The sequence below is a fragment of the Aotus nancymaae genome, unplaced genomic scaffold (assembly GCF_030222135.1).
Source record: "Aotus nancymaae isolate 86718 unplaced genomic scaffold, 86718_ANA_hifiasm-v0.15.2.pri h1tg000017l, whole genome shotgun sequence".
In the NCBI taxonomy this organism is placed as follows: Eukaryota; Metazoa; Chordata; class Mammalia; order Primates; family Aotidae; genus Aotus; species Aotus nancymaae.
The window spans coordinates 9,992,703-10,064,791 of NW_026988429.1; the positions used below are offsets into that span (position 1 = coordinate 9,992,703).

General features: G+C 35.6%; 2 long non-coding RNA genes across 2 annotated transcripts; both read right to left on the reverse strand.

The window, feature by feature from the left end:
- Positions 1-11,549: 11,549 nt before the first annotated feature.
- LOC135275613 (uncharacterized) lies at positions 11,550-47,611 on the reverse strand. Its single transcript, XR_010343229.1, has 4 exons — positions 43,593-47,611; positions 38,018-43,012; positions 22,594-22,654; positions 11,550-11,620 (listed from the first exon to the last, which is right to left on the reverse strand). It is a non-coding gene; the product is annotated as an uncharacterized LOC135275613 (long non-coding RNA).
- An 18,671-nt stretch (positions 47,612-66,282) lies between these two features.
- LOC135275614 (uncharacterized) lies at positions 66,283-71,136 on the reverse strand. Its single transcript, XR_010343230.1, has 2 exons — positions 71,068-71,136; positions 66,283-66,673 (listed from the first exon to the last, which is right to left on the reverse strand). It is a non-coding gene; the product is annotated as an uncharacterized LOC135275614 (long non-coding RNA).
- Positions 71,137-72,089: the final 953 nt, after the last annotated feature.

Consider the following 72,089-nt stretch of genomic DNA (forward strand, 5'->3'; position numbering starts at 1 on the left):
CTGTCAAGTGAGAACAGTCTTAATTCACTTCTAGAAATTTGCTTAGAAAGTCAGACATTTAAGACCTGAGATAGACACCCAGTGTCCTCTCCTACAAAACTTACAGCACTTAAGGTCCCAGTAGTTTTAAAACCAAGAAAAGTCAAAACGAACCTCCTCTCCTGAACATTTTACACTTTCCAGATATTGTTGATTACAGTCCATAAGAAAATGGGTGCTTCACAGGCACCATAAAGAACCCTGATGATAGCAGAAAACTGATTCTGTTCACATGTCTCATTTGCATTATTTTGCATGATTCCTCTTCTGTTTTCATTGGTCCATCACCTTGTGCCTTAGATCCCAGGTTGTTCTTGCATCCTATTGGAGTTTCATGCTTCTTTGGGGCACCCAGTTGCTTATTTACTCTGTGTCTTGTTGCTATGTCACTTTGAGTCCTAAAAAGCTGTATAAACAGATAATACTTTATATGGGTTAGTAACTATTTTAGCTTAGGTGTCAATAGATAGGATTTTGTCCTGCACTCCAGTCCTAGCTGTAAAACAAAGATATCAGCTACTAGAGACTTCTGAGATTTCTTCTTACTCATTTCTTTGTTTTGTTTTATTCTGTGTTGAAAATTATTTCAGAACTTCATGCCCAACACTATATAGGACACAAAAAAACAATTATCCCAATTATTTTCATTAAGCTCATACCATAGGGACTTAAAATCAATTTGCAAAATTAAAGTAAAAAATGAAACCTCATAAAAAATTTATTTAAAATGCTTATAAATGAGATGTTATATAATAATGTGTAATTGTTCATTAAATAAAAATCAACAGAAAGATCATACTTCCAACAGGATTTTGGAAATGTGGTCTACTGTGGCTGGAAAGGCAAGGAAATTTTTTAGACAGGAGAAAATTTGAGGCAGGCTTTGAAATAGGAGTAAGAATTAGAAAGCTAGAGTAGATGAAGAAGGCTGACAGAAAAATTTTGTAGACTGAAGACCAAGGGTTTTGTCCTTCTCTTTGTCTAAGGTCCGCAACCACCTAATGATCTGCTCTTGTGTCCCATTTTTCCCATTTTGTATGTATGAGAACAGGAGCAACTTACTTGGTTTCAGTGTACTTCAGTTTTCTCATCTGTAATAAGGAATAATTCTATAGTCTTTATAATTTTATTGTAAAGATTAATGAGTTCATTTAAGCCAAATGCTGAAAATGGTGCTTCTTAGCATGGCAACACTCAATAAGGTGTTATTATTAAACTTACATTCTTTAACTAGTTAATATCTGCTTGTCGTCTATATCTGAGCACAAATGATAATTCTTAAAATAAGTCTAATCCATTTAATAAGCTCCATTTAGTATGTTTGGTTTTGCATTTATTTTTACATTTACTTATATGATTACTGGATCAGTGTGTATCTCCTTCACTTCGCTTTAGGACAACCACAAGAATCGGGTCTACTGTTTTCTTAAACAAATCTTCCCAACTGATTCACAGAGAAACACAAAATCCCAACAATGCCAATGAAGCCATATAAATGTGTTTGCCTCCTCCTGCCCACCTGTAACATCTCTTTTATTTCCTTTCAACTGTGTGCTGTCTAGCTTCCTTCGCTCTAGCACAAAAGATCTTCTTGCTGGTCCTTGAACATACCAGACACACTTGACCACAGGACATTTCCACAAGATCTTCCCTTAGCCTACAAATCCTCTTCCCCTTGATCTCCAAATTGCTTACTCCTTCACCTCTCAGGAATTTATTGAAATGTCACCTTCTCAGTGAGGTCTACAACTAGCCACCTTAATTTAAAAATGCAACCTACAAAACTTCCTATCTTCCTGCCATGCTTTCTTTCTTTTTTTATATATATCATTTATCTCTAGTGAATTCAATATACATCTAATTAATTATTATGTATCTGTTTAGTCTTCCTCATTAGATTGCATACTGCATGACAGCAGGAAATTTTGTCTGCTTACTGTATCCCCAGGTCCTAAACCTGTGCCTGACATATAGTAGGTGTTTAATAAATATTTAGACAACTATGTAAGATAACTATGTAAAATACTGTTGCTTGAGTGAGATGGCTAAGAAGTTCTATATTTTTTTGTGTGATCATCATGGATTTGCATTGAATCTTCAAAAAATATGAAGAATTTGGATATGTGAAAATATGGGAAGAGGTTTTCTAGGGTGAAAGGAGGTTGGAATTGGAGACAAAGGGCCATTTCTGATTGTACATATTTTTAGTGTGACACTAGGTTAACATCTCCAAGCTTCATATTCTCATTTTTAGAAATCAAGCAGCAAATATCTAAGGACTCTATGTTTTACTAATAGTTATTATTTACATTACCTGTCTCTTTTCCTCAGGGGTTTTAGGGCAACACAGAACAAATATCAACGTGTAAAATTTTAGGTGATTTATTTTTTCAAGCCTTTCAACCTTGCAATAACTAGCTTTGCAAGCAAGGCATGCCAGCTATCTAACTGAAGTGAAAGTTTTGTTTGCTTTTTTTTTTTAACCAAAAGATAAGACTTCATCGACATTACAAAATACCTTCCTGTTTTATTATTCTCACCGTCACTTATCACCATCATAAAAACCTACAATCTATGAGAAGCAGTTGGAGGAGTAAAGCTATAAATGTACTATCCATGCCAATGAGAAAATGCTGGCCCTTAGAGGTTCATCTGGTCCTTAACTCTTATTCCACTTTTGTTATTTGTGACATGTAGTTCCCACCTACGCAATACTGAGTACAAAAAACAAGCAATAATGTCCAAGATCTGTAGACATCTTAAATAATATTTTTGAGGGTATCCCCAGAGTAAACTTCAACTGAGAAGACAAAAAAACCCTTCCACAAAAAAAAAATAAATAAAAATTAAAAATTCAACATAACATGAAGGTGTAATGGAAAACAAAATACAATAAGAAAAGAAAGAATGCAGATTATTACTAGGTAAACAAGAACAAAGACTCATGCTGAATTGATTCTAAGCAATGATCCCCTTAAATGAAAGAATAAAAAAGAAATATAAGTAAGTGGCAACATAATATATACTATTGTTATGGGTGGGAAGACTCAATACTGTTAAACATTAATTCCCACAAAGTATACATAAATTAAACACATTCCCTGTCAAAATCCCAGAAGGATGTTTTCAAGATTTTGAGAAACAGATTATAACATTTATATATAAAGGCAAAGAAGTTAAAATAGCTATAACATTTTGAAATAAAAAGAATAAAGCTGTAGGACTCACACAATGCCTTTAGTATTCACCATAAAACTTCAATAATCAAGAAAGTGTGGCAATATAGATCAAAAGGAAGACACATCAATCAGTTGAACAGAATAGAGAATTCTGAAATAAACACCCCAAAATATGGCTGGCTAGTTAACTTTTAAAGTTTAATTGCAAGTCAATGGAGAAAAAAAAATTTTACTAAATAAATGATGATGAAATGATTGAACATACACATGTTAAAAAAAATGAACTTTGACCTATACTTTATATCACATAAAATCGAAAAATATTTAGTCAATTATATACCTAGGTATAAAATGAAATAAAATTATAAAATCATTCAGAAAAACTGGAGAAAACATTTATAATGTTGAGCAGTTAATGAGTTCTTAGAACATCAGTGGCACAACCCATTGAAAAAATGGTACATCAAAATTCATCAGAAGTGAAAACATTTACTCTCTGAAAGATCCTATTAGGATAAAGTAGCACTATTAAAACTCAAAAATAAAACCAAAACAAGCAATTTAAAAATGTACAAAAATATAGGACTGGGCCGGGGAGGGAGGGAAGGGAGACAGTATAAATGACTCAAGAGTAAGTGAAGCACAGGAAACTTGGATTCATTGCTAGTGAGAAAGCAAAGTGGCACAGCCACTGTGACTATTTGGTAGTTTTCTATGAATGATAATATGATTGAACAATTAATCCTAACTATTGATCTAAAAGAAATAAACCTCATGTTTACATAAAAACCTTCTGTGAGTGTTTCCAAGATCTCTGTACATAATTGATAAAAATTGGAACAATCCAAATGCCCTTCAAATGGTGATGGGTAAACAAATCATGATACGGCGTTACAAAGAAATACTGCTCAACAGTAAAAGGAAGAAACTATTAACGCACACAATCAACCTGGGTGAATCTTATGCATTATTCTAATTGTAATAAGACAGACTCAGAGGCTATATACTGTGGGGAGAAAGACTGGCCACAAAGGGGCAACACAAGATAATTTTAAGGAAGGGTGATGGAATAGTTCTGTATCTAGATTGTGCTGGTGGATGTACATTTCTGTGAATTGATCAAAACTTATAGGACTATATACCAAGATGAGTGATATTTATATTACATAAATTAAAAACTATAAAGCAAAGAGAAAAAACACTAGGGTTTGCCAGTCATACAGAAGTTTCTATTCATGCTGCTCAAAAACAAGAACAATTTCAAAATAGAATGACCCTGGTGTGAATAAATCAACAAGGCTCTGAGCATCACATTTATTCCGCTATTCTTCTGTGAATATATTATGAACTCATAGCATTGCATATCTAATTAATTTTCCCCTATTTTTGTATACCTGCACTGTGCCTGGACTTTTGAAAATTTATAGAATAGCCACACTTTATTACTATTTCAATTTTTAGGCAAATTCAAACAACTAAGTGAAAGAAATTCCATGAATGTTCTATTTATTTACTGCCTTATAGAAGTATACATATATTCTACTCTGACACCACTGGATCTTTGCCCCACTGAAATATATGTTAAAGTTAATGCTACTTTGCACAAAATTGGTCATTCTTATTTCTTCTATGGATATTTATCCCTAAACGGATGTAGAAATATTTAAAGACTTTCCCTTTCAGAAAAAAATAGTATCTATTGGTTATACCAACCCTACAAAGTTCAGCATTGACATCTTCCCTGAATTTCAATCCCTTTCCATATGCAAAACCTTGAAAATCCAATTAGAACTAGAAATGATGCTACATTGATCTCAATTATGAGAGGTAAATCTTTAATCAGACTTTTAAATTAACCAGAAAATGAGGCCTAGTGAACTCAGAAATCACTCAGTTTATCAAGGAAGATATAGATTTATTACTGATCTATCTATTTCTAATTGTTGTGAGATGATCAGAATGGGTAACAAGGGCCTTAATTTGTTCTTAGATTCTTTACTTTGTCTTGGAGAGCTCTTCCCTTCCACCTGCCTGCCCAGAATCTACAATTTTCAGGGAAACTGTGGTTAAATCTAGGGGATATGCCAGTTTCTCTGGTGGATACTGTCTCTGTACCAGAGCTCTTGAATCCAATTTTTAGATGACTTCCTAGCCACCTGGAATAAAGACTACATTTCCCTGAGTCTTTTGCAGCTAGTTATGGCTGTGAGACTAATTTAGGAAAATGGAAAGTGATTGAGATTCTGCAGGGAAGTGTGCTTTTTTTTTTTTTTTTTCCTCGAGACGGAGTTTCGCTCTTGTTACCCAGGCTGGAGTGCAATGGCGCGATCTCGGCTCACCGCAACCTCCGCCTCCTGGGTTCAGGCAATTCTCCTGGCTCAGCCTCCTGAGTAGCTGGGATTACAGGCACGCACCACCATGCCCACCTAATTTTTTGTATTAGTAGAGACGGGGTTTCACCATGTTGCCCGGGATGGTCTCGATCTCTTGACCTCGTGATCCACCCTCCTCGGCCTCCCAAAGTGCTGGGATTACAGGGGAAGTGTGTTTTTAAAGACAGTGGCATAATCTTCTTTTGCTCTTCTTTCTTTCTGATGGTTGGATTGAGAATATGATGACTAGAGTTTAAATAGCCATCTAGGACTATGAGTAGAAAGCCCAAGCTATGGATGACAGCTCAGAAAAATAAATGTAGAATTTAACAAACATTTTCTCTAAAAGGCAAGACAGTAAATATTTTTGGCTTTGCAGGCCATATTGTCTTCATGCCAACTACTCAATGCTACCATGTTGTGCCTAAGCTGCCATAAAAAGTAAGTAAACGAAGGGGAATAGCTGTGGGTCTATAAAATTTAATGTACACATACAGGCAGCTGTGCACAATAGTTTGTTGACCTTTGAAGTAGAAGAAGGTAGGCTTACTAAAACAGAGAAATATCCTATAATCCCCAATTTACATCTGTACTTTATAATAAGAGGAAAAAAATAATTTCTCTATGACACTTTTAAAAAGTTTTTTATTTGGTCACTATGAATCTTAACTGCAAGTGTAAATGATTCAGCTGCTGTGAAAAACAATTTAGTGTTTCCTGAAAAGTAAAACATAGAATGAGCTGGAAGTTTCACTCCTAGGTATATATCCAAAAGTATGGAAAACTGGTACTAAAACTCACACTCATATACAATGTACACATTAATGTTCATCAGTGGATGAACAAATTGTGGTATAGGTGCACAATGGAATATTATTCAGCCATAAAATATGAAGTATTGATACATGCTAAAATATGGATTAACCTTGAAAACTTTATGCTGAGTAAAAAGAATGAAACACACAAAAAAAACACATATTGTTTTATTCCATTTATATAAAATGTCCAAAAAAGTTAATCCATAGAAATAGAAAGCAGATTGGTAGGTACCAGGGTCTAGGGAGAGAGTGGAATGGGGAATAACTGCTTATTGGGTTCAAGGTTTTCTTTTGGAATGATGGACAGGTTTTAGAACTAGAGACAGGTGGTAGTTGCACAATAATGAGAATGTACTAAATGCCACTGATATGTTCATCTTAAAATGGTTTAGTTGAGATTCTTAAAAAATAAAAATAATAAAATTAAAATCATTAAGTTTATGTTATATGAATCTTATCTCAACAAGAAATAAAGAAATAACAGCAAAAAGAATGAATTCAAACATATTCCTCTCTCTTTACATGTCCTGTAAGTGTTTTGGCATCAGAGTTACTTCATTTATGTTTGATTCATTAACACCAGGCTGTTTCATGTAACCATCCTTTGTTATATATTGTTTCCTTTCTCTGCAATCTCTTACTTACCAGGTATGCCTGGAACATATGTATCCTTTACTCTCCAGCTCAACAATGTCATATCCTCCTAAACATCCTTTTAATAACCATAACTTCATTTCATCAGGTAAAGTTATATTGTTCCTCCTTGTCACATTGTGCTATCATTGCTTTTTTACATGGTATTTCTCAAATAACTGGGGACCCACAATATCAAGGATGATAAATTTATAAGTCTATATATTGCTGACATCTGTGGTTGCTAATATTTAGTTGACTGATGCATGAAGCCATGTACTCACTCATGCAGACTTTTTTTTTTTGTCACTGTTTGGCTTAAGACTAAACTAAATAGAAGGAAATCAGAGTGCTGTCACCAATGTTGATATTATCTTGTTTGATGATCTTGGAACCAGTTAAGTGCAAACTTAATGATATAATTCCTTAAAATGAACTGGGTAGGAAATTAGACATGTCAAATTTCGAAGCACAGAAAAATTTGAAATATGTATATTTTCCAACCACTAATAACACTTTTCTTTCATCTGTATTACCTATGGCTATATTTGAGGCTGAACCATTTAATTTGAAATACTAAGGAAAAATAAAACATATCAGGATTTATGTATATTTTCTGGATGTCTGACTTCAGGAAAATTACTTAGCACATCTGTTTCTCAGAATTTTCACCTACAAAATTTGTAACTATATATTCAAGATATAAAAGAGTGATAAATAAAATAATTACTATAAGACCTGATGGCATTTAATAAATATGTTGTTTCATCATCATTATTACTGCCATCATGGAATCATTATTTGCTTTTTTAATTTTTAATTTATGTACACACATTGTATGGGGTACATTAAATGTTTTGATATAGGCATGCAATGTGAAATAAACACATTGAGAACAGGGTATCCATCCCCTCATGTGTATTTCCTTTGAGTTACAAACAATCCAATTATGTTATTTAAGTGATTTTAAAATATACAATTATTATTGACTATAATCACTCTGTTGTGCTATCAAATAGTAGGTATTATTCACTCTTTTAAACTATTTTTTGTACCTATTAACCATCCTCCTAACCACCACTTTTCCACTACCATTCTCAGCCCCTGGTAACCATCCTTCTACTCTGTGTGTCCATGGGGTCAATTGCTTTGATTTTTAGATCTCACAAATAAGTGAGAATATATGTTGTTTGTCTTTCTGTGCCTGGCTTATTTCACTTAACATAATGATCTCTAGTTCTATACATGATGCTGTAAATGACTAAATCTCATTCATTTTATGCCTTAATAGTACTTCACTGTGTATATGTACCACATTTTTAATGCATTTGTCTGTTGATGGACACATAGATTGCTTTCAATCTTAGCTATTTTAAACAGTGCTGCAACAAGCATAGAAGTGAAGATATCTCTTCAATATACTGATTTCCTCACTTTGGGGTGTATACCCAGAAGTGGCATTGCTGGATTATATGGTAGCTCTATTTGAGTTTTTGAAGGAATCTCCAAACTGTTCTCAGTAGTGATTGTATGAATTTACATTCCCTTGTATGACTGTACAAGGGTTTCCTTTGCTCCACATCCTCGCCAGCATGTTATTGCCTGTCTTTTAGTTATAAGTCATTTTAACTGGGGTGAGATATCTTTCGTAGTTTTGATTTGCAATTCTCTGATGATCAGTGATGTTAAGCACCTTTTCATATGCCGGTTGGACATTTGTATATATTCTTTTGAGAAATGTCTATTCAAAGTGTTTGCCCATTTATTGATTGGATTATTAATTTTTTTCCTATAGGATTGCTTGAGCTTCTTATATATTCTGGTTATTAATCCTTTGTCAGATGGGTAATTTGCAAATATTTTATCCCATTTTGTGGGTTTCTCTTCACTTTGTTGATTGTGTCCTTTGCTGTGCAGAAGCTTTTTAACTTGATGCAATCCCATTTGTCCATTCTTTGCTTTTGTTGCCTGTTTTATAGGGTGTTACTCAAGAAATTTTTCCCAGACCAATATCCTGGAGATATTCCCCTAATGTTTTCTTGTAGTATTTTGAGAGGTTGAGGCCTTAGATTTAGGTTTTTAACCCTTTTTTTTGATTTTGTATATGGCAAGAGATAGGGGTCTAGTTTAATTCTTCTGTATGTAGAAATCCAGTTTTCCTGGCACCATTTATTGAAGAGACTATCTTTTTCCCAGTGTATGTTCCAGGCATCTTTGTCAAAATTGAGTTCACTGTAGGTATGTGGATTTGTTTCTGGCTTCTCTATTCTGTTCCATTGGTCTATGTGTCTGATTTATGTCATTATTATGCTGTTCCAATTATTATAGCTCTGCCGTATAATTTGAAGATAAGTAATGTAATCCTACAGTTTTGTTATTCTTGCTTAGCATAGCTTTGGACATTCTGGGTCTGTTGTGATTACCTATTAATTTTGGAAATTTTTTTTCTATTTCTGTGAAGAATGTTATTGGTATTTTGATAGGGATTATGTTGAATCTGTAGATTGCTTTTGTAGTATTGACACTTGAACAATATTCATTCTTACAATCCATGAACATAGTTTTTTCCATTTTTTAGTGTCCTCTTCAATTTCTTTTATCTGCATTTTATAGTTTTTATTGTAGATATCTCTTACTTCTTTGGTTAAATTAATTCCTAGGTATTTCATTTTATGTGTGGCTACTGTAAATGAGATTACATTTTTATTTTTCTTCATATTGTTCACCATTGGCATATAGAAATGCTATTGATTTTTGTATGTTTACTTTGTATCCTGTAGCTTTACTGGATTTTTAAAAATCAGTTTGAACAGTTTTCTGCTGGAGTCTTTAGTTTTTTCCAAATATAAGATCATATCACCTGAAAACAAGGATAATTTGACTTCTTCCTTTTCAGTTTGGATGTGCTTTATATATTTCTCTTGTCTATTTGCTCTAGCTGGGGCTTCCAGTATTATGTTGAATAACAGTGATGACAGCCTTGTTGTTTTTCAAATCTTAGAAGAAACCCTTCCATTTTTTGCCTCATTTAGTATGTTACTAGCTGTGGGTCTGTTATACACGACTTTTACTATGTTGTAAAATGTTCTTTCTACACCAGTTTACTGAGGATTTTTATCATGGAGGGATGTTGTATCAAATTCTTATTCAGCATCAATTAAAATAATCATATGTTTTTTATCTTTCATTTTGTTGATATGATGTATCACACTGATTGATATACATATGTTGAATCATCCTTGCAGCCATGGGATAAATCCCACTTGGTCATAACAGATGATCTTTCTAATGTAGTGTTGAATTTGGTTTGCTAGTATTTTGTTGAGGATTTTTGCATTAATATTCATCAGATATATTGGCCTATGGGTTTTTCTTTTTTTCATGTGCCTTGTCTGGTTTTGGTATTGGTAATAATGCCCTCATAGAATTAGTTTGGAAGTATTTCTTCCTCCTCTGTTTTTTGGAATAATTTGAGCAGGTTTGGTATTAGTTTCTTCTTTCAATGTTTAGTAGAACTCAGCAGTAAATCCATAAGGTCCCAGGTTTTCTTTACTGAGAGACTTTTTATTATAACTTCAATCTCATTACTTTTTATTGTTCTGTTTAAGTTTTGGATTTCTTTTTGGTTCAATTTTGGTAGGTTTTATGTATCTAGGAATTTATTCATTTTTTCCATGTTTTCCAATTTATTGGCAAATAGTTGCTCATAGTAGTTACTAATGATCCTTCGTATTTCTGCAGGATCAGTTGTGATGTCTCCTTTTTTATTTCTGATTTTATTTGTATTTTCTCTCTTTTTTCTTAATCTGGCTAAAGATTTGTCAATTTTTTTTTTTTTTGCTTAACTTTCAAAACATCATTTATTGTTTCATTGGTCTTTTGTATTTTTTTCATTTCAATTCCATTTCTTTATGCTCAGATCTTTATAATTTCTTTCCTTCTAATTTTAGATTTGGTTTAGTCTTGCTTTTCTAGTTCTTTAAGATTTATTATTGAATTGTTCACTTGAATTTCTTTCTCTTTTTTGATGTAGACACTTATAACTATACACTTCCCTCTGAGTACTACTTTTGCTGTATCCTATAGGTTTTGGGAAGTAGTCTATTGAAGTATGCAAAGGGTGCATTGGAGAAAGACAATTAAAAGCTGAAAGGGTGATTCATCACAGATAAGGCTAGGTGTGGAAGCCTGAAGGACTCTTAAGCAGCACACAAGGAACCTCATTTTCTGACAACATAAACCAGAAAAATCCTAAGTCCTTGAACTGAATTACAGGAGTTATAGAATACCACAGAGGACTGACTTATTTAACCTGCCCAGTTATGCCAAGGTCAGGACCATTATGGGTTAGGACTAGAACTCTGGGATATCTGGGTTGATGCCCTCAAGACCATGAGATTCATCAGAACCCTCTGGGGTACTTCCCTTATGTCTCATTTTTCCCTGTCAAAAACTAATGTCACTTTTGCTTGAAAACAAAAAGCATTACCTACCACTCTAGATAAAACCCTATCACTTCTTCTAGACTCCAGACTTGTAATGTGGGACTTAGGTACCAAGATTCAGAGAAGTTCTGGGCCTGTTAAGGGAGAAAAGAGACGGTATCCTGAAGGTAGAAAGTGCTGCAAGACCTAGTCAGCATGTTCTGGTGGGGGCCAGGAAAGAATGTATGGGACTGTATTTAGAAAGTGATAAACCAGGAGTAAAACATAAAGTTGGTTAAGTGGGAGATTGTTGATATGGGAACATTATCTTAGTACATAAATTTAGCATCCTGATAAGCTTCTGAGGATTGGTACTCATGTGCTGCTAGTACAGGTCTTGAAAGCCCATTCTCAATGAGGTGGTAATTCCAGGATTGCTGAGAGAGAAAGGAGAAGATTAAGAGTCTCAGAGCATTGACATGCCTGTGTTACAACACAACACATGTCCAGAAAAATGCACCAACTCAGGAAGACATAGAGGACACTGCATTTACCAAGGTGGCAGGAACACACTGTTGAGTGGCACCAGCATCACTAAGAAGCTTAGTAGTAGCTGTGCTCCATAAGCCAGGGATGACATTAGAAGATGCAGTTATAGAAACTGGCTTGTTAATGGCAATGAATGAGAGATTTCTATGATAACAGAAGCCAGATGGCAGTCTTAATTATCACTACAAAATATCTGGCAATTAAGGTAATTGCATTTTGAGAGAAGTCCAAGCTTGGCTCAAAGCAGCTATTGATTTCTCAATCCCCAAGCTGCCGAATTGACACCAACAAATAGTGGACTACCAAATATTTCAGTCTTTTAAATAGCAATAGCAATTCCCCTTGATGCACATGTCACGTGTGATCAGGGAGAGCAGCAGATTTGGAGATCCCCCTGCAAACTGACTTGGATGCTTACCATAGGTTTTGCTTCCCCACCAAGCAGAGAATCTTTATTATAGCTTTTTGAGAATATGGTATATGTCATAGATTGTTAAACCAATCAACTCTTCACATCTTTTCTAGATGATTTTTTTTCCTTTTTAATTATGGGGTTTTTTGTTTCCCATCTGTTCTAGACGTAGAAAAATGAACAAGGCACATTGATTCAAAGATCCTGGACTTATATCTGCACAGAATTGATGTTTTCTCCTTGAGAAGATAAAGTAAGTACATTTTTAGTGGCATGTAAAGTCAGTTTATCACATTAAATGGGTTTATTTTTAATGTGTCAAGGACATATGATCTCTGAGCTACCAAGTCATGAAATATGATAGACCCCTCTTATCTTCTGCCTTGTATTCTTTCTGCCTTCTTTAAAAGTACGCTGATTTTCAACTGTGGAATGAACCATTGCTTCACTTTCATTTCTCGTATTTTGCTTGAGGCTGATTCTAACCCCACAACAAGAGCTAGATGTGATAAAGACCTGACTATCCATCCTGTGTATTATGTGTAGGTGACCCAAATGGAAATATAGGACCGCAGGCAAGGACTGTTTACTGGAATAATTAGGAAAATACTTTCTAACTGTGGTTGCAGAGGAGCATCATTTGGGGAACATCTGGATAAAAGAATAAAGACAGCAAGGCAAAGCATAGAGAAGGAGAGATGAAGAAAGGTGCTATATCCCTAGGGCATAATTTAAACTTCTAGGCTTAGCTAGGACTGCAGTTAGTTTTCTCTAGACTTAAAAGTAAGGCTAGCCAATACATTTTCTATTTGGCTTAGGCTGTTTTGTGATGAATTACAATAAATTGCAGACAAAGATTCTTGACTACCATGTTACCTCTTGTTTCTTATATTATAGACTCCATATTTATTTTTAAATCATCCTGAATACACACAGAAGATGGTTCTAATTATACTTCTTCTTTTAGAGAATTTTAAAAAATAGATAAGCATTTTTATTCATTTTTAGAATCAAAACTCTGTTCCTTTTGTGTGCAGAAATGCAGATTTGTTTTCTTGTGTGTATGTGTGTTTTCCGGTATACTGCGTCCCCTCACCTCTTGCTCTCCTGATCTTCTACTCTCTCTTAACTGTCTCAAATTATCCTTAATTGGAGTAAACCTTTCTTCAGAAAATAAGGTGGCTTCATTCTCCTGGAACGTCCTCCCTTTCCATTTGGTTTTCAAACCAGTGTTTCATTTGGAAACATTGTGGAAATAGTGGGCTGGCTGATAGAAATTTAAATAAGCGGTTCACAATAACCTAGTTGCCTAAGGGAAGTTAAGAAAGAGCCAAGTGTTTGACAATGCCAGAAATAACCTCTTTCCTTTATAGGTTTTTTTTGTGTGTGTGTCATTGGTTTTAAAAAGAAGAAAAACCAGACGCCAACTAACTGTATCCAACTTTTAATTTGGCCTGTGTATCGCATCAGGTACACATTTTGGCAGTGTCATGAGACTCCCACCAATACTGGCCCATCTCCACCTGTTCAGTGACTATTTCTAGGCACATTGACTAATCTCTCCTTTCACATACCATGGGAAGCCTCTGTTCTTCTATTGCTACCACTTTCTTTCTTTTTTTTTTTTTTTTTTTTTGAGACAAAGTCTCACTCATTCACACTATCTCAGCTCACTGCAACCTCCGCCTCCCGGGCTCAAGCAGTTCTCGTGCCTCGGCCTCCCAATTAGCTATGATTACAGGCACCCACCTCCATGCCTAGCTAATTTTTGTATTTTTAGTAGAGACAAGTTTTCACCATGTTGGCCAGGCTGATCTCAAACTCCTGACCTCAGGTCATCCACCCACCTCGGCCTCCCAAAGTGCTGGGATTACAGGCATGAGCCACTATGCCTGGCCTATTGCTATCTGTTTCTAATGTTGCTAAGCTGTTTTCGCTTAGATGCCTTCAAGTACTGTGATCTGACTTCACTATATCTAGCCTGTGTCTTCATTTCCTCTCTTCCACTTTTAAAGAATGTACCAAAGTGGGATCTCTAACTTCGGTTCCTTGTAATCTTGTGTTCTATGTCCATGTCAACACGAGGCATCTTCTTTCAATAGTTTCTCAATAACATTATATTTATTAAGAAATGCTTTAAATATGTTATATGTATAAGATATCTTTCCCTAATTCCCAAAACAGTTTCAGGACACACTTTCCCCATGGATAAATTTTATTTTTCAATTTGGTAGGTGAGGCCCCTGAAGAGATACATTTTAAAGTTTTATTCATGTTCACATCATACCTAGAAGTTCCAATTTACAAACAAAACATTATTAAGCACCAGGGAATAATGCCAGCATTCTAAACTGACTCATATTTAAAACCTCTGAATCATTAATTTATTTAATTGTTGCTCTGATCTGTTATTTAAATTGACTCTCTGATTTAGGCTTTGACCTTTAAGTTTGTTGAAATTATCTTAGTCTTAGTTTTTCTCACCTTCAAATGATTATTACTTTCTCCAAATTGTTTCTAAGATTTTATCCTAGTATCTGCCAGAATAATTCCATTAAATACACCTTTCATCACTGTAAGTGACTTTCTTAAATATCGCCAGTAATGCTTTTTATCTGCAAAACAAAAGCCAGTTACAGACATTGTATTGACTTCTCTAACCTTTTCTAAGTTTTTGTATCAAATACAATACTTAAAATATTACCAAATGTTATTATTCTCCAATAATCTTAAAGGAGAAGAAAAGTAATTGAAATACAAAGTGGAATTTTGGTGCTTAAAAATTCCACAAAATATATAAACTTTCTTTGAGTGAGCTGTGTATTTTGTCTGTAATCTATCTCTTATAATCTTGACACTGTGCTTTTGGGAATGACACTGTTTTATTTACTCTTCAATTCCCCAAGCTGAAAAATGGCATAACATTCCCTAATCATCACTTTTCCATCAATACTCAACACTCAGCTAAAACATCTATTACTTTGTGAAGGCTTTCATTTTCCCACCTCCAGACAGATTCAAGGATCTGTTAATACTCTTCTGCTTCCCAATAACTTTCTGTCTTTAATTCCATCATACCATATATCACATTGAAGATTTATTGTTGACTTACTTGTCTGTCTTTGCCTTAAGACTTAAATGCAGGAAATATGACTTTTATCTCTGTCCATCATAAATATCACCTTTTTTGATAATTGCTATATGTTGAATAAAGACTAAAAGGAAGGACTCAAGTGATTGCATAGCATTCACAGCCTGATAGGTCAGACATGAAGCAAATGAATAGAAAGTAAAGAGAAAATATCATACTGAAGTATCTTGGAAAAAATAAAACAGTTTACATCTTGACACATGTCTCTAGTCTATCCTTTACCATTGAACAGTACTGAACAACAGACTCAGGTAAACTAAAAGAAAGAGCAGATGATCATGGCAAGGTTATTGAGTGTGCATGTGGCAGACATTCCCAGGGACAGAAATAAATATACATCAATACTAGGACAGGTAGCTGAGTCAGAAATGGAAATGTGTACAGTGAATTTTTTATGATAAAACAATGTCCAATGAAGCAGCAGTAGATGTAGAAATAATTTGTTAGCACAGAGAATTGGGAAGTTTCAAAGACTGCATAATTAAGGGAGTCCAATATAAGATAATCAATTATTATCTAATGTATGTTCTCACATTTGACAAAAGAAAAAAAACAAAGAAAAACTAGGCAGCATTATCTGCAAAATGAATCTAATCAGGTAGAGGTGGGGTAAACACAGTGATCAAGCAAATGAATCCACAGGAAACTAAGGACTCAGATAAGGAAGAAAGGGGGTTCAAGGGATTCACTAGGAACATGAACACCATGAGAGGAGATGAGTTAATACGTGCTTTAAAATTTGGTGTTAAAAGCACACTGGCCCAGGTATTGGTCAATCACAGCTTTCATTTTAGTCCTCCCATTAAGTTCTCATGTGATTTTGACAAGTCAGTGGTCTTTGATCCTCGCTCTTTGGATGTGTAAAAGGAACATGTTGATCAGATGGCAGCTGAATCTTAACCGTATGATAGTTTTCCTCTTTTGGCTGTTCTTCAAGAACATAATACCATTATTTTCCTGATATATATGGATGCCACACCCTACTGCAATTCCTGGTCCATAGTAAAAGTTGAATAGGGGTTTTCAAGTAGGGAATAAGACAATTACGTTTTGGTTCATTTTTATGTTTTAAAGTTAATAGCCACAAGTTTATAGGTATGACTTGTCTTCTATTTAATGTGATTTGAAGGAAAATGGGAAATTCCTTCATTTTTCCTAGAATTCCTAGAATTTCACAAAATTCTAAATATTACCAATTACAGTATGCTGGTGCTGTAAACATAATAAGAAACTTATCTTTACAGCACCAGCATACTGTAGTTGGTAAATAAATGTCACTCTGGCTTGTACCATGTTGGATTACATGTTAAAATTGGAAGATAATACTGACTCTTTTTGGGCATGTCTATATAAGCTCAGGAAAGCATTCGAGAAGAGAAAAAACATCCCTCTATAGGTTTTGAGCCTAAGCAGTTTCCTAATCTGCTTATTAAAGAGCACCAAATTAGTTTTTTACTAAGGACTCTAAAATTAGTTCTTTATCTTTTGTGCAACTATTAATAAAATGGCATCCTGAATCCTACTTTGCAATTCTTTTATAATTCCCTCAAGGCCATGTCAAAAAAGTTTTGCGGTAATATATCCAAATTTTAGCTTAACCTCATGTGAACCTTAAGTTTGAATGAAATAATAAATACTAAGTATCAACATAATGCCTAGTGCTTAGTAGGCACTCAATATAAGATAGCTGTAATCATGAAGAAATATATGATTATTATTTTATTTTACAAAAGGAAATGGAATCTCATAGAGACTTAGAGGTATACTTTGTATGGTTAATGTTCTTCTCAATTCCCTACACATTTTTCATATTTACATATATGATTTTATACAAAATATTATGCAAAATGAGAAATGTCCTTTAAGTGCTTTAATAAACTTTATCAGTGTTTTTTATTACATTAATATTTTGTGATGGGGAAAAGTTATATCAGCCACAAATCCTCACCTCTTCACTAGCAGACCACATGGTAAGTTCCAGACTGAATTTCTCTGAAGTCCAGGTAAATGAACTCAAGCCCATCCTTATCCCAGTTATGTGATGAAAGCCTGCTCTTCCTTAGGAAGGAAAGAGGAGGAGGAATTTGAATAGCATCTCTGTTGTGGAAGAGAGGGGATGATAAGAGTGCTTGTACATGATTTTTGTAAGTGATCTCCTTGCTACCCTTCTTTTTCTAAAACATCCTATATGGAATTACAAGATTAATCTCTCCAAACACAGTTCAGAGCATATATTTTTTTTCTGTTCAAAATCTTCACCAGCAAGTCAGAGCTGGCTGAATAAACGTTTAGCTCCCAGAATTAAGACAGACTTTGAGTTGATTATCATTAGGAATCTATTTCATCTCACCAATAATTTGGCATGGAAATCTATATGTGTGTTTATCCCATTGTCTGGCATCCTCTGGATTACTTAGAGGGGCAGGAAACCTACTACCTATTCCGTTTATATCTTGGACATCATAGATCTTCTAAACCTCATCTCTCCTTTGAATTTTGACATGTCTCCAACCAATTTTTCTGCTGCAGTCCTTATCCAAGCTTCAAGTCTCTCTCTAATAAAACTGTTTTCATAATCCTTGCCCCAGACTCTTCTCTTAGCGGGAAGTAATTTCTTCCCTGTGCTCACCTTGTGAGTGTAGTATTCCACTTTGCAGACCTTTTCCTATGTTTATTACTTTCTACCTTTATTTATAGACATTTTACAAAATGTTTCCATGCAACAATATTCTCACAAGTTGTCAATAGCAGTTAGTTGTGGGGAGTGGGGGTGAAAGCACACAAAACAATATACATTTATTTCATAACCATAAAATGGATATTGGTACACAGAATCTTCAGAATACTGAGGGGATTTTCAATTTTTGAATTTGCTAGGGTGGATGAAGAGTACACTGTGTATTTTCTTCTAAAATAACTTGATCATAGAATACTGTGTTTCATATGATTGAATTTCTTGTGGTAGTCTTCTTTTGGCTTTGTGGACTAATAGTTACGCTAACAATGCCTCATCTCTACTATTTAAATAGAAAGTCATTAAAGGCCTCAGCACGTTTTATATAGCTTTGCAACTGCCACAGTGACTTCCCACTGCCAAGTACTTGGTAAATATTAAAAATGTTTGAATAATCAAGTGATTAATGAATTATTGGGCAACAGATGAGGTTTCCATCTTTGTTGAGTTTTCGTAGAGGTGAGTTTTTTTATTGTTATAAATATATCTATGAATATAAAACTAATCCTTCTCTTTTAACCTTCTCCTGCTGTTTTCTTCTTGCTCATTCCTGTTGTACTACCCTTTTAGACATAACAAATATCTGAGTACCTAATATACGCCAGAAAATGCAGTCAATATTTTGCATGTGTTGTGTCCCTTAGTACTTTTGATTGTTCTATGACATAGGGATTATTATCCTAATTTACAGATGTGCAAAATTAGATTCAGAGAAGTGAAGTGAATTTTCTAAGGTACAACTACTAAATATCATGACCAGAATTCAAACCACAGAATATCTAGGTCAAATCTCAGGCACCTGCTTGACAAATCATTCCACTAAAGTATGTAACTATTCTCTTTTTTTGTTTGTGAGAATTGAACATACAGAAAACATGGTCCCTAATATAATGTGAGATGAACTCCTTCGCCTACACAAATGATGGAATCCTCAGCTCTCAAAGAGTGATACATGAAATCAAACATTCAACCAACATAATTCATTCCACTTCTTCCTAAATTTATTTTTCAATTCTAAGTTTCTCCAGGGATTAGATTAAAAGTCATGTGGAATCACATGGATGAAGAAATTTTCCTGCCAAATTAACTCCTCAATTTGTCAGATACTCTTGGGTAAATGATAAGCTTATTAGGAATTTGCATGACATTGGTCATTATATGGGCTTTTCAATTAGTTGAAAATTTCTTATTCTAAGATGAAGTCTCTGGTTTATGAAATTCTTAAGAGCATTCAACTTGTGAGTAATATACAAATAATAATAATTATGCATAGCTAAGGAGACCAGGTGCAGTGATTCATGTCTGTAATCCTAGAACTTTGGGAGGCCAAGGCAGGAGGATCATTTGAGTTCAGGAGTTCAAGATAAGCCCGGGCAACACAGTGAGAACTGGTCTACTAAAAATCAAAACATAAGTTAACTGGGTATGGTGGCATGCACCTGTAGCCCCAGCTACTTGGGAGACTGAGTCAAAAGGATTGATTGAGCCAGAGAATTTGAAGTTTTGAAGTTGCTGTGATCTTGTCACTGTACTCTAGCCTGGGTGATAGAACAAAACCCTGTCTTAAATTTATATATACATATAATTAAGTAATGGAACTATTAAAAATTAGTGAAACCCTTAAAATTTTATATTCTTAAATATTATGAATAACCTACTGTTAGGAATATCAAACATATATATGTTGTTTTTACAAAGGCTTTTAATGCCAATTGATATTAGCTCTGTTGGCAAACTGCAGCCCAGAGTGAATGTCATGTCAGCATGTCAACAGTACCAGAACTAAGAATAGGTGAAATATAGTCAGAGTTTCCAACTCTATAGACTTTCTCTACCTAACACCATGGAAAAAGTAGGAATTAGAGAGATGGAAAGAAAGTGATTGGTTTATGCCATTGGTTGAAGGAAATTTAATTATTATCTTTTCTGCTTTATGTGAATAAAATGTTCTATGATTATTTTAGACTTATTGATATTTGATTCATTAGAACATTACATCAACACCTCAAAATTCAAATCATATATGATAGAAATGGTGTTTGAGGTTTGAGAGAAGAAATGGGCATGAAAATGTCATTATACAAGCTATTTTTTCTCTGAGAAAAAGTGATGTTAGGCTATTCCTTCACCATAAAAGACTATGTTTTTCTATTAACACCTGGTGACACCATTCCTCTGTCCACACAGAATAGCTCCAGAAATAGCACTTGACCTGTATTGGTCCATTCTCATGCTGTTGATGAAAACATACCTGAGACTAGGTCATTTATAAAGGAATGAGGTTTAATTGCCTCGCAGTTAGACATGGGTGGGGAGGCCTCAGGGAACTTAAAATCGTGGCAGAAGGGGAAACAAACACATCCTTCTTCACATAGCAGCAGAAAAGAGAAGTGCTGAGCAAAAGGGGGAAAAGTCTCTTATAAAACCATCACATCTCACAAAAACTCACTCACCATCATGAGAATAGCACCATGGGGTTACCTGCCTCCATGATTCAATTACCTCCCATGGGGTCATTCCCATGACATGTGGGGATTATGGAAACTACAATTCAAGATGAGATTTGGGTGGGGATACAACCAAACAATATTATTCCACCTACTGTCCCTCCCAAATCTCATGACCTCACATTTTAAAACATAATCATGACTTTCAAACCATTCCCTAAAGTCTTATATCATTCCAGTATTAACTCAAAAGTCCAAGTCCAATGTCTCATCTGAAACAAGGCAACTCCTTTCCACCTATGAGCTTGTGAAATCATAATCAAGTTAGTTACTTCCTAAATACAATGGGGTACAGGCATTGGGTAAATACACCCATTCCAAATGGGAGAAATCAGTGAAAATTAAGGGGCTACAGGCCCCATGGAAATCCAAAATCCAGTAGAGCAATCATTAAACCTTAAAGTTCCAAAATGATCTCCTTTGCCTCCGTAACTCACATGCAGATTACACTGATGCAAGAAGTGGGCTCCCATGGCCTTGAACAGCCCCACCCCTGTGGGTTTGCAGGGAACAGCCTCCTTCCAGGCTGCTTTCATGAGCTGATGTTGAGTGTCTGCAGTTTTCCAGGTGCACAGTGCAAGCTTTTGGTGGGTCTACCATTCTGGGGTCTGAAGGGTGGTGGTCTTCTTTTCACAGTTGCACTAGGCAGTGCCCCAGTGGGGACTCTTATCTGGGGGCTCCAAACCCACATTTCCCTTTCACAATGCTCTAGCAGAGGTTTCTTATGAGGTCTTCTCCCCTGCAGCAAACTTCTGCCTGGACATAAAGGTGTTTACATACATCTTTTGAAATCTAGGCAGAGGTTCTCAAACCTCAATTCTTGTCTTCTGTGTACCTGCAGTCCCCAAATCATATGTAATCTGCCAAGGGGTTTACATCCTCTGAGGAAATGGCCTGAGCTGTACATTGGCACCTTTTAGCTACAGCTGGAGCTGAAGCAGCTAGGATGCAGGGCACCATGTTCTGAGGCTGCATGGAACAGGAGGACCCTGGGGCCAGCCCAGGAAACGAAAGCCTGCAATGGGAGGGGCTGCTTTGAAGGTCTCTGACATGCCCTGGAGACATTTTCCTTATTGTCTTGGTGATTAATATTTGGCTCCTCATTACTTATGCAAATTTCTGCAGTGAGTTTGAATTTCTCCCCAGAAAATGAAATTTTCTTTTCTATTACATTGTCAGGCTGCAAATTTTCCAAACTTTTATGCTCTGCTTCCTCTTGAACACTTTGCTGCTTAGAAATTTATTCCACCAGATATCCTAAATCATCTCCCTTAACTTCAAAGTTCCACAGATCTCTAGGGAACAGGTAAAATGCCACCAATCCCTTTAAATAGCAAAAATGACCTTTACTTTAGTTCCCAAAAAGTTCCTAATCTCAATCTGAGACCACTTCAGTCTGGACCTTATTGTCCATATCACTATCAGCATTTTGGTAAAAGCCATTCAACAAGTCTCTATGAAGTACCAAGCTTTCCCACGTTTCTGTCTTTAGAACCCTTGAAGTCTTTGGGAAGTTCCAAACTTTCCCACATTTTCCTATCTTCTTCTGAGCCTTTCCAAACTGTTCCAACCTCTGCCTATTACCCAGTTCCAAAGTCACTACCCCATTTTCAGGTATCTTTATAGCAGCTCCCCACTACTCAGTACCAATTTACTATTATTATTAGTTTGTTTTCATGCTCATGAAGACATACCTGAGACTAGGTAATTTATAAAGGAAAGAGGTTTAATTGACTCACAGTTCAGCATGGCTGGGGTGGCCTTACGACACTTACAATCATAGTGGAAGGTGAAGCAAACACATCCTTCTTCACATGGTGGCAGGAATGAGAAGTGCTGAATAAAAGGAGGAAAAGCCCCCTATGAAACCATCAGAATTTGTGAAAACTCACTCACTATCATGAGAACAGCATCATGAGAGTAACCACCCCCATAATTCAATTGCCTCCCACCAGGCCCATCCTAGGACACTTGGGGATTATGAGAGCTACAATTCAAGATAAGATTTGGGTGGTGACACAGCCAAACCATATCATGACCCAAAAAGTACCAGCTGATAGGATGACCTTTAAAATATGAGGTTGTTTGAATTGAGAGTTTTCCCTAATAGGCAAGATACTGGCTTAAAAGTCTATTTCTCTTCAAGTATTTAAATGTGGGTTGTCATATCAGGTATATATCACCTCAATAATATTTCATAACACTAATTTATAAGATATAAGAATGTATTTGATGGTATGACACTGAACACTGATACTCAGATGCAGTTAGCTAGGTTCTCAATCTTTTTGTAGGTTGTCTAATTTGAGTTATTTCTATGGACTCTGTCTGTTGCCTGCTGCCTGGCCCCAGGGTGACATGGTGGGTGCATGTGAGCATCAAATACTTAATTAGCTGCTCAAGATGGGGAACTCACCTTCCCCTTAGACAGGACCTTGCAACTGGGTCAAGACAGTTTCAGGTCAGCTAGACTTGTCATTTATCTCTGTACTTCCTGTCAGTCAACTCTGTTAGACTTCCTCAGTTTTACTTTCTGTCAATGACTTTTTTTTTTCCTCTCATTCCTTCTTACTCCCTCTTATGTTTTCTATCTTTCTGCTCTTCCAGGTTATTTTTACCTCTCTTCCTATATTTTTATGCCTTTGTCCCTTCATGCAGTCCATTGTAGTTTACTTCCTACTATTTCTCCAACTCCATTTATTTTATTTTACCTTTTTCCCTTCTTTCTTCTAAAAGCGCCCCCTAAGACATTAAGTTGATTAATTAAAATTATTAGAGTTACTTTTAACATTGCCTTTTGTCATCATTATAAATGTTTTAAGGGTTTCTTGTGGTAGGGGTATAGTTCCTTGTTCCCCCAAAGTATAGATTGACTATTAGGTCTTTGCTTAACTCTGGCCACTTATCATTAAGAGAAATGAATGTCCCTGAAGTTGCTGTCTAACCAGATTGCAGTTCTGCTGGGCTGCAGCTACTAGAGGGAACATTTTAAATCACAGCAAACTTTGAAGTATGAGGTTGGGGAGACAGGGTCAAAACAATCCTAATTTCCCAGGTGAGTGTTGGCATCACACACACACACAAAATCAAACAAAAGTGATTATGACCTGAATTGGTCTTCAGGGCTAGATTACAGAGAATCACCATAACTTCAGAAAAACTTTAACCCTCACCACCCCCGTGTGTTATCCAGGAGAAAGTGTCTTCCTGTTACTGGCTGCCCTTGCAGAAAAACAAGCTTTTATTATTCCCTTGGACCAGGGACCTTTCATATTCAATCTCACAGGCAAGCTACAGCTTTTTCTGCTATAACAGAGCCCTGTAATTACAGTTATTAATCTTAAAATCATGGGCTGTAATTTCAAAGGTTTCTTGTAACCTGAAAGTCTTTCAGAATATAATCGTGCAAAAAATAAATCACTCTCTGCAAGTGATGTCTATGCTTGGTAAATGCCGGCAGTAAGAAGGATATAAACATATTCCCCAAACGGGTACCATAAACTGGGAAATGACACAGTGTCTACCATAAACATGTCTTTGCCATAGTCTTGCCTAAAAATCTTCTTACTCATGAACCTTAGAGAAGCCTTTCAAATGCTATTTCAAAAATAAAATCAATTAACCTGCAGAAAGTCTAGCTGGCCTGAAAAGTTTCCACCACATTGGCTGCATTTTCCAGCATCCTTCCCTCTCCTCCTTTATCACTTCCTTTCCAGTCACTGCTCCATCGCTGGGATGAGACAAGCACCCCTCAGTACCAATGAAAATAGTGAAGGTCTTCTCTGAAGAAAAGCAAACCCTTTTTCCTGAAGTACTTCACAAACTGCCTGTCTGCCTACTGTATTCTATGTAATGAAGGTGTTTAGTTATATATCTATATATGTGTGTATATATATATGTATGTATATGTATATATATGTATATGTAGCATATGTGTATGTGCATGTCTGTATGTGTTACAAATGCACTCCAGAGGGGAGAGCTGTTGAGTTAATATCACTAATGTCACTTAATACATGAACTTATTTAATTAGTAGTTTCAAAGAACAGGATTGCTAAGGGAATAGGATCAATAGCAAACAAATTTTCATGTAGGAGAAGCAAGAAAAAAAGTCTGTGGTCCTAATACTACAGAAAGAGTAGAATAGGGACTCCATGGGGGATGAGTGCAAAGTGACTTGCTCTCATATGCTTTTCTCTCATCTTGGCTCCTTGACTAGTCATCCTGCTTGCCTAGTCAGTCCTATAATTTTACGAAGTGCCTATCTGCTTTAGCTGACTGTCTTGAATGTGATTCCTTGCTGGCATACATTCCATACCAAACTGGGCACATTATTTTTCAGAATCTTCTCCTTTCTATATTTTGGGTATGCTCATTCTTCAACTCTTACCCCCCAACAATATTCAGCCTTCTCCTATAGCTAATAGTTGTTCCCACTATGTTGTGACAGTATGCATTCGCATCTTGATTAGACAATTCATGATGAGGAGGCAGTGGGATATTGTCATTATAAATGACAGAGTAGAGCTTTCCGAATCTTCAAAGCCAACATGCTGTGCACATACTGACTTTGTTACACTGCCTACCTCCTAACACTTGATGAGGAATGATAAAATGCAGAAATACTGAATTCGTTGTATGTATATTTGGAGGTGGCAGGGAGAAGAGGAGCCTGGAAAATCAGTAAGATCAGCTGTTTTGGAATTGTGTGGCTATAAGATCTTAAAATCTTTGTCTAAAATAACTGAGAAACGAGACTCATGAGCTTATATTTGTAATGAGTTAATATTCATGAAGACTTAGATCACTGCCTGGCCTGTATGTGAGGGTTTGCTAAATAAATAAATTAGTGTATCTTTTCCTGGAGCAGATAGAAACACAGGCACTAACATAAAGGAGAGACTGTGCCATGAATCAGGAAAGGAGTTTTTAATTTGATGATATGGAATAGCTAATATCAATGCTAAAGTTTAATTTTAGTGCATTTCAGTAGATAATAGATTGACAGTAAAAAATGGAATGATTATGGTATTTCATTGGGGAGCATTTTTCTCATAGAATGCATAAAAACAAAATATGATAAACAGTTTTGCAGATGGAGAAAGTTTAATGATATTTTGGAGTCATTTTGTTTGTACCCTAGATAATAAGCATGAGATTTAGTATGGATTTGTTTGATTTCCTTTTCCATCTGCAACAAACCTTAGCTAACTGGATGTGTTGATTTTAGTCTTTTCATTTATATTGTAATTCAGGTTAATATTAAAGTTCTCATTTATAATCTCATACATCGAATATATCTGCCTCATTTTAATTCATTTTTCTTTCTTCTCATTTTCTGCACTCAATTTTCTTTGAGACTTTTTTTTAACCCCTTAGCTGAGACTAACATTTTTTTTGACATTTATTTGTTCTAATGAACAAAGCAATATTTACTCAACACTAGCAATTTGACATCACATTTATTTCTCTTATAATTTAACTACCTTTCCTTTTTGGTAAAGATTTCACCTAGATTTGTCAAGGACTTAAATAATAATATTTGTTCAAAATATATATATTTTTTTAGTTGTTCCCTTAAAAGAGTAAGCATAGTATCATAGACAAAGCACAAGGTTTAACCTCTGATTAACTCTGAATCTTAGTTCTGCTGCTTACCAATGCATGGTCTTAGATATTTCAACATTATATTTTTTTGCTTATCTACCAAACTGAACAGATGTAATGGTTGTCCTTCTAATCTTACAAGATTTGTGACAGAGCAATAAATTGAAGATGTTAAAATTACATTACAATTACAAACTAGTATATGCCTGTCCATTATAAACTTATTATAGGACATAAGCTTATTAAATACCAGCTCTTTCAATTAATATATCTGTATACATCAATGACTTTTTACTGACTCAGAAGGCATTTATGGATATCACTTTTTATTGCCATTATTAAGATCATCAACTATCAACATGTTGAATATGTTCAAAATCCAAACTTTTCCAACAATAGGGTTTTTTTTTTCCATACAATGGGATATATAGTCAACATATTCATAGACCCTCAGGATACTGAGAGAGGTAAGAACATGTGGACACTAATAACTCACCTTTTTGGGTGAGGAAAAAAATAAACCCACTGAAGTCAAAAATTTACCAAAGGTCATTGTTACAGGCCTGAACTGTGTCTTCCTCAAATTTATATGTTGACGTCCTAACCCTCAGTACCTTTTAATATGACTGTATTTGGAGGCTTGCTATTTATAAATTTATTTAGAGACAGAAGTCTCACTGTGTTACTTAGGCTAATCTTGAACTCCTGGCCTCAAGCAATCTTCCTGCGGTTGCCTCCCAATGTACTGGGACTACAGGCGTGAGCCGGCATGCTTGGCTGAGATAAGCTCTTTAAAGAGGAAATAGAGTTAATATAAGAATATTAGGGTGGTGACTACCCAACTGTGACTGTTATCCTTACAGGAAGAGGAAATTAGGATAACATAATGACCGTGTAAAATCAGATGAAGATGAAAGTCATCTACAAACCAAAGCAAAAGCCCTCAGAAGCAACTAAACCTGCTGACACCTTCAGCTCAACAGCTAGCCTCTAGAATTGCAAGAGACATTTCTGTTGTTTAAACTACTCATTCTCTGTGGTACTTCATTATGGCAAACTTAGCAAACTGGTACACTAATTTAAAGCAGATGCAAACTAAATCTCAGGTATCTCCAACCCTTGCTCAAATATTATTTTTACCACATTATAATGTTCCCAAATTTTGTTTTGAAAAATATTCTCTAATTAAGGAGATAATAACTTAAGTGACAGAATAAATAGGAAAACAGTTAACAATTACAGAGTGAAGAAAATGCCCTGAAGGAAATATTTTAGAATGACATCAAGTCAGATGCTACAGTTTAGCTAATGTAGACATTGACTAATAACTGTAAATGTTCATAGTTGACTCAGGTCATGAAACTTGCCTAGCAAAAACAAAATATTATTTGAATTCTAGACTGTCTGAGTAGAACTACATGGCAAACATGGAATAAATCTTCTAGAGTTATGTAATAAAAAATCATTAACAGAAATATAAGTATAGAAAGAAGTTTATAAATTATATAAGAACAACAGTAAAAGTATGAGGCTTACATTAGTTATCCGGGGTAGTGGTGAAGCCCTTAGCCCAGAGATGGCCTTCATAGTGATGATCACATTATAGACTCCCCTTGCTTAATCTCCTGCAATACTTTCCTGTTCCTGTATGCCACAGTGGCTTGTGCCTTAAACTGTTCTGCATCATACTGGTCATCTTGAATCCCAGAAAATAGATGCTGAATAAACACTTTTTCAATGGATGCATCAGAAAACAAATGGGTAAGAAAATACCATTAGTTTTCATCTATAATCAAGCTGATGAAAGGTACCACCATCAGAGCCTACCCCTCCACCACCACCAAAAAAAAAGGAAAGAAAAATTGTATGCTGTCAATAGGGACAGAAGTGTGAAAGAAAGCGAAACCACGAAGTTATTAGAGAAGAAATCATGACTCCTGTGGGACAGCTAATCCTAAATAGTCAAATCAGAATCATGAGGTTAGTGTTCAATGGGATTCTGATAAAATTGTAATGATAAAACTCAAGCCAACGTATGCTTCTGCACAAAGCTACAAGTAGAGATCTACTCTCTAATTGCATTTCTGCAAAAAACCTCTCATTCACATGCCTTCCCTGACCTTTATCTTTGAAATTGTCTTTTTAAAAAAAAAAAAAAAGGAAGAAAGAGAGAAAAAAAGAATGAATGAGAGGAAGAAAAAAGGAAGAGAAAGAGGGAGAGAAAATGGGAGTATTGCTTTATTGCCCAGGCTAGAATGCAGTCTAGAAATGGGTATTGAAAACCTCTTTTATGCCAATAATTGTGCTTAACAATGGAGACAGGAAGGAATAAGGGAAGAAAATAACAAACAAGCAGCCAACCAATATTTCATTTAAACCTATGAAATGCTATGCAATTACTGAGGAGTGATTTACTTCCAATTATGTAGTCACTTTTGGAATAGCTGTGATGTGGTACTGATAAGAATGTATGTTTTGTGTATTTGAAGTGGAGAGTTCTATAAATGTTTATTAAGTTTACTTGTTCTGGGTCTGAGTTCAAGTCCTGGATATCCTTATTAATTTTCTGTCTCGTTGATCTGTCTAATATTGACAATGTGATGTTAAAGTCTCCCACTATTATTCTGTGGGAGTCTAAGTCTCTTTATAAGTCATTAAGTACTTGTCTTATGTATCTGGGTGCTCCTGTATTGGGTGTGTATATATTTAGAATTGTTAGCTCTTTTTGTTGCATTGATCCTTTTGCCATTATGTAATGTCCTTCTTTGCCTCTTTTGCTCTTTGCTGCTTTAAAGTCTATTTTATCAGAGGCGAGAATTGCAACTCCTGCTTTTTATTTATTTATTTATTTTTGCTCTCTGGTTGGTAAATCTTCCTCCATCCTTTGTTTTGAGTCTTTGTGTATCGTTGCATGTGGGATTGGTCTGGATGCAGCATACCGATGGGTTTTGGCTTTTTATCCAGTTTGAATAATAATATATATGATTTTAATACTGCCATTTGATGCTAGCTGGCTGTTTTGTCCATTAGTTGATGTAAATTCTTCATTATGTTGATGCTTTTTACTTTTTGATATATTTTTGGAAAGGCTGATACTGGTTGTTCCTTTATATGTGCAGTGCTTCTTTCAGAAGCTCTTGTAAAGAAGGCCTGGTGGTGGTGAAATATCTAAGTACTTGCTTGTTCGCAAAAGATTTTATTTTTCCTTCGCTTGTAAAGCTTAGTTTGGCTGGATATGAAATTCTGGGTTGAAAGTTCTTTTCTTTAAGGATGTTGAATATTGGCCCCCACTCTTTTCTGGCTTGTAGGGTTTCTGCTGAGAGATCTGCTGTAAGTCTGATAGGCTTCCCTTTGTGGGTAACCTGACCTTTCTCTCTGACTGCCCTTAGCATTTTCTCCTTCATTTCAACCCTAATGAATCTGACGATTATGTGTCTTGGGGTTGGTCTTCTTGAGGAATATCTTTGTGGTGTTCTCTGTATTACCTGGAGTTGAATATTGTCCTGTCTTACTAGGTTGGGAAAGTTTTCCTGAAAAATATCCTGAAGAGTATTTTCCAACTTGGATTCATTCTCTTCATCACATTCAGGTACACCTATCAAATGTAGATTAGGTCTTTTTACATAGTCCCATATTTCTTCAAGACTTTGCTCATTCCTTTTTATCCTTTTTTTTCTAATCTTGTCTTCTCATTTTATTTCATTAAGTTGGTCTTCGACCTCTGATATCCTTTCTTCTGCTTGATCAATTCAACTGTTAAAACTTGTGCATACTTAGCAAAATTCTCGTATTGTGTTTTTCAGCTCCATCAATTCACTTATATTCCTCTCTAAATTGTCTATTTGCGTTAGCATTTTGTCAAACCTTTTTTCAAAGTTCTTAGTTTCTTTGCATTGGGTTAGAACAAGTTCTTTTAATTCACAGAAGTTTCTTATCATCCACTTTCTAAAGCCTAATTCTGTTAATGGAAAGCACTCGTTCTCCATCAGGCCTTGTTCCATTGCTGATGAAGAACTGTGATCCCCTGTAGAGAGAGAGAGATGTTCTGATTTTGAGAATTCTCTGCCTTTTTAGGCTGGTTTCATCCCTTCATTATAAATTTATCCATCTGTCGTCTTTGTAAATACCGACTTTCTAATTAGGTCTCTGAGTGGACGTCCAACTTGTTGATTCCCAGTGCCGAAATCTGAGCAATCCACTGCACCGGCCAAAACAGCAGTGTTAAGATTGATAGTGCTTTTCTGCCCAGGAATCTCCAGTCTGGCTCCCTTCTTGAGTCCATCTTTCAATCAGCTAAATAGGTGACTTTGCCTTCCTGGAGCTCCAAACGTTGGCCAAAAGGGGACCCAGTCCCACTTACTCTGCACCAAGAACCACCACGCCAAGGCGCCGGCAAAACCGCCACACCAGCCATGAGAGTCGCACTGGCAACCCATGGGGCTCCTCCACTAGGAATTTCCTGGTCCGTGAGCAACAAAAATTTGTCTGAAAGTGTGGCGTCCTCTCGTTCTCTGCACTTTCACTGGGAGCTACAATCCTGAGCTGCTAGTGATCAGCCATCTTGGATCTCTCACTCGAAATTAAGTCTTTTTATAGCATTTTCCTTGCTTAAAGTGCCATTCAGTTAAATAAAGTCAAACATTTAAAAATAATTTCATCTCAGAAGCTGTTGTAGTCACTTATCAGTTCACTCACTAATTCAATGGCATTCTGTTCTTATAAAAATAATTAATTTTGATATTTTAATGTGTATAAAAACTGCAGCTGACTAATGCCTACTAAAAAACACATTTTCTGGGATGCAAAAAATATATATCATTATTCTAGACCTTAAACAGCATATAAATGACACAAATAAATGACTTTATTTAAATACATTGACATAGTTACAAAAGACAGTTTGAACTTTTGCATAACCTATGTAATTTATGCAGTATTAATTCCTAAAAGTCAGCTGTAAAACTTGGTACTGTACTTAGATTTGCTTTCTGTATTGATAAATGTTGAAATTGCAATTCTTAGCATTTGAAATAAAAATGATCCTAAAGGTTCTATAATGGCTGTTTGAGCTCCTCCCTCTCAAATCTGTGTGTACTCTGCTGGGAATTCACACTTAGATACTATAGAGAATCAATTTGTAAGGGAGTAGTCTTTATTTCACTTGGATGAACTAATTTTGTTTTAAATGAATATATTAGAAAATTTGCTTGGAAAGTACTGATATATAGTACATTATAAAAGAGAATATATTAAATCTTTCCATTTGGTAATACAGGAAACCAAAAATCTGCTGAATTCATGAACATATTTTAAGAATAATACTATTTGAAAAATAGTTTGATTATAATCAAATTATAGAGCGGACTGGCAGTGGACCTTTTTGGACCTTATAGGGCTTCTCATTATCATGGCTACTTTTGCCTCAGTAATTCAACTAAAGCAATTATATTATGAAATACTAACATTTTTTCATTGTTTTGCTTGTTTGTTTGTTTTTTAAAAAACTAGTAACTTTAAATGAATGAGATAAATGAGACAGTAAAAATTACGTAATATTTATAAAAACAGCAACATGGAAAATTTTTAACAACCACAAAAACACAAATAAGCAACCAGAGGAATCAAATAGTTGCTTGCTTAAAGTCCAATGTTTTTAATTAGACCAACACATTTTATTGTAGGTATAAATGTTACTTTCCTGCAAGCAAAATTACAACTGAAAAAAAATGCTTCCATCAGAGGAACACAAAGACCGTTAGCTTGTGGATACGAGCTGAGTTTGCTTGAGTTAAATTTTGAAAATTCATTTTCTGTCTTTGAGCAAGAGACTATAAACTCCTAGAAAAGCAGAAACTTTTGACAGTACTTTCTCATAGACTCCACAGTACTTCTTAATAAAGACTTGAGTGACCAGAGGACTAACTAGGCACAGTTTAATGTTGTTTCTTTTGAGAAACACTATCTGCGAAGTATTTCCTGACATGTTTGTTTACATTTATCCACTGACCCTGGCACCTTTTGATAGACCTGTGTGATCCTAGGAAATTACAGCAGCCCAAAACTCTGGTTTTGGTTCATACAAAGTTAGGTTCAAATTGCAGCTTTACTCCTTCTCTGACCACGTGAGTTTGAGTAAGTTACTTAACTCCACAGTTCAAACCGTGTTGGGACTCCTCAGCAAACTCAGAGGAATACTGCAGGATATTTTTATTTTCCAAGAAAAGCACAGGGATACTCAACATCTGTCAGAATCAGGGAAGTTACTAACTTATTTCACAGTTTCAACATTAGATTACACTTGTTCTTTTCCATGATGTATCTTTTCTGCATCTGTGTATGATATAATTTAAAAACAAAAGCAAACAAAAACCTATGTAATTCATGAAGACCAGTAAAGAATAGAAAATGAGATTAATGATTCCAATGTGATTCTGAGATTTGGGAAATTGGGAAGTGCCCAATAGGCACACACATCCCATTAGTACCTAGCTGTTGTTATCTAAGAAACTGAAATTATTTTCCTTTGAATTTACATGATTTTTAAATCAGCTACTAGCTTTTTAAAACATAAACACTTAAATTGTTTAGACCTATACTACTTAATATATCAAACTATTAGGCATTTAGTTTGACCTAACAGCCATGAAAATGTTAATGAATCACTAAGAATACTGTGATAAGAACCTTTAAAAATCAATGACTTCAAACCTATTTCTTCATCTCAAAGAGGAAGCAGTGCCAACTTTTAAAATTATCATGGGGCTTAAATCAAGAAACTTTTCTACAATGCCTGAAATATGCAAGTATACCTTATTTTATTGTGTTTCATGTTATTGCTTTTGGCAGATACTGCATATTTCACAAATTAAAAGTTTGTTTGTAGCAACCCTGGGTTGAGCTAGTTTATCAGTACCAATATATTAACAGTATGTATTCACTTTATGTCTTTGTGTCATGTCTTTATAATTCTTGGATTATTTGAAACTTTTCATTTGTATTGTATCTGTTATGGTGACCTATGGTAATATGAGATCTTTGATGTTACTATTATGATTGTTTGGGGGTACCATGAATTATGCCTAAATAAGACAGCAAACTTAATTGATAAATATTGTGTGTGTGTTGACTGCTCCACCAGTTGGCTGTTCCTACAACTCTCTCCTTCTCCATCACTTTTGATCAAAATCTGTATGTGACTAATCATTTTTTACGAAGGCATGTCTCCAGTTTTGATAGACTGAAAGCTAGACTTCTTGTACCAAATAACTAGCCAAGTTGTGAGTACGAAAGATAAGCTCTTGAAGAAAATTGGAAATGCTACTCCAGTGAACATATAAATGACAAGAAAGTAAACAGCCTTACTACCGATATGGAGAAGTTTTAGTGATTTGCATAGACAATCAAGCCAGCTACAGCATTTCCTTAACCAAAGTTTAATTGAGAGTAAGGCCGTAACTCTCTTCAATTCTGTGAAAACTGAGAAAGATGAAGAAGTTGCAGAAGAAAAGTCCAAAGGCAACAAAAGTTGGTTTGTGAGGTTTAAGGAAAGAAGCTATCTCTGTAGCATAAAAGTACAAGATGAAGCAGAAAGAGCTGATGCAGAAGCTACAGGAAATTATCCAGAAGATCTAGCTAAGATCATTGATGAAGGTAACTTTACTGAGCAGCATATTTCAGTGTAGATGAAACACTCTTTTATTAGAAGAAGGTGCTATCTAGAATTTTTCTAGCTAGAGAGAAGTCAATGACTGGCTTCAAAAAACAGGTTGCTCTCTTGTTAGGGGCTACCACAGCTGGCGACCTTAAGTTGAAGCCAATGCTTATTTACCATTCAGAAAATCCTAGAGCCCTTAGCAATTATGCTAAAACTACTCCGCCTGTGTTCTATAATTGAAAAAAAAAAAAAAAAAAAAAAAAAGCCTAGTTGACAGCACATGTATTTACTGCATGGTTTACTGAACATTTTAAGCCTACTATTGAAATCTATTCTACAGAAAAAGATTCCTTTGAAAATATTGCTGCTTATTGACAATGCACTTTGTCACCCAAAAGTACTGATAGAGATGTATAAGGAGGTTAATGGTTATGTGTATGTATGTCGATGCCTGTTAACATAACATCCATTCTGCAGCCCATGGATTGAGAAGGAATTTTGAATTTCAAGTCCTACTATTTAAGAAATACATTTTATAAGGCTAATGCTGCCATAGTCATTCCTCTAATGGACCTGGGCAAAGTAAATTGAAAACTTTGTGGAAATGATTCACCATTCTAGATATCATAATGGACATTTGTGATTTACTACAGGATGTCAAAATATCAATATTCACAGGAATTTGGAAAAAGTTGATTCCAACGTTCATGAATGGCTTTAAAAGATTTAAGACTTCTGTGGAGGAAATAACAGCAGATGTGAAAGAAATGCCAAGAGAATTAGAAGTGGAGCCTGAAGATGTAATTATATTATTGCCATCTTATGATAAAACTTACATAAATAACAATTTGCTTCTGACAGACAACAAATAAAAGTGGTTTCCTTTTTTTTCTTTTTGAGACAGAGTCTCACTCTGTTGTCCAGGCTGGAGTGCAGTGGCATGATCTCAGCTTACTGCAACCTCCGCCTCTTGGGTTCAAGTGAGTCTCCTGCCTCAGCCTTCTGAATAGCTGGGATTACAGGCCCACACCACCATGCCTGGCTACTTTTTAAATTTTTAGTAGAGACAGGGTTTCACCATATTGGTCAGGCTGGTCTTGAACTCCTGACTTGGTGATCCACCCACTTTGGCCTCCCAAAGTGCTGAGATTACAGGTGTGAGCCACCGCACCCAGCCAAAAGTGGTTTCTTGAGATGGAATCTACTCCTGGTGAAAATTCTGTGAACATTATGGGACTAACATCAAAAGATTTAGAATATTACTTAAACTTAGCTGATAAAGTGTGGCAGGGTTTGAGAAGAGTCCCTCCATATTTGAAAGAAGTTCTACTGCGGATAAAATGCTATCAAACAGCACCACATTTTACAGAAAAATCTTTTGTGGAAAAAAGTACCAACCCATGCAGCAAACTTCATTGCTCTCTCATTTTAATTTCCACAGCCACCCTTACCCTGATCAGAAACCACCACCGTGATCAGTCAGCAGTCATCAAAATAGAGGCAAACGCTCCACCGGCACAAAGACTAGGACTAGTTGAAGGCTCAGATGATCACTAACAATAAAGTATTTTAAATTAAGATACATATATATTTTTTGTATACATAATGCTATTGTACACTTAACAGACTGCAGTATAGTGTAAACATAACTTTTATGTGTACTACAAAATCAAAAAATTAATGTAGCTCACTCTTTTTATTGCAATATTCACTTTATTATGATGGTCTGGAACTGAACTCAAAATATCTCTGAGGTATGCCTGTATTAAGAAATCAAGAACTAAAAGATGTTCTGTTTGTGTTTATTATTTTAGGTGCAAAGGACTTTCAGTTTAATTTAATTGATCTTTATTATTATATACATATTCATCCTAAATCCTCACTATCTTTTTTTACTTTTCAACCATTACATAAGCAAAATTAGCAGCAGCACCAAAGCTCACAGCGGGACCTCCACTTTCTTAATTCTTCCTGTCTAAAACTGCAGTAAGCAAATAAATCTAAATTGTTTTTAGTAAACATTTTTTTACCAGAACTTATATTTCACTATGTAAAAGTAAATCTTAGGAAGCTAAAATAACTACATATATTTACTTTAAAAAAAATCACACCTTATTTGTGATGTTTTGAGCACAATTCACATTAAATGCAACTATAATACATATTCCACTGGTCCTGGCCATGAGAAATGAGTACATAGAATAGGAACCAAATATTTTCAGCTAAGAGAAATTCAACTATGACCATACTAGAATTAATATGGCATAAGGTGCTTGAGAATTTTTTTTACAGTAGGCATTGAAACAAGTTGTGTTTTCTTTCATTTTTATTTAACTAAACATGCAACTTATTGGAGCCCAATTGTTCTGGAAACATTCCTAAGGTAGGTTTATCCTAATCAAGCCTCTTTCTCTCTCTCCCTTTCTCCTACCATCTTTCCTTTAAAAATGTGTTTGACCCTGGGGATACAGCAGTGAATGAGATACAACATAACTTTTAACCTCAAGGGACTCACAGCATGGTGTACCTGGTTTTAAAACTGAACCTAATCAATATACAAAGATCTGAGACTAGCAAAAAGTAAATTTCAGAGGATTTTTTTCCTTTTATTCAATCACTTTTATTACACATTTTTAAGACTTTGTGATATCCCCTAAATGACAAATGGTTTAGACTGTCTAGCATGTATGAAAGAGGAAGCCAGAAAGGAAGAACGGAGGTCAGGTGTGGTGGCTCACACCTCTAATCCCAGCACTTTAGGAAGCTGAGGTGGGTGGATCATAAGGTCAAGAGATGGAGATTGTCTTGGCCAACATGGTAAAACCCTGTCTCTACTCAAAATACAAAAATTAGCCGGGCATGGTGGCGTGAGCCTGTAGTCCCAGATACTCAGGAAGCTGAGGCAGGAGAATTGCTTGAACCCAGGAGGCGGAGGTTGCAGTGAGCAGAGATTGTACTGCTGCACTCCAGCCTGATGACAGAGCAAGACTGTCAAGAAAGAAAGAGAGAAAGAGAGAAAGGAAAGAAAGGAAGAAAGGAAGAGAGAAAAAAAGAGAGAAAGAAAGAAGAAAGGAAAGAAGGAAAGAAAGAAAGAAAGAAAGAAAGAAGAAGAAAGAAAAAAAGAAAGAAAGAAAAGAGGAGGGTGGGAGGGAAAGAGAGAGAAGGAGGGAGGGAAGGAAGGAAAGAAGGAAGGAGGGAGGGAGGGAAGGAAGGAAGGAAAGAAAGAAAGAAAGAAAGAAACAAACAAACAAACAACAGACCAAGCAGGATATATATATGTTTGCTGTGGTGTTTGGATTGAATTATGTGGGCTACTGAGAGATTTTGAATAAGGAAAATGATATGATCAAAATTCAGCATTGGAAGTATCATTTGGGTGCAGCATAAAAAAGGGTTGAAGGAGAGTGTAGGTATCTTAAAGCAATATTAGATACAAGATATTTCAGTAGTCTAGTTGACAAAAAAACAGGGATTAATAATGAGGATAGAAGAAAAGATGTTTGTGCTCTGGGCACAATGTGTCGGCTCTCCAGGATCAGGCAGATCATTCCCCCATGGTATGTGTATTTGTGCATCATAGCATTTTACATTTCATAGACCCCAGGAGGGCATGTTTGGATAAGCCCACCTCCTGTCCCCAAGCCATGTATAATAAACCATATCTAGCACCATCAGTTTGCTCTGAAAAGTAATAGGTGGATAACAGGAATGGACAGGGCTGTCTACAGATGTATTTATGGTGATATCCTATAATAACAATATTACTGTCTAAGCCACAAACACAATCTTCATCTGACAAATAGAAAGCCAAGCCCTGTGTAATAATTACATACATACTTGTTTTAATGTTAAGTCATCTCCTTTCCTCCCACTGGGAGCAGGGCTACAGACGTGAAAAATGTGTTCTTTTCTGCTTATTTTTCCCACTCTTCCTTACCATCTCCACATGTTTAAGAAGGGTTCTGATCCTCCACGTTAGACTCAAAGCCCAGTATTTCTGGGAAAGTATACTTTGTAATTGCTGAAAGTGTAGTATAATCTATCCATGGAATCATCTGCGTTAAAAAGAAACAATGTACTAGATTAGTGTGAATTTTGATTTAGGTTGAAGAAAGGAGTGAAATTGAGATTAAAGAAATAAAACCAAGGAAAGACTCTCATCATTATTTCATGAAAAGACCAGGAATAACCAGATTTGTAACCCATGGTTCTGGCCACTTCATCATTTATTATAAACACTTTATAGTATGGTCTAGCTCTAGCTTTAAATAGGCTTACAGATGGCAAAATAACTGTGCTGAGTAGCCAATCATGAAAGTAGCTTATCACTAGCCCCTGGACAGATAAGATATACTTCTGTACCACTATAATGACATTCCCATGAGGGAATTAGCATGCTGTTTTTCTCATATCTGTAATTCCTTCTCATATCACATCAATTTCCTAAGCAAATAGGGTCTCAAACTTAGTCACACCACTGACTGAACTATCTGTGGTGGGTCCACTTCAAAAGTGTGAACTGTGTAGTTTGATCTTTTCTAGCTCTATTCATTTCCCTCAACATTTTTCTGGCTTTGTAGTTTTCCTCTTAGAGGACAAGCCCAGACCATAATTCCCTCTGTACTTTCTTGTCAAAACTTATATAAGTTTCCATCCTTCATCTGGTTTTGTCTTGGTGTATCTGATACACCAATTCATGTAGCTGATATTGATTTAATGTATTACTCATTACTCACATCCCAGATACCATATTAATACTTTAATAGGAGCCAGCTATGGCTGAACCTAAAGCCGAAATAAACTAGGAAATGTCAGATATTCTAGAAGGCAGATTCCAGAAACATGTTGAGGCAGGGGGTTCACTGTCTCTGCTCCTACTTAGGTCAAGTGTGTTCAGAATGCATTTCTCTAAACTGTTGTCGAGGGAAATATTTCGTCCACCGTGACACCTTCCTGTATTTCTTTAACATTTCATTTTAAAAAGTGCTTTCTATAAGTCAGACACTATGTAGCTTAAAGGCATGCAAAAATAAAATTCTCTGAACCCTAGGAATTTACAGTTTAATATGAAAAATGGCAAACCTATCAGCCCAATACAGGTTGTTGTACAGGATTTTGAGATTAAGAGCCTCATGTTCCTTGTCTGACCAGGATTTTCAAAACAAGGTTGTTCAGTTCTATAGATTTATGACATGGAATGAATAAGGAACAAATAGATTTTCTCAGTCCACAAGTTCTGTTTGTGTTGAAAGAAGGAAGCCTATTCAATTATTTCTTTTCTGTCAGATTGTCAATTTTTGTACTTTTGGGTTGATTAAATTCAATATTTGAAAACTAAACATATATATATTTGAATGAAAGGGGCCAAATACACAGATTACTGTGATTTAAATTACAATGTATTTGCTTTGCTTTCTGTGTTGCTTTTTCACATAAGGTTAAATTAGAACCTCTGTGAATGTTGTTTGGAATTCTCACACAAATATCTCCTATTAACCTTGACTTTCTTATTAGTTTTCACACGGACTTTGTCAGTACTTTTTTCATGAATGCATCCTAAGAGACAAATATCTACCCTGTTATTTTCTCAGATAAGTTTTGAAATGTTCACCACAATCTCTAGACATGCAGCCTCTTAGAAAAAATAATAATAAGGCTATCTTCCCTAAGCTTTCTCTGTGATCAGCTCCAGACCAAGTGCTCTATCCATCAAAAGCCTTTGTCTCTTAACTGCCCTCCACTCTTCAGCATCTTCCCAATCAATGTCAGCAAGTTGTTACTCATCACATTGAAGATGCTCAGCAGGTATAGACTCTGAAAATAAATGAGAAAAAAAGACTTCCAGAATCTCTTTTAAAAATATCTTATAAAAAAAGCCCACAGGGCTGTGAAATATAACGTACTTTTATGAAAAGAAAGAATGAATGTAATCAAATGTTGACTGTGTGATTCTAACAGCAAATGTGTGAAAAGATGGAACAAAGGAGAAATAACTGTCTTGTAGAGTTTTATGTTGGATTTGGAAGAATGTGCAGAAGTTACACAGGCTGACAAAAGAGAAAGAGATAATCTGCCCAATTATCAGATAAAATAGAGTAGGAACAGGGTCCATAAGTTCAGAGAAAAATAATTTTCTTATTTGAAATAAGTGTATGAATTAGAAAACAACTAAGCCTTTCCTATGTGCCAGACACTTTGCAACGCACTGAGCATAAGCCAAGTAGGCAATATAAATGTGGAATTTCCAACACAGAACTTATGCTCTAGCTGATATTAAGTCAGAAGTCAGATATTAAATAAATAATCACTGGTAACTAACAATAAAACTAATAGTGTGCCAAGTATCATAAAGGAGTACAAGATGCTAGAAGACTTTATGTTTGACAGATTGAATAAAGACCAGTGGAAAAATGGAAAGCTGTGGGGAGGTACAGATCTGAGCTTAGGATATTTACTGGGGACCAGGGCATGCTAATCTTTCTTATGTATTTTGGAATCTATTCTAATTATAACAGGTAAACTTTCTGAGAATTAAAAACAGCAAGAACCTGATTAGAGATGTGTAATATTGGAGATGAAGTTAGAAAATTGAATTTTGATAAGCAGGCTTCAGTTCTATTCCCTACCTCCCTTGACATTAATAGTCTATTACTTGGGCCTTGGTCTCATAATGCTTAAAATGAGATAATGCTCTGTAGGTCATAAGCGATCATATAAGTGAAAGTTGCATTCAGTGTGTACATGTGTGTCAGGGACCTAAGCCACAAAAGGATTCATCACCTAGGCATCAAACCTAGACCTGTCTAATCCCATATTGCAAGGGTTTAACTATTATGCATATGGTCTTTTAAGAATTAATTAGCTTCTTTCTTGAAATTAATCTTAAACTTTAAACTTAATCTTTAAACTTAACATTTAAATTCAACCATATAGACCTTCCTACTACTTTGATTTTATCTTTTGTCAAAATGTAATTTTGTACTTCCAGTATTCCCATTAGAGTAATTTTTTTTTTAACTTTATGAGGTCTTCAGATTCTTTTAGGGCTTTGTAAAGGCTGCAGCTCTAGGTATGATAAATGTTTGTTCAATTTGATAAAACGATTCTGGCAAGCAACTGTTTTCATGGTCTAGTTAGTACTATCTATTTTGAAACCTTAAGGGGCAAATGTAATTCCCCCCATCTAAGAATTGTCTTCTCAGCTATTTTAGTGTCTCCATTTGTCCTATATCTAAATGACAGCTTCTTAGACATCAAAATCTATAAAATGCAATAGAGATTTCCTTTACTGAGGTATGACAAATCTGCCTTATGACATTCATTCCTCAGCTAGAAAAAGTAATCGCATTCTTTCATTTATTTCAAATGACTCGTTGTTGCACGGGTGAGGATGCACATAGCTGCTGGTGAGGGTACTGATTTTGTGACATAGCATCAGTGGTAAGAGATTAGCCTGTTTTACAATGTCGAAGTCTTATGAGAGAGACTTTTGTACAAATTTCCCAGCATAGGCAATGAATTGTCCCTGTTGCTTTGCTATTGAAGAGGAACAATTCTTACACTGTTCATTCTACCTTTAATGTTACTGGTTTATCTGGGTTAATGAGATGTTAATTAAGTGATAGGCAAAGTCCTTGAGATTTGATTCATAATTTAAAAGGCCAATAATAGGTGGTTATTCTTTATAATTAAGTTTTATTGATATAACTAATATATGAAAAATCACACATATTAAATATATACATTTTGATAAGTTCAGATACACATATACACTCATGATACCATCACCACAACTAAGGTACAGAACATATTTATCACCTGAAAAAAATTTCCTTGTGTTCTTCTGTGTGTCTTTTTGTTTCTGTTTTTTTTTTTTTTTTTTTTTTGTATTTGGTTCTTTGCAGTTAGAACATTTAACATGAGATCTATCCTACTTAAATATTTTAATATACATCTTCACAATACCCATTATCTCCCATCTTTTTGATAATAGCCATCCAAAAATCTGTAAGTGATATCTTATTGTAGTTTTGATTTATATTTTCCTGATGATTAGTGAACTTGAGCCTTTTTCTTGTACCTGTTGGAAATTTGTATTTCTTCTTTGGAAAAATATCTATTCAGGTCCTTGCTAATTTTTTAATGAGATTACTGGTTTTTTTTGTTTTGGTGGTTGTTGTTGCTTTTGCAATTGAATCCTATGAGTACTTACATGTTTTGGGTATTAATTCTTTATTAGGTATATGGTTTTAAAATACTTTCTTCCACTCCATGGGTTGTGTTTTCACTTTGTTGATTTTTTATTTTTGTTTTTTGCTATGCAGACTCTTTTTACTTTAATGCTGCCCCACATACTTATTTTGTTTTTGTTGGCTGTACTTTTGGTTTCATTCCCAAAAAGCAATTACCAATACTATTGTCAAGGAGGTTTTTATTCTATAATTTTTAATGCGTTTTATGGTTCAGGTCTTACATTTACATCTTTGATACATTTTAAGGTAATTTTTGTGAATAATACAAGACAGGAATTCAATTGTATTCTTTTGCATGTAGATATCCAGGTTTTCCACCACCATTTATTGAAGTGCTTTTTCTTTCTCCTATGTATATTCTTGGTATCCTTATCAAATATTAGTGTACTGCATATGCATGGGTTTATTTATAGACACTTCATTCTGTTTCCCTATGTATCTGTTTTATGCTAGTATCATACCATTTTAATTACATTATCTTAGTAATACATTTTGAAATCAGGAAGCACAATGCCTCCAGCTTTGTTCTTTTTTCTCAAGACTGCTTTAACCATTTGGAAACTGTTATGGATCCTTATGAATGTAAGCTTTTTTAATCTCTATTAAAATACCATTTGAATTTTAATAAGGATTACATTGAATCTATCTATAGACTAGTTAAAATGTGTAGACATTTTCACCTAGAAATAGAATTTCCATTTGACCCAGCAATCCCATTACTGGGCATATATCCAAAGGATTATAAATCGTTCTACTATAAGGACACATGCACACGAATGTTCATTGCAGCACAGTTTACAATAGCAAAGACCTGGAACCAACCCAAACGCCCATCGATGATAGACTGGACAGGAAAAATGTGGCACATATACACCATGGAATATTATGCAGCCATTAAAAATGAGGAGTTCGCGTCCTTTGTAGGGACATGGATGAACCTGGAAACCATCATTCTCAGCAAACTGACACAAGAACACAAAACCAAACACCACATGTTCTCACTCATAGGAGGGTGTTGAACAAGGAGAACACATGGACACAGGGAGGGGAGCACTATACACGGGGGTCTGTTGCGGGACAGCGGGGGGGACAGCGGGGGGGGAGTTGGGGAGGGATAGCATGGGGAGAAATGCCAGATATGGGTGAGGGGGAGGGAGGCAGCAAATCACACTGCCATGAATGCACCTATGCAACAACTTTGCATGTTTTTCACATGTACCCCCAAATCTAAAATGCAATAAAAAAAAAAGACATTTTCACAATATTAATTTTTCTAAGCAATAAACAAATCATGTCATTACATTTGTGTATTCTTTAGTTTTGTTAATGAATGTCTTATAGTTTTCAATGTGCAGATCTTTTATTTCCTTAGATTTGTTGCTACTTTATATATTTTTGATGCTATGGCAAATGAAATGATTCTATTTTATTTTTTGGATACTTCATTGTTAGTGTAGAAAAACCCAGCTAATTGTTGTGTGTTAATTTTGTATCCTGAAATTTTACTGCATTTGTTTATTTCTAACAGTTTTTGATTAAGTCTTCAAAGTTTTCTATTTATATGGTCATGTCATCTACAAATGAAGAAAATTTCACTCTTCATTTACTATATGGATGTTTCTACTTTTTTCTATTGCCTAATTGCTTTGGATAGGACTTCTGGAACTGTGTTGAAGAGGATTGGTGAGAGTGAGCATCACTGTATTATTGCAGATAAAAGAGGAAAAACTTTAATATTTTTACCATTAAATATGATTTTAGCTGCGGGCTTGTCATGTATGGTTTTATTATACATGTTGAGGTACATTCCTTCTATATCCAATTTGTTGAGAATGTTTATCATGAAAAGATTTTGAATTCTGTCAAATACTTTTTCTTCATCTGTTGAAAAGATTATGATTTTTATCCTTCATTTTGTTAATGTGGTGTATCATATCTATTGACTTTCATATTTTGAAATAGCCTTCCATACCAGAGACAAATCTTATTTATCTGGTGTGTGATCATTTGAATGTGCTGTTAAGTTCAAATTGCTAGTATTTTGTTGAGAATTTTTGTAATTAAAGTTCATCAGGGATATTGGTCTGCAGTTTTCTTTTTTCATGATGTCCTTATCTGGCTTTAGTTCAGGGTATTCCTGACCTTGTATAATTAGTTTCGATGTCTTCCCTTCTCTTCAATTTTTTGGGAGAGTTTGAGAATGACTGGCATGAGTTCTTCTTTAAATGTTTAGTAGAATTCACCAAAAAGGCTATTTGGTCCTGGGAGGTATTTGATTACTGATACAACATCATTTACTCAGAATAGGTCTGATCACATTTTATTTCTTCATGATTCAGTCCTGGTAGGTTGCATGTTACTAAATATTTATCCTTTTCCCTAGATTATACAATTTCTTGGCATATAACTGTTAATAATAGTCTTTTTATGATTCTTTGCAAATCTGTGGTGTACATTGTAATGTTTACTCTTTCATTTATGATTTTATTAATTGGAGTCCTCTTTTTTTTTAGTTAGTATAACTAAAGACTTGTCAACTGTATTTATCTTTTCACAAAACCAACTCTTCGTTTCATTGGGTTTTTTTTTTCTAATTTTCTCCTGCAGAAGCAAAGCATGTTTAAATAATGTCCCCTCAAATTTTTTCTATATCATATGAAAATAGAATATTAAAATATTCCAATGTGATCATAAATTTGACTATTTCTCTAATAATTTCTGATAAGTTTTACTTTGCATATGCTATTGGGAATATACACATTTAGAATGTTATATATTTCTAGCATATTGGCCCTTTTACCATTGTGGAGTATACTTCCTACACAGTTTTATTTCTTTTGGACATTAGAATGGCTACAATTTGTTTATTTTTATTCGTGTGTGTGTGTGTGTGTGTGTGTGTGTGTGTATGGTACAGGTTAAAAAAAAAGTAATAAAGTAGCAACCACTCCAACCCCAGAACCATAGACACTTTATAATATTACCCTGAAATTACTTTTGTAACACTGTCTTTAGAATCAAGTCAGATAAGACAAATGTTGAAATTTAACTATATGACATATCAACCCAATTTACTTGGCTATCAGATTTATTTATGGTAAGTAGTTTCATTGATTAGTTCCAGGTACACTGGAAGGTCTATGATTTAGCTCTAGCTCCTACTAGTTTCATTTGATAAACACATATAAAAGTTAAGTGAGAAATGGAAGAGGTACTTTCTCTGAGCTAAAATTATGTTCACCTGTTTCACTCTCATCTCTTGTAATTGAAGGTATCTTGTTTGATGAATGGGCTGCAAATTGTGTCTGAGATGTTGCAAGTTTTCTCAGTGCAACCGCTGTTGGGCTGTGCTTATGTCCTGTTTGTGTGTGTGTGTGTGTGTTTGCTTTGTTTTTCACTTAAAGTTCAGTAAACAGGTATTGAGAACATATTTTCACTTGTGAATGATTCTGTCAATTCTGTACATAGAATCCCAACTGACTCTATCATTCTACATGGTATGTCAATTGTCACATAGTTTTGTCCTATCATTTTTCTTCCTTTCAAATTCTGAATACTTATATTTTTATTAGAGATGTGTTTCTTATAATAAAAAAAGTAGTTTTAATCAAATCTAATATTAACTGTCATTTAATTGGGGAATTTTGTTCATTTGTATTTAGTAAAATTACTATTACATTCATGACTTACCATGTCATTTGTGTTTTCTATCTAGAAATATTGTTCTATGTTCCTTTTTATCTCTTTTTATCTATTTCAATTTTAAGGTATTTTATTGTTTAGATTTTACTTATACAAACTTTTATCAAATGTTGTTATTTTTATGCTAGAAATTGTAACCTGCACTCTTGGATTGTTGACACCTACTGTTAACAAATATTTTAACTGCGACCAAGACCAGGGAAAGGATTTGATAAGAATTTAACTCTTGTGCCCTTCTCCAATATTTTATGCTATTGTTGTCTTTAATTCAATCATCTATCTATCTTCTATCTATCAATCATCTATCTTTACTCTCTCTCCATCTTATATCATTTTCAATAGTCTCTGTACATATTTCCCATATTTGATCCTTTTCACTTATTGCTGCTTCTTTCTTCTTTCACCTAAGATTATATATTTCCTGTCTAAAGTTTATTATTATTTCACATATTTTATATATGTTGCTGCAAAATATTCTCAGCTTTTTTTTGTGCCGAGTATATCTTTATTTTGCTTTCTGAATGAATGATACTTTCATTTCATACAGAATTCTAGAGTGGAAGATTTTAAGTTTTGTTTTTTTTTTAAATCAAACTCTATTCATTTTCCTCTGCTTCAGACTGGACACTTTTTTTTTTCTGATCTGCCTTCTACCTCCCTAATTCTTTCTCTACTCATGCCTAATCATCTATTAGGTACATTGCACCAGTCTATATCTAATCAGAGACAGAAACCACACAGTAGTTTAAATAAGTGATGTTTAATAAAGAACTATTGAGTGGATCTGGGAAGATAGCAGACTAGGAAGCACTAGAAATCTATCTTCTCACCTAGACAACAATTGAACTGGCAGAACCTGTCTGATGTAGCTATTTTAGAACTCTAGACTTTATTAAAGGCTTGCAACTTTCAAGGGAAATCTAGAACAGTAAATTCTGGTTATTTTATTTACTCAATATCAGCCCAAAGCACAATAGTAGCTACCATCTCTCACCACCAACCCCATAGCAGGCAGCTAAACAGGCATTCTTGGAGCAACCTGCACATAGCTTGTGGAAGCCAGAGGGGGCAAATATAACCCTGTTCTCCAAACATCAGGGATCTGTGCGCTAATTACTAATGCCTACTTTTGATTACAGAGTTACAGAAAAATAGATGAATGGCCATTGTTGGTGCATCTCCCCTCATTGTTGCAACATCACCCTACAAGTGATTTCCAGGAAATTTAAAGGACCAGCATCCTTTCCCCTACATCATTTTTTCTCTTTCCTTTTATTGAGAGCCAGGCACTAAATATGAAGACACTCAAATTGCATATACGGAGAAAATCAGAAAGTGACTGCGCATGCCCTGGGACAGACACAGGCTCAGAGCAGACCTGAGAAGAAATTAATTTACATCTAAGACTGAGCCCTGGCACAGAGACAGCTGACAACAATAAAAAATAATAATGATTTCTTAAAGTCTCTAGGGAAAGTAGATAATATGATTTTTAGAATTACTACATTATTAGATTCAAATGCCCAATATCAAAAACCACATGTAAGGCCAGTTGCCTCACTGGGAGCTTGGATGCACACCCCACCCCCTTTTTTCCAAAAGTTCGGGCAAGCTCGGACATGATCGGGCAAGCTCGGACGTGCTCAGGCATGTTCCCTTCTCCCCTTCTCGCACCGCCTGGCCTTCCCTTAAAGAGCCCAGTATGCAAATAAGGTCTTGTAATTCTAGCCAATAGCAGCCAAGTCTTTCTAGCCAATAGCAGCCGAGTAATTCTAACCAATAGCAGCCAAGTCCTGTATGCAAACAAAGGCTTGTAACCTTACCCAATAGTAGTCCTGCTTTGCCCACACCCTGCTCTCCCACAACCAATTGAGCTCCTTCACTCCCTATAAAAACCCACGTCTAAGAGGAGTCCGTGCGACTTCTCCAGCCCCTCCTGTCGGACTGCAGAACCTCACCCGGGAGCCTGAATAAACCCTTCGCATTGGATCTTCTTGTGCTGACCTCAGTTTCTTCATTTTAAACTCGGTGAGAACAAACCTTACACCACACACAAGCAATAAAAAATACATAGAAACAGGAATGTGTGGTGCATTCAAAGGAAGAAAATAAATCAACAAAACTTCCCCTGAAAAAGATTTTATGGCTGATCAACTAGACAATGACTCTAAAGCAACTATTTTTAAAATGTTCAAAGAACCAAAGGAAGATGTGGATAAAGTCAAGAAAACAATGTTTAAACAAAATGGAAATATCAATAAAGAGATTTAAAAATCTCAAAATTCTTGAACTGAAAAGTACAATAACTGAAATTAAAAATTAACTAGAGGGAATCAGGGCAGATTTGGGAAGGTAGAAGAAAGAAACAGCAAACTGGAAGATAGAACAATAGAAAATATTGTGTTTGAAGTACAAGAAGAAAAAGATTGAAGAAAGTGAACAGAGTCTAAGGAAGCTGTGGAACAACATATGCCTTGTGGGATTCTCAGAAAGAAACAGAAAAAAAAAAACAACAATGAGTTAGAGAGAATTTCTGAAGAAATTAAGGCTGAAAGCTTTTCAAAGTTGACAAAAACTATCAACATCCAAGAAGCTCAATGAACTCCAAGTAAGAGGAACACAAAGGGACCCATACCAAGTCACTCTATAATCAGTTTCAAAACTGAAACTCTACATTTTGTTTTTATATACTTTGGAGGCTAATAAATGCATTTAAAATAATCATTCGTTTATGTCTTGGGGCACACATTGTATAACACTGTAATTTTGTACTAACAAAATTATAGAACAATCACAGGTGAGGTAGCAACAGAGTTATTAAAGGAGCAGAACTTTTCTATGTATTGAAGTTAAGCTAATATAAAATAAAATTAGAGTGTTATAACTTTAGGATATTAAATGCAATATCCATGATAACCACAAAGAAAGGAGCTATGGAATATAAACAGAAGGAAATGAGAATAGAATTTATTTTTAAAAATAATATTTTAAAAAATAATAAACACAAAGAAATATAGTAATGCAGAAAAGGAGAGACACAAAAGCAATGAAGCATAAAGAAAACCATTATCAGGCAGGGCGTGGTGGTGCACACCTGTAATCCCAGCACTTTTGGAGGCCAAGGCGGGCAGATCACTTGAGGTCAATAGTTTGAGAGCACCCTGGCCAACATGGTGAAAGCTGTCTCTACTAAAAATACAAAAATTAGCTGGGCATGGTGGCAGGTGCTCACAATCCCAGCTATTCAAAAGGCTGAGGCATGAGAATCGCTTGAACCGGGGAGGCAGAGGTTTTAGTGAGCAGACATTGCACCACTGCACTCCAGCCTGGGCAATAGAGTGAGACTCCATCTCAAAAAATGAAAAAGAAAACACATAGCAAAATGACAGAAATAAATACCTCTTTATCAATAATTATTTTGAAATTAAATGGATTAAAAAGAAATATTAACAGAATGAATGATACAACTATACAAGATATTTACTTTAGCTCCAAAGATACAAGTAAAAGGATGAGAAAAGATATTCCATTATTCCATGTAAATAATAACTGAAGGAGAACAGGAATGGCTATACTAATATCAGACAAAATAGACTTTAAATCAAAAAACTTTACAAGAGACAAAGAAAAGTATTATATATTAATAAAAATTTCAACACAGCAGAAGGTATAGACACTATAAATATTTACACACCTAATAACACAACATCAAAATATGCGAAACAAAAATCGACAGATTTTCAAACAGAAATACACAGTTCTACAATTATCATCCAACTTCACAATTATTGAAATTGAATACTTCAATACTGCACTCTCAATGGAGAGAACAACCAGACAGAAGAGATAAGGAAGTACAAAACACAAAAGGCAAAATAAGCCAGCTATACCCAACAACAGCCTGGATTTTGGAACCAGACTGCTCACAATCAAATCCTAGCTCTACTTAAGGCTGTCTATGTAACACTAAATGTGCATCAAAATGACAGGTAAAATAGTAACTTAATAAATTAAAATTTATAAAATGTTTGGATCCACTTTGGCACATAGTAAGCACTATATAATATTTTGCAGTTTACTATTTTTCTAATATATAGAAAAGAAAAATGAAGTTACATTCCTTGAGGCTCTTTAAAAAAGTCTCTTTTCAGCACAATAAATTTTAATTTATTATCAAACAAGTCTAAAAAGTCTAAACAAGTCTAAAAATGTAATTAGAAAATTTAAATCTATCCAATTTTATAATATTTCCTCATTTCCATATTTGGTACCAGAGTCCTAGTGAAATTCTGGAAACACCCAAAGGATATGATCAACAAAATAAAAAATCAGGTTCTCCTGAAAATGCTGGCCCAATTGACTATTATCCTGCCTGTTCACTAACCATTTCTAGGAGAAAAACTAGCTATTGTTTGGAACATTATCTAGACTCTAGTGTTCAACCTCAAGTCCTTAATTTCAACCAGAACTTTCTTTCCAGGTATCTTCTTGATTTGTTCATTCATTTATATAACACTGAGATATATTATTCAATGAGCAAGCTATTCCCTGCCTGAAGAACCTGTGGTAACCAAAAACCCCTAATTCGTGACCTGACCCATGGATTATCCTAAACTTGACTTGGCATGGAGTCCTCAAGCCAAACCCTCAAGGTAAATAAATGTAATGAATTTATTATATTTATTTTACAACCAGGATAAAGATATGTATATTTTAATATATTATTTATATATAATATGTATATAAATGTTATTTATATATATTATTTATATATATGTATATAAGTGCTATTTATATATATTATTTATATATAATATTTATGTATATAAATGTTATTTATATATATTTTGTATATAATTTTTGTGTATATAAATTTATATGTAAATTTTATTTATATATGTTATACATAATATATAATTTATCCTAAATAACAAAGATAAATACATATGTACTTATATGTATATTTATAAATATATATATTTATCTTGGTTATTCTAAATTATATATATAATACAAAATATATTTCTTTATTTATCTTGGTTATTCTAAACTTCTCCTTCAGATATTTTGCTTAACTCCAATTTTGCCTTAATCCTTTGGTTTGTAAAAATAATGTCCTGGGATGCATTCTTCCTATTCTACAGGAGAAAAGTTTTCGTGCCTGTGGGCTTGTGGAAGGAGTGGGGCTGTATGAAGCAAGGAGGGAGAGAATATATTGCTAGAGGCAGCCAAAATAAAAAAAGACAATTACCTGCTGTTAGAGCTCAGTTCATTCAAGGCAAAGCCAACTGACATGTGAAATAAAGAGCATTTCCTGGGGTTTTATAACATGTGTTGCTGACAGCTGTGGTGCACAGTTTATCTACAATCAGCTGAGAATTTCTGCTCAGAAACATAAGAAATAGATGTTTCTCTCTAAATTGGGGCTTAGCAAGGGGACCTGGGGAAATGAAGATGTCTGGGAGACTGGTGTTTACAGATTGCAGCATGAATAGTTTAAGCTAGTGACACCTCCTTGCCCTTACCGGTAAGCAACTCTTTCACAGAGAGCTTTCTATGTTGTTGCAGAATATTGGTGCCTTTTACAGATATTACCATTATCATGAGGGGAGCTAGAATGCTTCACTCCCAGTGGAAAAGAGATGATAATAAAAATGCGGACACAGGATTACAGAAGGAGCATTTTTCTAATAAACCCCCAGTTAAAACAGAAATACTTTTATATAGGAAGTTGAGGTGCTACTCATTTAGTTTCATATATTTTGTTACTATTCAGAAAGGCTTTAACTGAAAATCAATGTGATAAAACACATTACCACTATCTGCAGCATAATAAGTTCTTCTGGATAAAAAATTAAAATCAAATAGTAAGATTCAGTATTTTTTTTCATCGATCATTTATATTTATATATATAAAATACACATATGAATGTTTAAATATTTTTATATTTTCATCAATCATTTACATTGTACAAGGTGCCATTAGGTACTAGAGACATAAATCTGTGGCTTGCCCATTTTCAAGATAATTTTCATACTCAATTGTGTTTAGATACTGAGAACTGAATCCAACATATATTTTTGTGCCTATCTATGCTACTAATTCTCAAACAAAGGATGTTTCTCTGTTTTTGCTGAACAATGCTTGAATTTGGAAAAAATAACTTAGCCATTTGCTTCAGGAAGTAACTGTTCTTGGAAAATAAAACACTGAACAAACTAAACAGATAACTTATCAAGAATAACAGCTTGTTTGTCAGTAATCATTTTAAATCCTCACTTTGTTGCACCTACAATTCCAAGCTGTTTTCTTATAAATTTTGCCTTATTCCAGTTTCATGCCTTGCAAAACCTACTTTTTTGTGTTTTGAATAAAAATGACCCTACCCAAGCCTTTATACTATAAGTATTGTGTTCTGAACGCATCCTTTCTGAGACATGTTAAAACTCTGCCAAAGTGCTTGTCTCCTTTAAATTATTTATTAAATATACTGTGGTATATTTAATAAATTTAATTTTGTTTTTATGTCTTCAACAGTTTTTCTGGTGGCCAGTTTTGGGAGTTGAGCACAGTAGTTGATGGCATGTTTTTGCACAATCTAATAGCTAAAAATCGTTTTTACTTTTTTTTTTTCTTTTGAGACAGAATTTTGCTCTTGTTGCAATGGTGCGGTCTAAGCTCACAGCAACCTCCACCTCCCATGTTCAAGCAATTCTCCTGCCTGAGCCTCCTGAGTAGCTGGGATTACAGGCATGCACCCAGGCCCAGCTAATTTTGTATTTTTAGTAGAGATGGGGTTTCTCCATGTTGGTCAGGTTGGTCTCAAACTCCTGACCTCAGCCTCCCAAAGTGCTGGAATTAAGGCATGAGCCACCATGCCTGGCTTGATTTTACATTTTGAAAGCTTATTTATGTACAAAATAATAATATGCAACAGAGGCTATCTAGTCCTTTACAGAAAATATTTGCCGATCCCTACACTGGACTGAGACTTGAGGAATGACATCAACTCTACCACTAACTAGATCTGCTACATGGGGCTACGGGAATTTGAATATTTTCCTGAATCTTCTTGCAATTTAGATTATCACCAGTCTTAAGTGTCCATGGTTCTTCCTAGGGCTGTTTGCAGTTTTACTGTGATCTGTTTCCTAAAACTATCTCCCTTTAGTTATTAGAAACACCATATTTCTTGTGCCATACAAATCACATACAATGAAAAGAAAATTTAAAATGAATATGTTGAAAAGCTTACAGACTGTTTTGCCTTTGTTAAATATAGTATTAATATAATCACGGCAAATGTGTGAAGATTTAAAATGATATCATAAATTTAATATACAACTGGACAATGGTCACGCCATAAATGACAATAGAAATCTGCCCCATAATCCCTGTCACAACTAACCCAGGAAGCCAACTATAACTCTGCAAGCAACCAACCCAGAATGCTTAGCACCTGTCAGTGATTGTCCATCTTCCACAATATTTGCCCTTGATTCCAAGTCACAATCAATCAGAGAAAGCCAAATATGCTTTGAAATCAGTCACATAGGATGTTCTACTTTTAGTTAGCTCCACACCAAAAGCCTCCAATCAGGGTAAACTGAAGCCTTTCCTTTGTCCACTATAAAGCTTCCCACTCTCCTGCCTGCCTCTGAGTCTCTGCCAATTTCAAATAATGGTGACTGACTCTCTTGCTGCAGTGAGCTCTTAATAAATACTCTGTGCTTGATCTCATTTAGTGGTCTTTATTATTTATGCTGTGTTTTCAAAGGCAAAAACAAATATATCTGATTTTATACACTCCCCTTTGCTTTTGTTTTCTTGTGATGGGTTAATCAGGCTGGCATATGCCACTCGGGAAACAGCCATTTCTCTTCTCCTCCCCAGGTGCTAGGTGTGAACTGTGTGAATGCTTTTGGACATCACTAAGTTACACTTCATAGGAGCTTAGAAACTGAGAGTAAAAGGGAAGATGCCTGAGCCTGTGAAGGCAGGGACTACTAGATATATGATTATTCAGATTTGGTCTGACTCCCAGGCCAAAGTTCTTTCTCCTATACACACTAGGTCATCATTCTTTCATCAAGCTGTCACTGTAGTAGAATAATGATGGTGTCAATAGAGCTGGGTCAGAGCCTACCCTTAATACAATTTTGAAAATGGCAAACCTTATTTAGCAAAACAATGTCATTTTACATTATGATGTGTCAGATCTCAGCACCTTTCTGGAGCACACCATTACATGGAGGAATTTTTTCACCAGGAACCTGTGTTGATCAGATGACCACAGGGTACCACAACCATATAGCTTTACCATTATTGGTGGCAATACAGCATATACTCAGTTTTCAAAGTGTTGTTGTAAGTTTAAACCAGGTCCAAGTGAGAAAGGGTGTGGAGGAAGAGAAAAGAAGGAAAAGGAAGGGGAGGGAACGGGAGGGAACGGGAGGGGTGGGGGAGGGGAGGAGGGAAGGGGCCAGGAGAGGGAGAGAGGAAGGGAGGCGAGGGAAGGGAAAAGAAAGGAAGGGATGGGAGGGAAAGGGAGGGAGGAGGGGAAAGTAAGTCAGAAGTCTCAGGTATTCCAATTACAGGATGTATTGCTTTGGGCAATATCTTCTCTGGGTTTCAATGCTGACATCAGTAAAATCCGGATAAGAAAAATAAACTTGTTTGGCTCCCAAGGTTGCTGTATAGTATAAGCAAAATTAGACACAAACAATAGTAGCAACAATTGTGATGGTCATTTCTATCAGATGATTAAAGTAGGGCTAGTTGAGTGTTCAGTGGGTTCAAAATAAAGGTCCAAATACATCATTCTTCCTATTCTATCTCCATATGAAGATATGTAGTCAACTACAAAGCTCTGTATAAACAAATGAGATTTTAGTTTTATAAACTAACAGATAAGGTCTGATTACTTGATTTATTTTCTTTCTCTCAATAAAATCTTTTATGGTCATTAGTAGAAGCTAATTTCAAATTTAGAGTTGTTAATTTCAGTGCATGTTTCATTGGTGGACTTTTTACATTATTGAGGGAAAAAAATGTGATACTGCCAGTTGGAGGACCAATTGGCCGGTCACAGCCATGCATTTCTGCAACATTACTCTTCATAAAATTGAAAATAGCAGACATCTTTTTAAACTGAGGTAAATTTGCATATTTACCATTTTAACAATTTTAAACCATACAATACAGTAATGTTTAGGACATTCACAGGGTGGTGCAGGCATCACCACAATCTCATTTCAGAAAATATTTATCACCCCAAAAAGAAACTCCATAGCCATTAAACTGTCATTGACTGCCATCCTTCTTCTCCATTCAGCTACTGGAAACCACTAATATATTGGTCTTTATGAATTTACCTATTCTGGGCATTTCATAGATATGGAATCATAATATGTGTTCCTTTGCAACTGGCTTCTTTTACTTTGCCTAATGTTCTCAAAATTAACTGATATTATAGCATGCATGAGGACTACATTTTATATCTAAATAATATTCTACTTTATAGATATACCACATTTTGTTTATCCATTCATCAGCTGATGCATATACAGGCTGTTTCCACTTTGGGGTATTAAGAATAATACTGTTTTGAGTGCTCGTGTACAACTGCTTAAACATCTGTTTTTAATTCACTTGGGTACATACTTAGGAGGGGAACTACTGAGTCATATGGTAATTCCATGCTTAATTTATAAAGAAACCACCAAACTGTTTTTCATAACAGCTGCACCATTTTATATTCCACTAAAAATATATGAAGTTTCCAACTTCTGAACATTCTCAGCAACACTTGTAATTTTCCATGTTTTTAATTATAACCATTCTAATGGATATAAAGTGGTATCTCATTTTGATTTTCATTTAAATATTCTTAATGACTAATGGTACTGAACATCTTTTCTGTGCTTATTAGCCATTTGTACATCTTTGGGAAAAATGTCTATTCAAGCCTTTGCCATTATTTTTTCATTGGGTTTTTTGTACTTTTGTTAATTGAGTTGTAATACTTTTTATAGATTCTAAATACTGCTCCCTTGTCAGATATATAATTTGCAAATATCCACTCTGTGGGATGTCTTTTCATTTTCTTGATAATGCCCTTTGATGCACAAAAGTTGTTAATTTTGATGAAGTCCTATTTGTCTTTTTCTGTTTTTGTTTTTGTGTTTCTATCATAATTAAGGTTTAACTAACAAATCCGAATTTATGAAGACTTGCCCCTAGGTCTTCCCCGAAGAGTTTTGTAGTTTTGGTCATTATGTTTAGGTATTTAATTCATTTTGAGTTTGTTTTTGAAGGTAAGCCTCAACTTCATTATTTTGCATGTGGTTTTCCTGTTGTGTTAGCATATTTTGTTGAAGAGATTATTCTCTCTATTAAATGGCCTTGGTACTCTTGTTGAAGATCAATTGACCCTAGATGTATACACTTATATCTAGATGTTCAATTCCATTTGATTTATCTATATGAATATTGTTATGCCAGAACCACACTGTTTTAATTACTGTCTTTTGGTCATAATTTTTATTTGGTAGATATGAGTACTCAAAACTTGGTCTTCTTTTTTAAGATTGTTTCAATTATTTGGGGTCCCTTGTAATTCCATATAAACTTTAAGATCAACTTGTTCATTCCTGAAAAAAGAAATGAAATTTTTATAGGGATGGCATTGAATCTGTAGATCTATACGGGGAATATTACCATCTTAAGTCTTAATTGTCCTATTAGATCTTCCAACCCTAAACACAGAATGTTGTCCCTTTTATTTAGGTCTTTCCAAATTTCTTTTAAAAATCTTTTGTACTTTTTAATGTATAAGACCTGTATCTTTTTGGTTAAAGTTATTCCTAAGTATTTTATTATTTTTAATGCAATTTTAAATGGAATGGTTTTCTTAATTTTACTTTTGAATTGTTCATTGCTAGATTTATAACCCAACTAATTTATGTGCATTACAAATCTTGCATCTTGCAACTTAGTTGAATTGGTTTCTTAGCTCTAAAATTTTGTGGATTATTTAGAATTTTCTACATATAAAATTATGCCTTCTGCAAATAGATAGTTTAATTCCATCTTTTCAAATTGGATGTTTTTTATTTCTTAATCTTGTTCAATTTCCTGACTGAAACTTGAAGTATAAGGTTAAATAAAATGGCAAAATGAAGCACCCTTACCTTGTTTGTAATCATTGGAAGAGAGGTTTAAGTCTTTCATCATTGAGTTTGATGTTAGTTGTAGGTATTTAAAAATAAATGCCCTTTGGAGAAGATCCAAGATGGCTGGTTAGGAGCAGCTCAGGATTGCAGCTCCCAGTGAAAGCGCAGAGGGTGAGTGGATGCTGCATTTCCAGATGGATTTTTATTGCCCACAGACCAGGAGATTCCCAGGCGGAGGAGCCCCAGGGGTCACCAGCGCGGCTGTTTTGCTGGTGCCCCAACGCAGCGGTTCCAAGTGCAGAGTAAATGGGACTGGGTCCCCTTTTAGCTGGCAGTGGAGCTCTGGGAAGGCAGAGTTATCCATTCATCTGATTAAAAAAAAAGGGGGACTGAAACAGGGAGCCAGGCCAGGAGATCCCGGGCAAAAAAGCGCCACAAATCTCAGCGCTGCTGTTTCAGCCAGCGCAGTGGGTCGCCACACAGGAAATCACACAGATCCCAGCACCTTTTTAACAGGTGACTGGAACACCTGGGAGACAGTTGACTGTTCAACCAGAAAAAAAAAGGATCTGAGGCAGGGAGCCAGGTGATCAGGTTCGGCTGGTCCCACCCCCACAAAAAAAAAACAGCAATTGGAAACGCTCTGGGTTGAGCGTTTCACAGCAAGCACAGCTGAACCCAGGATGATCCAGCTTTGTGGGGAAGGGGCGTCTGCCATTACCAAGGCACTCCACCACTATGCAGGTAGTCCGCCATTGCTGAGGCAGCCTGCCATTGCTGAGGCAACCTGCCATTACAGAGAGTCTGCCATTACAGAGGTGGGCCACCATCGCCGAGGCATTTCTAACTACACCCATATAAACAAGACTGAAGGGATGTTCACATGGCAGCTGGGCGGAGCCCACAGCAGCTCAGCAAAGCCTCTGCAGGCAGACAGTGACTAGGCTGCCTCCTTGCTGGGCAGGGAAGCCCTGGAAAAAAAGGCAGCAGCACAGCAGAAACTCATAAATAAAGCCCTAACTCCCCAGGACAGAACACCTGGGGAAAAAAAGGGGTTTATGAGTTCTGCTGCAGCAGACTTAAATGTACCTACCCAGAAGCTCTGAATGAACTACAGAGCTCACAACTCAGCACTTGAGCTCCTATAAAGGACAGACTGTCTCCTCAAGCAGCTCCCCAACCCCCATATATCCAAAGAGTCACCTCATAAAGGAGAGCTCAGACTGACATTTGGCGGGTTTCCTTCTGGGACAAAGATAGCATAAGAAGAAACTGGTAGCAACCCTTACTGTTCTGCAGCTGCTGCAAGTGATCCCCAGGCAAGCAGGGCCTGGAGTGGACCACAGCAGTCCTACAACAGAGGGGCTAGACTGTTAGAAGAAAAACTAAGAAATAGAAATAACTTCATCATCAACAAACAGGACGTCCACTCAGAGATCCAATCTGAAAGTCAGCAACTACAAAGACGACAAGTGGATAAATCCACAAAGATAGGAAGAAACCAGGGCAAAAAGGATGAAAACATCTGAAACCAGAACACCTCTCCTCCTACAAGGGATCACAACTCCTCACCAGCAAGGGAACAAGGCTAGATGAAGAATGAGTGTGATGAAATGACAGAATCAGGTTTCAGAAGGTGGGTAATAAGAAACTTCTGTGAGCTAAAAGAACATGTTCTAACCCAATGCAAAGAAACCAAGAACCTTGAAAAAAGATTTGACGAAATGCTAACAAGAATGGACAACTTAGAGAGGAATATAAGTGAATTGATGGAGCTGAAAAACACAATACGAGAACTTTGCGAAGCATGCACAAGTTTCAACAGCCGAATTGAATAGCAGAAGAAAGGATAACAGAGGTCAAAGATCAACTCAATGAAATAAAATGAGAAGGCAAGATTAGAGGAAAAAAAGGGTAAAAAGGAATGAACAAAGTCTCCAAGAAATATGGGACTATGTGAAAAGACCGAATCTACGTTTGATAGGTGTACCTGAATGTGACGAAGAGAATGCATCCAAGCTGGAAAATACTCTTCAGGATATTATCCAGGAAAACTTCCCCAACCTAGCAAGGCAGGCCAATATTCAAGTCCAGGAAATACAGAGAATACCACAAAGATATTCGTCAAGAAGAGCAACCCCAAGGCACATAATCGTCAGATTCAGCAAGGTTGAAATGAAGGAGAAAATGCTAAGGGCAGCCAGAGAGAAAGGTCAGGTTACCCACAAAGGGAGGCCCATCAGACTCACAGCAGAAACCCTACAGGCCAGAAGAGAGTGGGGGCCAATGTTCAATATCCTTAAAGAAAAGAACTTTCAACCCAGAATTTCATATCCAGCCAAACTAAGCTTCATAAGTGAAGGAAAAATAAAATCCTTTGCAAAAAAGCAAATACTCAGAGATTTCATCATCACCAGGCCTGCTTTACAAGAGCTCCTGAAAGAGGCACTACGCAGAGAAAGGAACAACCAGTACCAGCCACTCCAAAAACATACCAAATGGTAAAAAGCATCAACACAATGAAGAATCTTCATCAACTAACGGGAAAAACAACCAGCTAGCATCAAAATGGCAGGATCAAATTCACACATAACAATATTAACCCTAAATGTAAATGGACTAAATGCCCCAATCAAAAGACACAGACTGGCAAATTGGATAAAAAGCCAAAACCCATTGGTGTGCTGTATCCAGGAAACTCATCTCACATGCAAGGATACACAAAGGCTCAAAATAAAGGGATGGAGGAAGATTTACCAAGTAAATGGAGAGCAAAAAAAAAGCAAGAGTTGCAATTCTCATCTCTGATAAAATAGACTTTAAAGCAACAAAGATCAAAAGAGACAAAGAAGGACATTACATAATGGTAAAAGGATCAATGCAACAAGAAGAGCTAATGATCCTAAATATATACGCACCTAATACAGGAGCACCCAGATACATAAGGCAAGTTCTTAATGACTTACAAAGAGACTTAGACTCCCACACAATAATAGTGGGAGACTTTAACACCCCATTGTCAATATTAGACAGATCGACTAGACAGAAAATTAACAAGGATATCCAGGACTTGAACTCAGACCTGGACCAAGCAAACCTAATAGACATTTACAGAACTCTCCACCCCAAATCCACAGAATATACATTCTTCTCAGCACCACATCACACCTACTCTAAAATTGACCACATAATTGGAAGTAAATCACTCCTCAGCAAATGCAAAAGAATGGAAATCATTAACAAACAGTCTCTCAGACCACAGGGCAATCAAGTTAGAACTCAGAATTCAGAAACTAACTCAGAACCGAACAGCTTCATGGAAACTGAACAACTGGCTCTTGAATGTTGACTGGATAAACACTGAAATGAAGGCAGAAATAAAGATGTTCTTTGAAACCAACGAGAACAAAGACACAACATACCAGAATCTCTGGGACATATTTAAAGCAGTTTCTAGAGGAAAATATATAGCAATAAATGCCCACATGAGAAGCAAGGAGAGATCTAAAATTGACACGCTATTGTCGAAATTGAAAGAGCTAGAGGAGCAAGATCAAAAAAAAACTCAAAACCTAGCAGAAGACAAGAAATAACTAAGATCAGAGCAGAGCAGAAGGAGACAGGGACACAAAAAACCCTTCAAAAAATCAATAAATCCAGGAGCTGGTTTTTTGAAAATGTCAACAAAATAGACAGACCACTAGCCAGATTAATAAAAAAGAAAAGAGAGAATAACCAAATAGATGCTATAAAAAAGATAAAGGGGATATCACCACAGATGCCACAGAAATTCAAACCATCATCAGAGATTATTACAAACAACTCTATGCACATAAACTAGAAAACCTGGAAGAAATGGATAAATTCCTGGACACTTGCATCCTCCCAAGCCTAAACCAGGAAGAAGTCAAAACCGTGAATAGACCAATAACAAGGTCTGAAGTTGAGGCAGCAATTAAGAGCATACCACCCAAAAAAAAGCCCAGGTCCAGATGGGTTCACAGCTGAATTCTACCAGACATACAAAGAGGAGCTGGTACCATTCCTTCCGAAACTATTCCAAATATCCAAAAAGAGAGAATCCTTCCCAAATTATTTTATGAGACCAACATCATCCTGATACCAAAACCCGGCAGAGACTCAACAAGAAAAGAAAACTTCAGGCCAATATCCATGATGAACATAGATGCAAAAATCTTCAATAAAATACTGGCAAGCTGATTGCAACAGCACATCAAAAAGTTTATCCACGATGATCAAGTAGGATTCATCCCAGGGATGCGAGGTTGGTTCAACATATGCAAGTCTGTAAACGTAATTCACCACATAAACAGAATCAAAGACAAAAACCACGTGATTATCTCAATTGATGCAGAGAAGGCCTTTGACAAAATTCAACAGCCCTTTATGCTGAAAACCCTAAAGAAACTAGGTATAGACAAAACGTATCTCAAAATAATAAAAGCTATTTACGACAAACCAACAGTCAATATCATATTGCATGGGCAAAAACTGGAAGCGTTCCCTTTTAAATCTGGCACTAGACAAGGATGCCCTCTCTGACTACTCCTATTCAATATAGTACTGGAAGTTCTAGCCAGAGCAATCAGGCAAGAAAAAGAAATAAAGGGTATTCAAATAGGAAAGCAGGAAGTTAAATTGTCTCTATTTGCAGATGACATGATTGTATATCTAGAAGACCCCATTGTCTCAGCCCAAAATCTCCTGAAACTGATAAGCAACTTCAGCAAATTCTCAGGATACAAAATCAATGTGCAAAAATCACAACCATTCCTATACACCAATAACAGACTTAAAGAGAGCCAAATCAAGAACGAACTGCCATTCACAATTGCTACAAAGAGAATAAAATACCTAGGAATACAACTAACAAGGAACATAAAGGACCTCTTCAAGGAGAACTACAAACCACTGCTCAGTGAAATAAGACAGGACACAAACAGATGGAGAAACATGCCATGTTCATGGTTAGGAAGAAACAATATCATGAAAATGGCCATACTGCCCAAAGTAACTTATAGATTCAATGCTATCCCCATCAAGCTACCAATGCCCTTCTTCACAGAACTGGAAAAAACCACCTTAAACTTCATATGAAACCAAAAGAGAGCCTGCATAGCCAAGTCAATTCTAAGCCAAAAGAACAAAGCAGGAGGCATCACACTACCGGACATCAAACTCTACTCTACTACAAGGCTACAGTAATCAAAACAGCATGGTACTGGTACCAAAACAGAGATATAGATTAATGGAACAGAACAGAGGCCTCGGAGGCACCACAACATATCTACAACCATCTGATCTTTGACAAACCTGACAAAAACAAGCAATGGGGAAAGGATTCCCTGTTTAAAAAATGGTGTTGGGAAAACTGGCTAGCCGTGTGCAGGAAGCAGAAACTGGACCCCTTCCTGACACCTTACACTAAAATTAACTCCAGATGGATTAAAGACTTAAACATAAGACCTAACACCATAAAAATCATAGAAGAAAATCTAGGTAAAACCATTCAGGACATAGGCGTGGGCAAGGACTTCATGACCAAAACACCAAAAGCATTGGCAACAAAAGCCAAAATAGACAAATGGGACCTAATCAAACTCCACAGCTTCTGCACAGCAAAAGAAACAGTCAATAGAGTGATTCAGCAACCAACAGAATGGGAAAAAATTTTTGCAGTTTACCCATCTGACAAAGGGCTAATATCCAGAATTTACAAAGAACTAAAACAGATTTACAAGAAAAAAACAAATAAGTCCATTCAAAAGTGGGTGAAGGATATGAACAGATACTTTACAAAAGAAGACATACATGAGGCCAACAAACATATGAAAAAATGCTCATCATCACTGGTCATTAGAGAAATACAAATCAAAACTACATTGAGATACCATCTCATGGCAGTTAGAATGGCGATCATTAAAAAATCTGGAGACAACAGATGCTGGAGAGGATGCGGAGAAATAGTAACACTTTTACACTGTTGGTGGGAGTGTAAATTAGTTCAACCATTGTGGAAGACAGTGTGGTGATTCCTCAAGGACCTAGAAATAGAAATTCCATTTGACCCAGCAATCCCATTACTGGGTATATATCCAAAGGATTATAAATCATTCTACTATAAGTACACATGCACACGAATGTTCATTGCAACACTGTTTACAATAACAAAGACCTGGAACCAACCCAAATGCCCATCGATGATAGACTGGACAGGGAAAATGTGGCACACATACACCATGGAATATTATGCAGCAATAAAAAATGATGAGTTCGCGACCTTTGTAGGGACATGGATGAACCTGGAAACCATCATTCTCAGCAAACTGACACAAGAACACAAAATCAAACACCGTATGTTCTCACTCATAGGCGAGTTTTGAACAAGGAGAGTATGTGGACACAGGGAGGGGAGCACTACACACTGGCGTCCGTCGGGTGGTAATAGGGGAGGGACAGCAGGGGGTGGGGAGTTGGGGAGAGATAGCGTGGGGAGAAATGCCAGATATAGGTAAAGGGGAGGAAGGCAGCAAATCACACTGCCATATATGCACCTATGCAACAATCTTGCATGTTCTTCACATGTACCCCAAAACCTAAAATGCAATAAACAATAAAAATAAATAAAATAAATGCCCTTTATCTAGTTGAGGAAGTTTCCTCCTATTTCTATTTTGTTGAGAATTTTCATCATTTTCATTTTGTCAAATGCTGTACCTATTTACCTACTGAGATGATCATATGTGGTTTTTTTCTTATTATATTAATATAGTGTATTACACTGATTGGTTTTCATATGTTGAAACACCTTGCTTTTTTCAGATAACTTCCATTTGGTCATGGTATATAATCCCTTTACATGCTACTAGATTAGGTGTGCTGAAATTTTGTTGAGGATTTTGCATCTATATTTGTAAGTCATACTGTTTTGTAATGATCTGTTCTTGTCATGTCTTTGGCTTTGGTATCATGGTAATATTGGCTTCATAGAATGAGTTTGGATTTATTCTTCAGTTTTTTTGGAAGAGTTTAAGAAGATTTGGCATTAACTTTTCATTACAAGTTTGATCTGTTCAGATATGTTTCCTTTTGGTTTAATTTTCTCTCTTTTTCTAGTTCCTTGAGGCAGAAAGTTATGTTATTGATTTGCTATTTTTATTCTTTTTTAATGTAGGAGCTTATAAGTATACATTTCCCTCTGAATGCGGCTTTATTTTTATCTCATAAGTTTTAATGTGTAGTGGTTTTATTTTCATTTACATGAAGTATTTTTAAATTTCACTTGTAAGAAAGATTGATTTCTTTTATATTTGACCCATTAACTCCTAAATAATGTTTTTCTTTTATTCTCCATATATTTGTGAATTTTTCAAATTTCTTTCTGGGTATTAATTCCTAATTTCAGTCTCTTGTGGTCTGTGATCTAAGACACTTTTAGGATTTTTTTAATAACTCACCAAAACTTTTTTTTTTTTTTTGGCCTAACATATGACTTATACTTGAGAATGCACCTGAGCACTTTAAAAGAATGTATATTCTGCCATTGCTGGGTGTAGCATTCTATAGATGTCTGCTAAGTTTAATGAGTTTATATTGTTGTTCTACTCTTCTAATGCCTTGTTTATCTCCTATTTCTTCTATCCATTATTGAAATTTGGATATTAAAGTCTCTAATTATTATTTTTGAACTATTTGTCCCTTCAATTCTATAATTGTTGCTTCATATATTTTGGACCCTGTTGGTAGGTGTTGGAAGATATTTTCATTATCTCTTAGGTAGAACTGTGGAGTAATGAGGTCTTCTCACCCTCAAACATGAAAATGCAGATAAGACACTGGAGAGGCACCAAGTATCAATATACTTTCCTAAACTAATTGAGAGTCAGTATTTTCACACTTTCTTTACTCATCTTTAACTTCATACAATGGATTACTGTGCAGTAAATGAAAAGAACACACCATGACTATAAGCAACAATAGGAAAGACCCTCACAAACATAATTTGGAAAGAAAAAAAGACACAAAAAAGTATATAACATGTGATTCCATTTATATAAAGTCCAAAAACAGTCAAGCTAATCTATGGTATTAGAATTCAAGATAGCTGTTACTTGTGAGATATAAATATAATGATGAGGAATGGAATAAAGAAGGCTTCTGGGTGCTGGTAATGTTCTCATTTTTTATCTGAGTGCAGGTTACATAGGTAAGTCACTATTTTGAAAATTCCTTGAGATATAAACTTATGTGGACTTTTCCTTGTATATTATACTTCAAGAAAAGAAAAATAGTAAAAGCAACACTTTACGAAACTATATAAAACAACTTACAGGTGTATAATTGTTGAAAAATATTTGGACCCTGTTCAAAGGGTATAGCTTCAAATTAAATTAGATTCAAGGCATAGAATTACAGATATCAGCTGGCAGGTTAAAAGAAATATTTATATGAGGAGAATCTTAAGTATATGTATCATTTTAACTATTAAAATGAAGTATAGAAACCATACTTCCTTTACATATCTTTACCTTCCCCTATTCATAATTTGGTTGTGTCAAATACTTTTTCTAAATAAATCTATTTTGAACCACTTCAAGCAGTGTCATATTTTTCTTCAATCATTAAACATAAATTATAAAACTCAAATAAAGAAGAAAAGGCTATTGTATATATCAATATATTTGTTAACCTGGTTTCTTATTCCTTGATGATATTACAGAATTTTATTATTGTTGATGTTTCTGTTCTGCTTAGCTTCTTTTAGCCATGCTTTTAGAGCAATTCTGCTAGAAACCATTTACCTCTATTTTCCTTTATCTCAGAATGTCATGATTTTCCCTCCTTCCTGAAAGATACTGTTACTGGATATAGGATTCTGGTTAATAGATTTTTGTTTTGTTTCATTTCTTTCTGCACTTGAAAAATATTGTGCCCCTTTCTCTCGCCTTCAAGGTTTCTAATAAAAAATCCAGTCATTTGAGGTTTTTTTTTTCAGTAGGTAAGGTGCTATTTTCTTGCTAATTTGAAGATTCTGCTTTGTTGTTTTTTGTTGTTGTTTTTTTTGTTTTAGTTTTCAAAAGTTTGACTGTAATATATCTTGGTATTAATTTGGAGGGTTTCTCTAATTTGAGATTCTTTTCACCATTTTGAGACTGTACCTTTATGCCTTGACAAATTTGAGAAACCATTTATTTCTTTGAACACTTTCCAAACTCACCCTTCTTCTTCCCTTCTGGAGTTTCAATAACAGAGATAGATTTTTAGATGTTTTGTGAGAGTCCCAAAGGTCCCTGAAGCCCTGTTTGTTTGTTTGTTTGTTTGTTTGTTTTGTTTTCTCTTCTTTTCTCTCTTCAGTCTCTTTTCACTCTGTTGCTCAACTTAGGTAATTTCTACTGTTGTATCTTTTTGTTCGCTGACTTTTTTCATATGCTTTTTTCATTCCTCTGTTGAGACAACAATTGGAATTTTTATTTCAGTTACTAAATTTTTACTTCTAAAATTTGCACCTAGTTGTTCTTTATATATTTTCTATTTATTTGCTGGATTTTGTCACTTTTCTAAAGCATGTTTCTAATTGCTTGTTAAAACTTTTTTTAAATAATGGCTGCTTTCAAATCTTTGTCAAATAATTCTAAAATTTCTGTCACCTCTGTGTCAGAATGTATTATTTTTAGTGAAGTTTGAGATCTCCTTGGTCTTTGTTATGATGAGCGATTTTCAGCTGCAACCAAGACATTTTAGCTATTATGTTATGAGACTCCAAATTTTACTTAGATCTGTTTAACTGGCTACTTTTGATATGATTGTAGTGTCATTGATAGTATTTTTACTGCCATGGGGATTAAAGTCCAAATTCTCTACTCAGTCACTCTTAACACCCAAGGAGGAGGATCCTCAATCCTTCTGGGCCAGTGGAAAAGTCCCACTGCTCCACTAAGGGGTTGAAGCCTCCTAGCTGGGAAGAGTGAGCAGGACCATTTCGGCTCCCCACGTGGCCTCCACCAGCACCAAAGGGTAGACGGCTTCGTCGCTGCTGAGCCTGACCCTCCACTAGGCCTCTCTGAACACCACCCGCATAGTGGGAGGGTCACATCATTATTTCCAGTAAAGATGGAAGTCAACACTCACAACTTGGCCCTCAGGATCACTTCAGGATAGGGGGCTTATTGCCTGCTGGGTGTGAAAGTCTCAGCTGACTTTTTTGATACCACTTTAGTCAAGGGTTTGGGGAACCTAATCACAGCCTCATGAGGGCAGAAGTCTAGACCCCTCACTCAGCGTTTTCTGGTGGGGTTGGCATTTGGGCCACAGATTTTTTTCTGTGATGTTTGGCTGCAGTGGAACAGTTATTTATTTTTTAACTTTTCTGTCTTGCTAGGCTACCTCTTTCATTATTCTTTAGCTAGAGGGAACAGGGTTTTATTGAATTTTTTTTTTCCTTTTTTGCGGGGGAGGAAAGGGGCTATGCCTGATGATGTTTCAGGTTGCTGGCTTCTTCAGCACTCAGCCTGGGATATATGAGGCAAAAGGAAAATCCAGGCAACTTACTATTATATCATTCTGGGGGGCTCCAGGTCTTTAATAATTATGTCATCTTTTATTAACCTTTCAGAATCTTATTGCATTTGTTTTATAATGTCCAGCATTTTCAGGTGTACTCAGGGAAGAATGAGGAAAAAGCACACCTACTTCATCATCTGAGAAATGAAAGGTCCCCTTACATTTTTAAATACCTGAAAAATAGATATATTTTTCAAATTTTTGAGAAAATATGTATTTAATTGAAACAAATTCCTTGAGACATACCCAACAAATGTGATATACCGATTAAAACCAGATAATAAGACTCTGCATGTCAGTTACAGATTGACATACAAATACTACTTAAACTAATCTCTAAAGAGAGGGTATTTTCTAAGTGAAGTCAAGGTTTGCAAAAACTGGAGAGATTTGGAAAAATTGATAATATACCATTATTCATAGTTTTCTTTTTAATAGTCTAGCACCAAAATTCCAAAACAGAATGAGGTAAATACTGTATGGATTTAAATATTGCTTTGAAAAGAGATAAAAATTGTGATATAAGTAATGAAAATGTATAGAAAAAATTTGTCAATTTTCAACTATTATATTTTCTCATATTAACATCATTTCAATGAATTTCTAGCTCACTTTAAAAATCAATTGTTTTAAAATTTTACTAAAAACTCCAGTTGCATCTGCTTTTATGGAATGGTTCTCCAAATTGAAATTTTAAGGACTCAAAAAAAGTGTAATTTGGAATTTCTGTCAGCAGTATTCAAAGTGGTGTGGAATTATTGATTATAACAACATAATGACTGATTGTGAGAATGAAAGGAAAGGTAAATTTAATAGTTTCAATATAAATATATAGTAAGTCACATATGTCTTCTCTGTGTAAAGTATCACTATATTAGCCAACTAGATACATGAAATAATAGATTTAGTTTTTATATTTTGATGACTTTCAGCCATAAAAATGTAATCCCTTGCACATTTAAAATAAATTTTAAACATTTGTCAAGACAGAAGGATGGCAATTGGGCTCATATTATTTAACAGATGTTTAAGTTGACATAGCTTAAATATTTAGACATATGAAATTGGGCCTACATATTTGTACTCTTGTTCCAGATCCACAGCTATTGGAGATGGGCCTGATCCCACCGACAGCTATAGATCTTTCTTGTGACTTGTATGAATTTTTATCACTGACAAACAAGACCAGCCTTTTGGGTACCAGTATGCATTCTAGGTACACAAGTTATATGTGGAGAGTAAATTCTGACCCCCTTCCCTTGCTAGCCAAGCTGTACAACTGAGCTTTTGTGCATTATGTTGCTTAGATGCCTACATTCCCTTAAAGAATAAAGTCCCAAATCACATATAAAGGGTGGAGTTCTGCCATCTTATTTCCCATAATCCACTACTAGCCTCCATAGCATGAAGTCAGATTTCCTGGTATGAAAGAACAACCCTCAACTCCCAAGAATTGTCTACTGTCTAGATATCCAGGTCAGAGACTTGGAGCCTGCCCTCCAAGGCAGAAGTCCTAGTCCTAAAGATTCGCCTCTGAGCTGAAAATGCAAAGCCAAGCACATTCTCTGCAGAACAGTCCAATGTCCATACAGAGCCTTTTCAATCAAGCACAAATTTCTTTCTCCCCTCCACTGCCTTTATATAGGAAACCATGCCTAGCACCAAGCTAGGTTAATAATTGATCCTTCAGTCAACATTTGGAGTCCACTAGTCCCAGAACCATTGATAAAATGGCATCTCTGAATAGAACAGAAGGAAGATGAGGAATATCCGAAAATATATCTTCATCAGACCTAGCAAGCCATTTTGTGGAGGGTGTCAGACAAGTCAGGTGCGGTTAACTGTTACAGTGACTAATAACAGGTATTTGATCAAGACTTGACAAAGAAATTGGCATGTCAGAAAGATACAACTAGCACTTCCTGATGCTCCTAATTATATCTGGGGAGGAACTTGGGACAGGGAGTGATACAAGCTCAGAATTAATTTCACATTGGAATTGTATCTTTATTCTGAAATGATCACCAGATATTTGACAAACCTAAAATTTCCCAGTGGGCAGTAATTCTTACAAAATCCTTTCTCCACAGGTCAGCAGTGAGAATTATAGAACCAAAAATAATATTCCCCTTCCAATCAGAGAATATGTGTATGTGTATGTGTGTAAAGATAATAATCAAGAAAACCAATTTGCTTCCACTTACTGAGTTATGACATTTGCTTGCAGTGAATATCAGTCATCTATTCAATATATTATGCTTTGACACCTTCCAGGCACTGTTACTCTTTTGCTGTCGTGTCTAACAGTTTCTATTTTTTGATCTGCATTTGTGTGTTCAGGGCTGGAACTGCTGAAGTTAACATTGGTCTAGGTCATTTATTTACTAAACAAGTTCTGCTGACAGATTAATCAGCAGTTATCTGAGACCAGTGATCTCTCTACTCCTTTACAGATTTCAGTACTATACTGAGATGTTTTCCCTCAGTGCCATTAGTGTCTCTATTGCAGACACTAAATTCTTTTGTAATTTCTCACCCTAATAATTTGTCATATGATATCGCTTTCCCTCTTCACATTCAGACACAGCAACCTCCACCCTGCCTCCAGGCATCTCCTTTCTGCCCTAGGACTTACAATAGAACCAAGATATCCAAAAGTATCCTATTTTCAAATTCAAAGATTTAAGTGAATTTATATGTTATTTTAATATCATATTGGGATTTTTTAGAAATATGTGTGGGTTTAGGGAAGAAGCATGGAGAAAAGTGGTCAGGGAAGGGCAATGCTTCTATTTTCTGGTTCACCATAAATCAGCCCCCTGCTATCAACTTTACTTAACATCACTTTGTTAATTTTTTGATAAAATTAGGTAAAGATGAGGAAACTGAGGCCCAAATTCATTTTTATATCTCCCTACTCCCAGTCATGCTGTTAGCAAAACTATGATGGGTATGGTTACAGAAATTAAATCAAAGCAATTAAGTTCCCAGCACCCTGATAAAATATGTAATATTGGTTAAACATTATTTCACTTCTTTAGGCCTTATTTTCCTCAGCTGTAAAATCAGGGTAGAATAATGACATTCTTTCTTTCTCAGCAGAGTTTTAAGTATCATGGGATGCTTATCCTATTTTGTCCAGTTTCCCAAAATAATGAACAGAATATAAATATAATAAGTAGCAAATAGACTTATATCCAAAAACTATGGACTAGACCTACTATGTAGGATTTGCACAGAAAAGACTGTTTTTAATAACCCATAGATCTATACTTACCTCATATCTCATAGTTACAGAATTGTTGAAGAAGCTTGGAGCAAACTTGTCTTTGGAAAGATATTCAGTATTGTGGCATTATATCCTCTCCCGTGGCGAACAAGAATGGGTGCTTTTCTTTCACATCCAGGCCAAGGTGAGAGGCTCCAGTGGGACCTTGAGTTGTGAACACTGAAGGTCCATGACTGAAAGAGCCTAAGAGAGACTGTAGCTGGCTCCCTTCTCTAGTGGCAGTACAAGAAAAAAGGGTGTAGGGCCGGGCACGATGGCTCACACCTGTAATTCTCAAGCCTTGTAATTCCAGGACTTAATCCAAGACAGGAGGATCACTTGAGGTCAGCAGTTGGAGACCAGCCTGGACAACATGGCAAAACCCCATCTCTACTAGAAATACAAAAATTAGCCCGGCATGGTTGTGCCTGCCTGTAACCCCAGCTACTGAAACACAAGAATCACCTGAGCCTGGGAAGCAGAGGTTGCAGTGAGCCACATTTGTGCCATTGCAGTCCAGCCTGAGCAACAGAACAAGACTGTGTCTCAAAATAATAATAATAAATTTTAAAAGAGGAAGGAAGAAAGGAAGGGAAGGAGGGAGGGAGGGGAGGGGAGGGGAGGGGAGGGGAGGGAGGCAAGCCAGGAAGCCAGGAAGTCATGCTGGGAACTAACCACATTCCCAGAGTTTATTGGAGAAAAAAGATGGAAGAGATGTGAGCCAAACACAAAAGGAAAGGGAACGCTCCTGAAACCTACCTGAGGATATTGGTAGCTTTAGGGAAAAACTCTCAATTTATGTTTTTCCTCTACTTCCACACAACAACAATCAACACAGCAGACCGCAGCTAGTCATTGTCTAGTTAAATTCTGACACCTGGAGATAGCATCGAATCCCACAGAATGAGGGCTCAGAACTACCCCGACACCTGTTGTAAATCTGGGCCTCCTTACCGTCTGCCTGACCAGCATAAAATTGGGGTTCCCATGACCCACTCTTTGGGTTTGGTTAATTTGCTAGAGAGCCTCAT